Source organism: Erpetoichthys calabaricus, chromosome 2, assembly GCF_900747795.2.
Source record: "Erpetoichthys calabaricus chromosome 2, fErpCal1.3, whole genome shotgun sequence".
Lineage (NCBI taxonomy): Eukaryota > Metazoa > Chordata > Cladistia > Polypteriformes > Polypteridae > Erpetoichthys > Erpetoichthys calabaricus.
Window position 1 is genome coordinate 113,297,870 of NC_041395.2, and position 61,346 is coordinate 113,359,215.

The window sequence follows — 61,346 nt, forward strand, 5'->3', positions numbered from 1 at the left end:
ACTTGTGAATACCCTGCTGTTAAATCACCTGCTCAGACCCCATCTGTCTCTTGGGTGACAATACTTGCTATTACAATATTCTGACCTGGTGTGGTCTGTAAGTCTGAATTGCCCGGTTCGCAAACACCTCGAAAGGATTGTCTGTACAGTATCTAAAATTACTGGGACTGACCTTTCACAGCTTCATACCATCTACTCAACCAAATGTCTAAGGATAGCTGCATCTGTCATCTCTAAGATATACAAAATAAGAAATAAAGAAAACTGAATATAAAAACTAAAAGAAAATGATAAATTACATTGGGGTAAAGAAACTATTAACTGTCCATTAAGCGATATTTCTTAATTAAACTTACACGAGTCTTTCAGTAGTTCTTTTTTTTCACATACTTTAAGACAGAGAAGTCATTATTCAAGTCTTTTAGATAATCTAAAAGTAATTTTAAGATGCTTACATTTATGTAAATGACACCCCTTTCGACTAGCAAGCATTTATGATGCACAATAACATGATTCAAACCACTTTGAGCGATTTTTAAAAGGGAAAGAACTCAGACAATTGCTGAGTGGATATAAATTGATTTATAAATTTTTTATCTGTGTATTTAAATACATTGTTAATCTCAGTTAATGGCTATAAATTGTAAACAATTTAACTCAGAAATGTCAAATACGCGGCCCGCAACAGAAACCTGTGCACCCCGCATGACAGATCCCAGTTAGCACTAAACTTGTACAAAATTATTACTATCGTTTGTGATTGAATCATTCTGCATCTTTGGCGTTAATTATTGACTTTTCTTACTTCCGCCTTCTGACAAAAGCGCGTTTTCCCATGGCATTACGGTACCGGGAAACGTCATCTGCTAGTATGGTTGCAGCTGCGGTGTCAGTTCCTTGATACCCTAGGCATGACACTGCCCCCCTCTCACGAGCCTTGACCAAAGTTAATGAGCTGCAATGTTGCAACTGAAGTGCTAGGCTGCAGCAGCCTGGCAGGCTACACTACTGGCTGGGCTGCTGAGACTGGCCACTGGGCAGAACTGACTATCACGAATAGTAATAGCTCGCATATTTTCACGTTTTTTTGCTCTTGTTTTATGTAATTTTGTGCTAGTATAGTAACGAACAGTTAGTGCAGACTATAGCTGAAGATCTGAAGTGGACACAAGAAGTTGGTGAGTTGTTTATTAATACATTTTTGTGATCTTGAGTTTGTAAAATTAGTGTAGGTCAGGGAACTTTTTGCATATCAGCTTATTTTATAACCTTTGAAGTAAACTTAGTAAAAATTGATAGGCCTATGTCTTTGTCATTTTTAAAACTAAATATTTGCATTGCAGTATGAGGGGTAGAATTTGATTTTTGGAGAATTTGTTTTCCAACTTGAATTACTGAGCAATGAATTCAGTGAGCGTTTTCATGATTTCAGTTCACACGAACAGGACTTTGTGCTGTTTACGTCACCATACTCTTACAACGTTGAGAATGTGCCTGAGAATATCCAAATGGAATTGATTGAACTGCAGTCAAATTCTATTCTGAAGGCAAAAGAGAACGAAGTTGGTGTGCCAGGCTTGTACTGTATGCTTACCTGCCACCCTCATCCATATTACTAACCGAGAATGCTAAACCGGATGATGGACGCAGGCACATCCGGCCATGGGCCGTAGCTGCAAAAAGACGTACTGCGCAGGCGCAAAAAGAGTCCGCGAGAGGCGGATGAGGAGCCGCGAGAGGGGGACAAAAGAGGCCGCGAGAGACGGACAAGATCACAGAAAAAAGGAGTGAGCACAGAAAAAAGACAAAAAAGGAGAAATGACGCGCAACGAGCACCGAAAAAAGGAAAAGGTACATAAAAAAGTAGTCAAACGCAGGCAAAGCATGAAACACATTGCACACGAAACTACACCCAAAAAAAAAAAAAAAAAACAGGCTCGCGCACGACAGCAAGGCAACCCCCCCCCCCCTACAGGCACCGGACGGGACACACACCAAGAGGGGGATTCAACAAGCCCATGGAACACAAAAAAAAGAACACAAAACCACCCCACAGACCCTACAAGCAAGGGACGGGACACACACAAACAGGGGGATTCAACAAGACACAGGAACACAAAAAGAAAGAAGACGCTCGCGCAACAACAATCCTCACCCCCCCCCCCCCCCCCCAAACATCCATAAGAAGTGACACCCAAAGCCACATATTCTAAAGTGAACGTCAACACCTTCACACTAGACAGCATAGGTGTCAGCATTGGTGGATCTCCTTACAATAAAGCACTATTAACCGTTCAACTGCAGAAAAGGAAACATATTAACAGTGACTGCGACCCTCCTTATTACTTATCCATATTTCGCATGCTGAGAAAGAAACAAGTCATGAATACACGGTCACGGGTACAAAACGAAAAGGAAAGGATAACAGGAACAAACACACGAACACGAAAGAAACAACAAAATAGACGGCTATGCAGCATAGGTGGATCTCATTACAATAAGGCACTATTAACCGTTCAACCGCAGAAAAGGCTCCATATTAACAGTGAGTGCAATACTCCTTATTACTTATCCATATTTCTAAAAGAAAAAATGTCTCGACTCCAAAAACGCAAAGCTCAACTAAAGCTTCTAACTAACGATGTACCTAAAAGTAAAAACTTTATGAACTGCATTAGATCCTACAATAGTTCATTTGCTTTTGCATCTACCGGAGTAAATATCAGGCCACCAAAAGGCAATGGCCCATACTGCTTTCGCATATGTGCACAAATACTGCATCGCATTGGAACAGTGCACCCTGAAACAAATCAACAACGCAAATATGCACAAATCTACATCCTACATCCACATGACGCAAGCTATCAATCAAAGTGCTGCATCGCAACAGTCACGGATTCAAAACGAAACACCTCCCGTCTCAGACATACGTTAACGGCAAGGAAGGCTACAACGGGCTTCTCACACAGCACAGGCAAATCGATTACAGCTCCAAAACAACACGTCCCAAATACTACACATGCAACAACGCGCCTCTCAAACGGCACAAGCAAAACATACACCAGGAAAATTCATTCGGATTAATTAACAACTGGCAATACAAGTAATACATTTACACGTTGTTGTCAAAAGGGTCAAATTAGACTGCCTTCTTTACATTCATATACTGAATATCTACAAAAGCTTCTAACTAACGATGTACCTGAAAGTGAAATCTTTATCAACTGCATTAGATCCTACAAATCGGTATCCACTATGAACATTAACGGTGGCACTGCACGTGACATCCGTCTTGAAAAAATGTTAATTATTGATGAATGTACAATGGCATGAAGTCACTTACTCAACACCATTCATAAACTTCTACAAACGTTTATGAATAATAATATTCGATTTGGATGAAAGGTACTTTTATGAGGAAGAGATTTTACACAGTGCTTAGCTATTCTTCCAGATGCCATGCACTCAGCTATTGTTCAGTGCACCTTAAAATACACAGACAATTGGCATTGCTTTCAAAAGATACAGTTAGTAAAAAAGATACGATGTCCAGAACCAAATCATAACAATTGCTTATTACAACTGAGAGATGGTACACTCACCAATACAGATGGACTTCAGCCACATATTATTACAATTCCTCAAGCCTTTATCTGCGACAACTTAGTTACAGAGAGATTTGGAACAGCAATCTCATTAGACCAAATGCCCCTTTTAACACAACGCACTATATTAGGTCCAAAAAATATTAATGTGCAAAACATAAATACCCAAGTCATTCCATTACTTCCTGGAGAGACACAACTCTTTCTAAGCTCTAACAAACTTGACTCTGATCACAACAATAACCATCTTCATTGACCTTACAAGTTCTGAGCTGGAATTACCTTTTACACTTAGACGGCGTGTACAAAGAAATTTTCAAATAAACCTTTACACTGTGCCACACACTTTATTGTTTGCTTTCTATTTGCATCATCTACACCGTCACACTATTCTATATCTCATTCATACATCACGCTCTTTGTCATTCCCAACACCAGGGGTTGGCGAGCAAAGCGAGCAGGGGGCGGAGCCCCCTAGTATGTGCAGATCCATAAGTTGGCATTGAGAGTACTGTCTATGTTCGGAAGCACTTAACTTTGTGAGCAAATTGTTTTCGTTATTGAAAGCTACCAAAACCCCACATCGCTCAAGACTTACTGTTGAGCACCTTTCATCCCTCATAAAAGTTGCAGTTGCAAAAAATTTCAAGCCGGATATTGACGATCTGGTTACTAACAAGAGATGTCAAGTGTCGGGACAAAGAAATAGATCTCAGACTGTAAGACTCCTATACAAGGACCTAGCTAAGAGACTAAGACTCTATTTGTACACTGTTGTATGGAGATTGCATGGCTTGTACGTCCGTAATATACCTTTAATTTTCTCGGGCGGTAATACAGGCGTGCGCGTCGGTAATATGCCTTTAATCTCCTCCAACAGTAATACTGGCTTGTATGTGGCTGTAATATGCGTCACTGTATTGTGTACCTTTAATTTCCTCTCGCAGTAATACTGGTTTGTATTTCCGTAAAACGCCTCTAACTTTCTCTGACAGTAATATCGCGCATAGCACCGTGCCCCACGCATGCGCACTTCACCAGAAGACACCCACACACGGACACCTGGACGTACATAGGGATTTTATATATATAGATTTTATTTACTGAGCTAGGCAAAATACTAACCTTTGTGAACTATTTTCTGTATAACAACTTAGCTATGCTGAAGCCAAACCAGCAGAAGGATACTACAGCTAAGGCTGCATCTCTAAATGCAGGCCGTTCTCTTCCTGATACTCCAACCAAAATTCCTGTTCCACTTAAAAAGCTGAGATTTGAAACAGTGGTGTCTAATGCCACTATACTTGAAGCTGTGGATAATCTAACTACTATGATGCAAAACTTCAGCGAACAATTAAATACCAACACTATTGTGATTGCAGAATTGGGTAAAAGTGAAGAATTGAATGCAAGAGAAATTAAAAATTGTAAGTTTAAAATTGATACTCTGCAGAAAGAGGTCACAAGGCTTAGTAAGGAAAAGGCCAGCTTGCAAGCAAGAGTGATGGAGGTAGAATGTTATAGAAGATGCTGGAATTTGAAACTATGCGGGCTACAAGAAAAGGAAAATGAAAATAATAAAGAGTTTTATGATTCTGACAAAGATTTTTCCACATTGGTCCACCAAGACTGAAAGTATAGTTGATTCAGTTCATAGATTTGGGGGGAAAAAAGAGGAAGGCATGCACCGCCACATTGTCATTCAATTTACAGTCATACAATTGATCACTGACTGCACCATATCCACAGCTCCTTTATCTGACCACAGTTACATTAGCTTAACTTTAATTAAGCTTTAATTGAGCAATTAAAACACTGAATGCAGCAGTTTAAGATTGAAATAAGCAATTAAGGTTGGAGAACAAGCGAGACCACTAAAATGAAGCATTAAAATGTCACTTAAGCAATATGTGCTTCATCAGCAATAATTGAGTTCTCGTTAAGGAACTGGGTTGGAACAAAAACCTGCACATACTGTGGCACTCCAGGACCGACGTTGCCTAACCCTGATCTAGATCACACTGTCTTTGCTTTAATCTGTAAGTGAATTGATAAGGGCAATCAAACAAAATTAAGTAGTGATCAGAAATAACTATTTAAAGGAGTAATGTTTACATTTTGAATTTCAACTTTGTAAGTTATAGTTAAATCTAATATGTGGTTATGATTATGAGTTGGACTTTTGACAATCTGACAAAATCATACTGAATTTAACAAATAAGTAAAACACTTGTTAAAAATGACAGTTTTCACATCAATGTGTACATTAAAATCCCCCATCAACACTACATGATCATAATTTATAGCCAAATCAGATAAATGGTTGCCAAATTCAATCATAAACAATGAATAAGGCCCTGGTGGTCTGTAGATTAGCACTGTAATTGTGTTGGGATCTGTTTTAATATTTTAAGATGAATACCTCAAAGGAAGTAAAGTCGCCTAAATTTTTAGAGGTGATTTGCATTTTGTCACAATGAATTATTCCAAGGCCTCCTCCTCGACCAGAATCTCTAGACTTATGAAGGAATGTGTATCTGGTAACACCTCAGCTAGGTGAACAGTGTCAGATTTACTAAGCCAGGTTTCAGTGAGAAGACACAGATCAGATTTAGTACTTAATATAATAGCGTTTACCAAAACAGCTTTGTTTCCAAGAGACCAAATATTTAATAAGCAGCATTTAAAACTGCATAGTTCTTTCAGAACTGGTGATATATTTTTTTGTTTTAATTAGAGACAAATTTCTATTACAGGTACCCCTGGTGGACGGTCTGAAGTTCCCCTTTAATACCTCAGATTGCTGTAAATAAATTTTGTTAGTGCTGTCATGCAGTAAGGTAGATACTTCCATCATTGGCAATACAATCCAAATGGGCTTCTATGTCAGAAATCTTCGCCCCTGGAAGGCATTTAACATTAACTTCTGGTTTAACATAGCTTTTAATTCTAACATTCCGCATTAAGGAATCCCCAATTATAAGCATTTTATTGTTCTCAGGATCCACAGGTGTGCAACAGAGTGCTGAGAATCTGTTCTGGGTCCGAATTGGTGACTTGGGTCTCAAATGAGAATTTGGACAGCGTTCAGCTTTTGGAAAAATGTAATTACAGTGATTAAAAGGGGATTCTTATTTTCAAATGTCATTTGTACAACTGTGATGTCTCTGTACTCAAAAAAGAAACAAAAGCACCCAATGAATTTATTTATAACTACAGTATGTACATTCCTTTCAATAACATATATGGGTGTACAAAATACTTTAATGATGGTAATGAATGTACATTGTTTTAAAAAAAATGCCTTACGGTCTCAGACTTGATATAAAAGTTAACAGCTTAGTTGGACTGAATGAAGAACGTTGACCTACAGCCAACAGAACTATGGATATTGGCCAGTTTCTGTAATGGCAGTGTGTGCGTGTGGATCCATGAAACTCAGGTAATGATCTCTGCAAAGTATTTCTTGGTAAAGTATACTGTAAATGTGTCTCTTATACTCCACCATAACCTAATAAATATGTTTATGATTCATTTAAATGTGTTTTCTTTAGTCTTTCAGCTTAATAAGTACTGGTATTTTTTTATTTCATAGGCAATAAATTGCAAAAGTACATGTATTATTCTTCAGTAACAATAAAATAATTTTTGCTCTTAATTACAGTATAATTTCATATGCAATTTCTCGTTCAATTATAGACACTTGTGAAGACCTTTGACGTGTGTGACTTGCCAGTCTGAGCTTACAAGATTGTTGCTAGAAAGAACTGGATCATTACTGGAGCAGTTAAGTGTTTTATGAAAAAGTCTTCAATTTATTTGTAAACTTGTAAATTGCCTTTGCATTACTATTATTTTCTGTTATTAATAATACATTTTTATAATGAGCATATTTGTATTACAAAGACAGTTTAAATTATTTTCTCCCTTCTCCACAGGATGACATGGAAATTTGTATATTCAATTAGAACACTTTGGAGAGAGTACATACTGTATGTTTGAAGCACATTCAGATTATATCCGGTGTACAGCTGTGCATCCTATACAACCCTACATTCTGACCAGCAGTGGTAAGATTAGAATATATCTATTTTCCTTTAGTGTGTCCTTTTTATAGCCTTTTTTGAATATAAAAGATTTATTTGCTTTTAAGCTATGTTCACAGGTGGGTTTGTGTATATATTACTATTCTGGTTTCAAGGAAAAAAAAATATTGGTAGTACAGTAGATTATTTGCACATGCTTTGTTATCTGTATTCTGCATTCTTTTTCAGCAATGTTTTTCACACTTGTAAAATACAATTGCATAATTTTCAAGAAGGAGAGATGTATTTAATGATGCATGGCTTCAGATACTCTATCTTCCTGCCTATCTAGATATAAATAATATACTGGTGCATCATGCTATATGTTTACAGAAATGTTTAATATTTCTGAATAATTGTTGTCTTTTCTAGATGATATGCTAATCAAACTTTGGGACTGGGAAAAGAAATGGTGTTGCAGTCAGGTTTTGAAGAGCACACTCATTATGTTATGCAAATTGTTATTAATCCCAAGGATAACAACCAGTTTGCTAGTGCATCTCTGGACAGAACTATTAAGGGAGGAAGGAGAATTGTTGTTCTCCCTCATTCTAAACTTCTAAAATAATATGCCTTCCTTTTACCACCACTTTGTTTGTTTATTACAGGTTTGACAGCTTGGCTCTGCCTCTCCAAACTTAACCCTAGAATGTCATGAAAAAGGTGTCAACTGCATCAATTACTATAGTGGTGGGGATAAGCCATACATTATTTCAGGAGCAGATGACCATCTTGTAAAAATCTGGGATTATCAGGTATTCATTTTTTATATTTTGTGTTAATAAAAGTCAAAGTAGATACTATATATGAATTTTTATTTGACACATTTTTTTGTCTTTAACAACAAGAACAAGACATGTGTACAAACTCTGGAAGGTCATGCTCAGAATGTTTTCATGCACTTTTCATATTATTATATGTGTATATATGGTGTCTTAAAATATGAATTAAATAAACACAGTGCTTTAAAGAATCCAGTTGTGCACATTTATTTTAATTTGTTTTGGACATGTTTTGCTTTTGTTTACTTTAAGGCACTGTTCATATCTGGCATTCAAGCATTTATCGGTTGGAAAGTACACTGAACTATGGTATGGAGAGAGTTTGGTGTGTAGCTAGCCTGCGTGGCTCCAGCAATGTGGTACTAGGATATGATGAAGGCAACATTATTATCAAGGTGCCATATTTTTAAACCAGTTTCTAGTTAACTTTTGCAAACTTTCAATATGATTTTTAACTTTTTCCGTATTACTTCTAATACTTTTCTCTTTTTTTTTTTTTCTTCCCCACCTTAAACATTAGATGTGAGGAACCAGCAATGTCTATGGATGCCAATGGAAAAATAATTTGGGCCAAACACTCTGAGATCCAGCAAGCTAATTTAAAAGCTATGGGTGATGCTAAAATTAAAGATGGGGAACGACTGCCTTTAGCTGTAAAAGACATGGGAAGCTGTGAAATATATTCACAGACAATTCAACATAATCCCAAGGGCAGGTAAGGCAACATTTAAAGTTCTGTAACAGTATGTTTGTTCCTGTACATCCTAGAATTTTGGCTTATTTAAGTCTGGACTGGGGGTACACCTTTTTTCACTTGATGTGTTAATATTTTTTTTTTTTTGTACATCAACATCTTTTTTCATATTTATATGGGGTTACATTAGTGATACTTATTTTACTCTGCCTGAGGCACTGTATATTTGCTCTTTCACAGTGTTATAGTGCTATTAAGTATAACGGTAATAGTTCTGAGTTTTTTAATTCACAGATTTGAATGTAACATGAATGAGGAGAATACCACATGTTCATGCCTGTTTCTTTCTCAGTGTGTAGTGTCAAATAGGCTCCAAAATGTCTGCAGAAGTTGTTTAATTTGTTTGACTTGAAATGACCCATCCTAATCTTTGAACTTAAACTTTGATCTGGAAGCTTAGTGGGATGCTTAATATAGTAAATTGCAGAAAAATTCTTTAGTGCGTGGATTGCAGGATTGTCATTACGTATAAAATGTCATATTTGTGTCTTTAAAATAAACTTAATTTGAAATGAAGATGAATTCTAGTGATCAAGCAGAAAATTCAAGTTTCTTTGCTATAGTATCCAAAGTCATATATTGACAATATGTCATACAGAAGTCTCCTAGAACGATATGCAGCTATAAAAAAAATATGCAGTCTTAGACCTAAAATAGATAGTTAATACCTTTTTAATGTTGTCTTCTGCCAACAGAGTCCATTATGCTGCAGTTCTACATAATATTCTTAGTACCCTTTTTTCCCTTTGTTGTAATAAGAAAAAAAACACTTATCAGCTTTCGTTTTAAATAAGATAATGTGATTTATTAATCCATTGTTAAACCCACTCTTTCAATAACCGTGCTTGCACTGGCAGTAAGAGGTCAATGACAGAAATGTAATAAGTTTGATATTTAGAACAGTACATGCACCTAAATCATAGAGTATTAACCACCACAAATACAATATAATACAATTTATTTTTGTATAGCCCAAAATCACACAAGAAGTGCCGCAATGGGCTTTAATACTAGAATTACCAGAGTCTACGAAAAAACTCGTAGATCCGGCCCACCTTTAAACCGTTCTCACCTCTCCGCCAGCGTCTTTTGTCTTCTAAATGAGCCGATTAAGATGAGCAGCAAGCAGCCGGCTATTCCATCCCCCACCGTCGCAGAAAGTTCACTAAGTTTTCCCAGCTCATGCCTTGTTTGATTATCTGGGAATGACTGAACTGCTGGAGTTTTAGAGTGGAAATAATAGATCATTATTTGGAACACATGCTTTTCATGTGTGTTCCGTTTCTACAGTAATCTGTGTAAACACATTGTTAAAACAGAAACTTTTTCATATTTTAGTAATAAATGTTACAAAATGTAGGCATCCATATTACTAACCGAGAATGCTAAACCGGATGATGGACGCAGGCACATCCGGCAATGGGCCGTAGCTGCAAAAAGACATACTGCGCAGGCGCAAAAAGAGTCCGCGAGAGTCGGCTGAGGAGCCGAGAAAGGCGGACAAAAGAGGGCGAGAGAGGCGGATGAGGGGCCGCGAGAGGCGGACAAGACCACAGAAAAAAGGAGTGAGCACAGGAAAAATGGAGAAATGAGGAAACGCAGGCAAAGCACGAAACACATTGCACACGAGACTAGACCCAAAAAAAAAAAACAGAAAAAAGGAGTGAGCACAGGAAAAATGGAGAAATGAGGAAACGCAGGCAAAGCACGAAACACATTGCACACGAGACTAGACTCAAAAAAAAAAAAAAAAAAGAGGCTCGCGCACAACAGCAAGGCACCCCCCCCCCCCCCCTACAGGCACCGGACGGGACACACACCAAGAGGGGGATTCAACAAGCCCATGGAACACAAAAAAAAGAACACAAAACCACCCCACAGACCCTACAAGCAAGGGACGGGACACACACAAACAGGGGGATTCAACAAGACACAGGAACACAAAAGAAAGAAGACGCTCGCGCGACAACAATCCTCAACCCACCCCCCCACCCCCCCCCACACACATCCATAAGAAGTGACACCCAAAGCGACATATTCTAAAGTGAACATCAACACCTTCACACTAGACAGCATAGGTGTCAGCATTGGTGGATCTCCTTACAATAAAGCACTATTAACCGTTCAACTGCAGAAAAGGAAACATATTAACAGTGACTGCGATCCTCCTTATTACTTATCCATATTTCGCATGCTGAGAAAGAAACAAGTCATGAATACACGGTCACGGGTACAAAACGAAAAGGAAAGGATAACAGGAACAAACACACGAACACGAAAGAAACAACAAAATAGACGGCTATGCAGCATAGGTGGATCTCATTACAATAAGGCACTATTAACCGTTCAACCGCAGAAAAGGCTCCATATTAACAGTGAGTGCAATACTCCTTATTACTTATCCATATTTCTAAAAGAAAAAATGACTCGACTCCAAAAACGCAAAGCTCAACTAAAGCTTCTAACTAACGATGTACCTAAAAGTAAAACCTTTATGAACTGCATTAGATCCTACAATAGTTCATTTAATATGCACAAATCTACATCCTAGATCCACATGACGCAAACTATCAATCAAAGTGCTGCATCGCAACAGGCACGGATTCAAAACGAAACACCTCCCGTCTCGGACATACGTTAATGGCAGCGAAGGCTACAACGGGCTTCTCACACAGCACAGGCAAATCGATTACAGCTCCAAAACAACACGTCCCAAATACTACACATGCAACAACGCGCCTCTCAAACGGCACAAGCAAAACATACACCAAGAAAATTCATTCGGATTAATGAATGTCATTTGCAATCATTGTCATTCAGTTCACTTCCCTGAAGAAACAACTGGCAATACAAGTTATACATTTACACGTTGTTGTCAAAAGGGTCAAATTAGACTGCCTTCTTTACATTCATATACTGAATATCTACAGAAGCTTATAAATGACGATGTACCTGAAAGTGAAATCTTTATCAACTACATTAGATCCTACAAATCGGAATCCACTATGAACATTAACGGTGGCACTGCACATGACATCCGTCTTGAAAAAATGTTGTTTATTGATGAATGTTCAATGGCATGAACAAACGTTTATGAATAATAATATTCGATTTGGAGGAAAGGTACTTTTATGAGGAGGAGATTTTAGACAGTGATTAGCTATTCTTCCAGATGCCATGCACTCAGCTATTGTTCAGTGCACCTTAAAATACACAGACAATTGACATTGCTTTCAAAAGATACAGTTAGTAAAAAAGATACGATGTCCAGAACCAGATCATAACAATTGCTTATTACAACTGAGAGATGGTACACTCACCAATACAGATGGACTTCAGCCACATATTATTACAATTCCTCAAGCCTTTATCTGCGACGACTTAGTTACAGAGAGATTTGGAACAGCAATCTCATTAGACCAAATGCCCCTTTTAACACGACACACTATATTATGTCCAAAAAATATTAATGTGGAAAACATATATACCCAAGTCATTCCATTACTTCCTGGAAAGACACAACTCTTTCTAAGCTCTGACAAACTTGACTCTGATCACAACAATAACCATCTTAAATGACCTTACAAGTTCTGAGCTGGAATTACCTTTTACACGGCGTGTACAAAGAAATTTTCAAATAAACCTTTACACTGTGCCACACACTTTATTGTTTGCTTTCTATTTGCATCATCTACACTGTCACACTATTCTATATCTCATTCATTCATCACGCTCTTTGTCATTCCCAACACCAGGGGTTGGCGAGCGAAGCGAGCAGGGGGCGGAGCCCCCTAGTAAACTATAGAATGTATGAAGCCTGAAGTCCAAAGATCAAATAAACACTCACAAAAGGTTCAAGAATGATACAACACATTCCGTGGCGTAATGTTAAGATTTGCTGACTCAGAGCGCAACAACCCTACCGTGCCTCAGACACCCGAGTTCGATTCCCAGTTGGGGAAAAAGTGTTGTTTTTTTTTTTCTTTTTTAACCTCGAACAGACATAAAATGTATAAATTGGTATGCACTGTAAATCGTTAAGTTTAAAATGTCAATCGCGGTTATTTCTGTTGATTAATTCATGCTTTTTACTTAGTGTCAGAACAGGAGCTTATTCAGCTTCTGATCTGACTCTTAACAGCTGCAGTATAAATTCACACCTGGTCTGATGCTGTTCGTTTAAAAAATAATATTGCATAATAGCGCGTCTTTATGTGAAAACAGCAGTGTCAGATGGGGAGTGTCTGATGATTTCACATAACGCTGAAGTTACTGCTCTTTACTAGGCTTTCCACTGCATGTCCTGGAGTACAAAAGAAACAGCTGTAGTATGTATCGTGATACACTGCAGAGCTATAGCGCGTCTTTAAGTGAAAACAGCAGTGTCAGATGGGGAGGGGAAGGATCCTGAACGCGACTGAGAGAATGAAAAGTGAATAAAAAAAAAAAAAGATAAAGCTAACCTTTACAAGTATCATAAATTACACCGGCTGTTACAGACTGAAATCAAATGTATGTTTTTATTCTAAAATAGTAGGAATAAGAGCAGTTCACTTCTCAAAAGGGAGTCGTGCATGTTCGAACTCGTGTCCTTTTGAATCCCAGTCAGCAGCTGATATTGTTGCGCCACCACGGCAGTCATAATAAATTTGTGTCAATGTTGCATGCTAAGGCGGCTTTTTTTCCTGCAGTTATATTTTTGAATAAAAGCACACTTGTTCTGTTATACAGTCATCCCTCACCTATCGCGGGGGTTACGTTCCAGAGACCCCCACGATAGGTGAAAATCCGCGAAGTAGCGACCTATATTTATTTTATTATTTATACATATTTTAAGGCTTTATAAACCCTTCCCACACTCTTATAAACCTTTCTCACTCTCTTGTTAACCTTTCCCACACTCTTATAAACACTTCCTATGCTCTTAAACACTTTCTACATTCTTAAACACTGCAGACCAACACTGCACACTGCACGCAGCAATCAGACGTCGATGTGTCTGCACTCGCTTTGTGAAGGGGGGCAGCTGAACTCACGCTGAGCAGAAATGGACTTTGTGCTGCGTCTGCCAAAATGCCTGCTTGTCGCTCTGCGCGTTCGGAAGGAGGAGTGGGGGTGTGTGAGGGCTGAAGGCACGTTCGCTCAAACCCCCCCTCCCCGGAGGCGCAGTAAGCTCCTGCCACTTCGCATTGTCAAGGGGGTGGGGAGCTGAATGAACGCTAAGGAGAAGTGGACTTTGTGCTGGCTTTGTGCTGCTTGTCGCTCTGCGTGTCAATAATTTAAAAGCTTGTACAGCACCTATTTTCCTGTCTCACTGTCTTGTCTTGCGTGAAGTTAAAATGTTTTATAATAGTGAGATGTTACTCATATCCTTAGCCCGACATCCACATATCATATGTGTTAACAAAGTGTGTTTTATAAGTTTACATGTGTTTAAAGTATGTGGGATGGGTATTTTAAGGCTTAAACTATAAAATGTTTATTTATATGGTCTTTCTATATCGCGGATTTTCTCCTGTTGCTGATGGGTCTGGAACATAACTTCCGCAATAGGCGGGCAATCACTTGTATTTAAAAACCCGCGAAGTCGTGAATCCGCGAAAAGTGAACCGCGAAGTAGCGAGGGATTACTGTATTTGTACCTTTTGTGAAAGTGTTTCTTTGATATTTGGACTTCAAGCTTCATACATTATATAGTTTATGCCTACATTTTGTCATTTACTACTAGAATATGAAAAACGTTTTTGTTTTAAAAATGTGTTTACACAGATTACTGTAGAAACGCAACACACATGACATGCGTGTGTTCCATATAATGATCTATTATTTCCACTCTAAAACTCCACTTCAATCCCAGATAATCAAGGCATGAGTTGGGAGAAGTTCGTGCACGTTCTAAGTCGGTGGGGGGATGGAATAGCCGGCTGCTTGCAGCTTGTCTTGTCTGCAGCTTATCTGCACATTTAGAAGACAGAAGACGCTGGCGGAGAGCTGCGAACGGATTTAAGAAGCAATTTAAAGGTGGGACGGATCTACAAGTTTTTTCGTGGGCTCTGGTAATTCTAGTGTTAACAGGCCCTGCCTCTTGACAGCCCCCCAGCCTTGACTCTCTAAGAAGACAAGGAAAAACTCCCCCAAAAAAAACCTTGTAGGGAAAAATAGAAGAAACTTTGGGAAAGGCAGTTCAAAGAGAGACCCCTTTCCAGGTAGGTTGGGTGTGCAGTGGGTGTCAAAAAAAGGGGGTCAGTACAATACAATACAATACACAGAACAGAACAAATCCTCAATACAGTATAAAAATTAAAATTTTAGAAGTACGGAACAGAATTTAACAGTAGATGATATCACATAAGAAGATTTGGATATATTTAGAGTCCTGGAGACCTCATCCATCAAGCTGCCTCTCCCATTTGGCCATTCCATGGCTGAAACAGTGCTGGGCCAGCCAATGCGATGAAAGGACCCCTCCTTCCCATGATTCCTGCGATCCTCCATCAGGGATGACTTTACCTTGGGCAGGCAAAACAACTTGATAGGTGGGCCGTGGCACCAAGTGCCACATTTGAGTACAGAGAAGAGAAACAGAATAGGTGAGGGTTAGTATCCAATTATAACTATCATGTTACTTATGTTTTAGTGCTAATGATTAACAACAGAGATGCAGTCTGTACAGTTAATCAGCAGCTCTAGTCAGGATATGCTAAACTGAAGTAGTGAGTCTTCAGCCGGGATTTAAAAGCTGAGACCGAAGGGGCATCTCTTATAGTAGCAGGCAGACCATTCCACAGAGTCATATCTTTGGACGGGTCTTTTTCTGGTGGGGTTTTGTGCTGGATTTTCTTTATAGGTTTCAGGAACATTGTGATGGGAAGTTGCTGTCATTGTTTCTTCATGGTGATTCCATCCTGACGATATTTTTATTCCTTACGGTCGTTACCTTTTTGGCACTATCACAGAAACTTAAGATACGGTACTCTGGATCGCTGCCTCGTTCTTCTTTATGTAGCGTACAGTGCTTTCATTAATGCCATAGTGGCATGCTACTGCAGCATAACCTTTTAGTTCTCGGAGCAAATCCAGTAGTTCACACTTTTTCTGGAGTGTTTTAAATTTGTTCTGGTGCTTAGGCTCAGTGCCAGAAGCCTTAGAAGGTGCAAGGCGTTTCGGCGACATCTTGTGCATTTAAGAATAACAAAATGAATACAATAACAAAATGGAAAACACAAGGACTATCTATCTATCTATCTATCTATCTATCTATCTATCTATCTATCTATCTATCTATCTATCTATCTATCTATCTATCTATCTATCTATCTATCTATCTATCTATCTATCTATCTATCTATCTATCTATCTATCTATCTATCATGCTCTCGGATTGGCTACTTTCACCACCCCAAACTGAGTTTCCCTCAGCGGTTGCTTCCTGTTCTCTCTACAGCACAGTATTGCCATAAAAAATTACAGAGGATATTTGCGCTTTCCCTTAACAATTAATAGTTAGGTCCTAAGGAAAAATCTGCGAATGACCGAGTCTGTGAACCCTGAACCGTGTCTTTGTGGGGGTCTACTGAAGTTGGGTCCATTTGAAACAGCTATCTGGAATTGTCATTATGCCCTAGCCCTCACTGATTATCATAGCAAGTGGCCACAGAGAATTCCTCACTTCAGTCTTCAGCAGAATTGGAAATCCACATACTGTACAATTGTGTCAGATAATGAATGTCAATTCACATCAATAGACGTTTTTGAAAAAGATACACAACACATACGCAATTCAGTACATCATCCAGCTGCAAATATTGCCACTGAAACATTTCATCATGTTCTCAAAGGCTGCATCCAGTCTGCAGTTTTACAAGCAAAATGCCTGAAACCTGCTGTCTCAGAATTCTTTCAGCTATATCGTACAACGCAACATGCTACTACAGGAGTTTCTCCTTTTGAATTGCTTCATGGCTGTAAAATACAAACACACCTCAATGTCCTTCCTCCTCTTATTTCCTGCAAGGCTGAGGATGATACTGTTGGTAAGACAGTTAACTCCCTTCAACAGAAAATTAGTAAGTATACAGATACCAGACGTGGAGCACAGATCCCTCATTTCTGAAAAGGGGACAAGGTGCATATTCAGAATCCAATACAAGTTCCAAAAGCACATCCAAGATTTTCACAACCTGTGCAAATTCAAAAAGAAATCGGTCTATGTACTTACCTGTTGGCAGATGGAAAAATGTTGCATTCTTCCCATTTATCCAAGTCAAATGCGTCTGTGACAAACAATGTTTCACGGGATGCTACAGTGGAATTACCACCCCAGTCCACACTGACGTCAATACCTGAGGTTTCTCATATTCCTCCAGCTCGTTTGTGAAAAACCCCTTGTTGGCTTGAGGACTTTGTTACATAAATTTGAATGATGTGATTCAGTGTTCATTACAATGCTAGTGATGTTTAACTTACCTACTATAACTGTAGTACTATTTTTAAGTAAAAGGGGAATATGTTATGTTCTTTACTTGGGCCACTAGGTGGGGATAGAGGGGGTGTAAAAGAAGAGAGATAAAGAAGAAACATAAAAAATGCTGGAGTACTAATTGTTTCCTGTTGTTGCATCCAGTTGGATTTAACCTTGGGCACTGAGTCTTTTCATTTTACCTCCTGACAACTTAATACTGTTGAACCCAGATATTTAAATTGGTTTACCTTCTGTGCTCCATGAAGTTGCACCCTTCCACTGTCATCCACACACATGTATCCCGTCTTACTCCTACTGACTTTTTTTTTCCCTTCTCTGCAGAGAGTACCTCCACCACTCCAGGATCGCCTCAACCTGCTGTCTACTCTCACTACAGATCACAATGCCATCCGCGAACATCATTGTCCACGGAGACAAAACTCCTCTGTCAACCTGTCTATCACCATTGCAAATAGGAAAGGTCTCAGAAATTATTTCTTTTGCTAAAATAATGGAACAACCCTGTATATTATGCTACGTAATGGTGATAGCCATCTCTCAGCACGCATGCTTTTGCTACTCAGTCCTGATTTTCGCATAATTTGTGGTGTAGATGGATGCTTGCAAGAATACAGAATGTACAATTCATTTAACTACCATGTGAAAAGAACACATATTTGATACCTCACCGAAGACTGCTCGAATTTGGAACAAATCCAGGGTATTGGTGGAAGCACAGCAAGAGTTCCATCAGAAGAAGACCATGTACACTCATGTGAACCTCAAAATATCACCAATCTCAATTTTACTACTGTTTGTCCTTGCTCGACTGAAAAACCTACGAGTCAAGTCACAGACATTGACATTCAACATACAATCCAGGTATGAAAATACTGTATATACAGTAAATAAGTTTAGAATGGAAAATACAGTAGAACTCCAATTTACCTTATCAGGGTGGGAAATTTGATGGATGGTTAAAAAAAAAATGATGCACTATAGTTACATTTTATTTTAATGCTAATATTTGTATATGACTCTTTGCTTGCAGTCTAAAAAATCTTTTATTTGCCATTAAAAATTGTTTAAGAAAGCTAAGTAGATATGAACGTTTTGCCATGGGACAGGTGATTTACAAAACAGCGAATAGGTCTGTATAAACTTAACCAAAATCAGTGTTTTAATATATAGATGCATCTGATCTTTGAGGAAAAGCAAAACACATGATTGAGTTAATATTTACTTGAAAAGGGTTCATCTTGTTACTAATTGTTTTTTATGCTCTGCCACCATTGACAGACCTGATTTTTTTCTTTTAAATTGTTCAGGAACTGTCTAGCATCATGTCTGTGGACTATTTTCAGAATGTGACAGTACAGGCTACTGATTTTGTGTTAAGAGCAAGAGAGTTGCATCGCTTCTCTCAGGTAGGCCCCCTATTGAAATTACTCAGGTCTGCACTTAAACAGGAATTATATATCATTCACTGTTAAGGGGCCCTTTACTGTGACATTTGACTTTTAAAGTATCTGATCACTGGATGTTGTCATTTCATTATAAACTGACATCATGAATATTTTTAACATATTGTCTTCTGAGACTGCAGTGACTTTATATTGCACTATACGTGCACTTGTGTATCAGCAATTGGTCTAATATCACCAGATGAAGATATTTACCCAAACCGGAAGAAGTAAATTCATTTTAGTGATCATTAGTCTTAGAAGTTTCATAAGAAAGTTCTTAAACAATGTTTATTTTAGTGAGCAGGATCAGATAAATGTACATTTTTTAAAACCCTGTAACACAAGAATCTCCTTTTTTTGTCTTGTAGAGGGGCATGAATGGCATAGTCGCTACGGTGCAACATTATCAACATTTATTTATATAGCACATTTTAGAACATTAGAACAATCTAGACGAGAACAGGCCATTCAGCCCAACAAAGCTCGCCAGTCCAATCCACTTATTTCTTCAAAAAAAACATCAAGTCAAGTTTTGAAAATCCCTAAAATCTTGCTGTCTACCACACTACTTGGTAACTTATTCCAAGTGTCTATCGTTCTTTGTGTAAAGAAAACCTTCCTAATGTTTGTGCGAAATTTACCCTTAACAAGTTTCCAACTTTGTCCCTGTGTTCTTGATGAACTCATTTTAAAATAACAGTCTTGATCCACTGTACTAATTCCCTTCATAATTGTAAACACTTCAATCATGTCTCCTCTTAATCTTCTTTTGCTTAAACTGTATAGGCTCAGCTCTTTAATCTTTCCTCATAATTCAACCTCTGTAGCCCTGAAATCAGCCTAGTTGCTCTTCTCCGGACCTTTTCTAGTGCTGCTATGTCCTTTTTGTAGCCTGGAGACCAAAACTGTACACAGTATTCCAGATGAGGCCTCACCAGTGCATGATAAAGGTAGAGAATAACCTCCTTGGACTTGTACTCCACACATCGTGCTATATAACCTAACATTCTGTCAGCCTTCTCAATGGCCTCTGAACACTGTTGAGAAGTCGATAGCTTAGAGTCCACTATGACTCCTAAATCGTTCTCATAAGGTGTACTCTCGATTTTCAGATTTCCCATTGTACATTCAAACCTACCATTTTTACTTCCTATGTGTAATACTTTACAGTACATTTACTGACATTAAATTTCATCTGCCACAAATCTGGCCAAGCCTGTATGCTATCCAAGTCCTTCTGTAATGATGTAACGGCTTCCACATTATCTGCTAATCCACCTATCTTGGTATCATCTGCAAACTTAACTAGCTTGTTGCTTATATTCTTATCTAAATCATGTATATATATAATTAAAATAGCAGCAGCCCTAGCTCTGACCCCAGTGGAACACCACTCTTAACATTTGCCAATTCTGATGAGGTTCCTTGCACCATCACCCTCTGCTTCCTGTGTCTCAGCCAATTCTGCACACATCTCAAATATCACCCTGAACTTCCACTTCTTTTAATTTGATGCCCAACCTTTCATGTGGCACCTTATCATACAAATGATGCAAAAAAAAAAACTTCAAGGTGCTTTGAAGAAACAAAAGTTTCTAAAAAATAAAAATAAGATTAGGCAATACTAAATAACAAAGAATAACGTAAGGTCCAGGGGCAGGAGAAAAAAGAAAAAAAACAACAAAATCTTCAGGGGTTCTGAGGCCATGAGACCACCCAGTCCCCACTAGGCATTCTGCCTAGCATAAATGATCTCAATCAGTCCTCATGGTTTACGGGCTTCACGTGGAAGAATTTGATGATGATGGTCATGTGGACTTCTGGCCTTCAATCCATCAATGTAGCGACTGCTGTGTGCCTTGATAAGGTGGTGGTGGCACAGATCACCACCACAGAAAAAACAGAAAAAGAATAGTGGAGAAAGTAGGGATTAGTACGGATGATAAAAATGGTAATTCAATACATATACAGAATATCAGGATTACATTAAAATGTAGCTATGAGAAAGCCATGTTACAATAGTAGGTTTTTATCAGTTTTTTAAAGTGCTCCACCATATTAGCCTGGTGAATTTCTATCGGTAAGCTTTTCCAGATTTTAGGTGCATAACAGCAGAAGGCCACCTCACCACTTCTTTTAAGTTTAGCTCTTAGAATTATAAGTGGACTCTCATTTGAAGATCTAAGGTTACGATTTGGAGTGTAAAGTGAAAGGCATTCTGAAGTATAGAATGGAGCGAGATTATTTAAGGCTTTGTAAACCATAAGCAGTATTTTAAAGTCAATTCTAAATGACACGGGTAACCAATGTAATGACATCAAAACTGGAGAGATGTGCTCAGATTTTCTTTTCCTATTTAAGATTCTGGCAGCTGCATTCTGCACTAGTTGCAGTCAATTGATGTCTTTTTTGGTTATTCCTGAAAGGAGAGTGTTACAGTAATCTAGTTGACTAAAAACAAAAGAGTCAACTAATTTTTCAGCATCTTGCAAAGTTATAAGAGATCTAACTTTTGCTATGTTTCTTAAGGGAAAAAATTCTATTCTGGTAACCTGATTAATATGTGATTTAAAACTTAGGTCAGAGTCAAAAATTAACCCTAAATTCTTTACACCTGTCTTATCCTTTAACCCTAATGGAGCAAGTTTATTTCTAATACCCTCACTATATCCATTTTTGACAATAACTAAGATTTCTGTTTTCTCCTTATTTAGTTTGACAAAATTACTACTCATCCATTCAGAAACATAAGTAAAATATTGTGTCAGTGAACCAAGAGAGTCGGGTCATCAGGCGCTATTGATATACAGTTGTGTATCATCAGCATAGCTGTGGTAGCTCACATTATGCCTTGAGATAATCTGACCTAATGAAAGAATGTACATTGAAAAGAGCAGTGGACCCAGGATAAATCCTTGTGGAACACCATATAGAATGTCATGTGTCATCGAAGTATAATCACCACAGCTAACAAAGAATTTTCTACCAGTTAAGTAAGACTCAAACCAATTTAAGACACTGCCATATAGACCGACCCATTGACTAAGGTGATTTATAAGAATATTGTGATCAATGGTGTCAAATGCAGCACTCATATTTAAGAGGATGAGAACAGATAAACGGAATCTGTCCACATTAACCCACAAGTCATTTATTACTTTAACAAGTGCAGTTTCTGTACTGTGATTTGCTCTAAAACTCGACTGAAACTTACCAAGACTAGCATGTTTATTCAAGTGATCATTTAGCTGCGTAACGACTGCCTTTTATAGAATTTTACTTAAGAAAGGCAGGTTAGAAATAGGTCTAAAATTGTCAAAAACAGAGGAGTCAAGATACTTTTTCTTGAGCAGGGGTTTAACAACAGCAGTCTTAAGACAGTCTGGGGAAACCCCAGTATTTAATGATGAATTTATTATGTCAAACACACTATCAATCAGCACGTCGAATACTTCTTTGAAAAACTTGTTGGTATTGGGTCAAGGACGCAAGTGGAGGGTTTCAGTTGAGAAATTATTCCATATAGATGGGGTAAATCTATCCTGTTCAAAGAATTTAATTTGCTTAAAATGGAATATCGGGGTTTAATAGGATCAGTATTGGGGGGAGGTACCATATTATTTTTAATACCATTAATTTTGTGATTAAAAAATATAGCAAAAGCCTTACAAGTTTCTCTGGAAGCAAGTCTATTGGATTGCCTGAAGACACAGATGCAGACTGTGCTAGAGAAGAATTCTGAAAGCACAGATGAACTTAAAAAGGATACCTTATCAATATTTGACAATTTTAAAGAGTCTTTTACTGGAGTTCCAACAATATACTTGCAGAACAAAGCCGCCAGAGAGCAGTGAGGCTTTGTGAATGCAAAGGAAGTAACTATTGCTCGAGCTGTGAACAGGGTGAAGAACGGAACTTCAAGACTCCTTGCTATCAAAACAAAACAGTCATATGTAATCCATTAGGGTCTCATGCCTCAAAGAACAAATTACTAATGGTGTACTACACATTGGGAAATAAAAACCCAAAGAACAAATCAAAACTGGCTGCTATCAGATTTCTTGCTGTTGTAAAATCATCTGTTGTTTCTAAGTGTGGTAAAGATGTAGTGTTAGAGAGAATTCAGAAGAACCTAGATCTGTTCTATAATGATGTTAAAGTTAAAACTGTAAATGGATAAAAACGTTTATATGGTGCATTGGTCTCTTTGTGCGGTGATACTTCAGCTCAGCTTGAATTGGCCGGCTTTAAAGAGGGCGTGGGTTTTGCTTACATCAAGTGTAGACACGGTGAGTGCACATTTCAAGACATGCAGTCACACTTCAGGGAAGAGGCTTTTGTGAAAATGACTCTGAAACAACATATTAGACAATGTAATGATTATACATGGCCAGTACAGATTTTTTAAGAAACAGTCTTAAGACATCATAAACAGAGAAAGCAAATTAGTAGAATTTCCAGCATTTGATTTTATTCAGCAAACCCCACAAAATATAATGCATATCATTCTGAAGGGTAGTGCCCCAATTAAATCAAGTGTGTCCTAAAACATCTTGTACTTTCAGGGTTGACAGATCTAGATGTTTTAATGCTGCTATACCTGGTTTTACATATTCTTCTCAGGATTGGTGAGATAAACCATGCCCAATCATGTATAGTACATTAGTATCTAATGATAAGATTAAACTGTTGTCTGGGCAACTGTTAATCTTTTTAAAAATAATGCCATTTCTGTCTGACATTAGTAAAAGGAATGAACACCTTCGGATAACTTTTGAATTGCTAGATATTGTTCAGATGCTATTTGCACTTGTTATTAGTAATAGGGGGCTCCGCCCCCTGCTTGCTTCGCTCGCCAACCCCTGGCGTTGGGGCATGACAAAGAGTGAGATGTATGATTTAGATATAGTACAATGTGCAGGTTTGGATGATGCGTATAGAAATAAAAAATAGAGTGTTTGGCATAGAGTAATGTTTTATTGGAATATTTCTTTGTATACAACATTAGTAGTAAAGATGGTGTCTTGTCCTTGAATGAGTCTTCCTTGGCATGGATCATTTATAATTTTAACTTTAACGTCAGATGAACGTCTTGTTCTTTGTCCTTTATCAAGACCAAAGTAATAGTAGTTGCCGCTATACCTTTTACATTTGCTTTTGTATTGGCCTCCTTTTCAACTTCATGTAGCATTTTTATAGACTTAGCTAATGGGTGATTGTTTATGACATGAGAGACGTTTCTCATTATAAGGTCTGTGCATTGTTTGTTTTCAGGAAGGTTCATGCGTTGATAGATTGCCTCATCTGGATCTAGGATGTAGATTTGTGCATATTTGCGTTGTTGATTTGTTTCAGGGTGCACTGTTCCAATGCGATGCAATATTTGTCCACATATGCGAAAGCAGTATGGGCCATTGCCTTTTGGTGGCCTGATATGTACTCCGGTAGATGCAAAAGCAAATGAACTATTGTAGGATCTAATGCAGTTCATAAAGTTTTTACTTTCAGGCACATCGTTAGTTAGAAGCTTCTGTAGATATTCAGGATATGAATGTAAAGGAGTCAGTCTAATCTGCCCCTTTTGACAACAACGTGTAAATTCATTATTTGTATTGCCAGTTGTTTCTTCTGGGAAGTTAAGTGAATGACAATGATTGCAAATGACATTCATTAATCCAAATGAATTTTCCTCAATAGTGGATTCATTATTGAAGGCGTTTTCAGCCATTTGGCTTAAGCGTTTAACATGTGTCTGGCGTTGATGTCCGCTACGTGCATGTTTTGCTTTTGGCGTTTGAGTGCTGCGTTGTTGCATGTCCAGTATTTGTGACGTGCTATTTTTTTCTTTTAATTTATTCGCCTCCGCTTTGCGCAAAGTCCGTTTCAGTCTACGTCGTGCATCGTTTGTATCGAGCCTTGTACGTTTTTGTATGTCGGTCATTTGAGCTTTCTCCTTTTGGAGTCTTGCTTTCTTTTTTTCTGGCAGTTCATTTGCGCTTTGTAGACGTCTGCGTTCATTTATTTTTTCTCTTCGCTCCCTTTTTTGTATGTCTGAGACGCGAGCTCTTTCATTTTGAAATCGTGCTTGTTTCGATGCAGCACTTTGAGACGCGCGCTGTATTTGTGTACGTTCATTGTGTCTGTCCATTTGGGCTCGTCTCTGTAACGGGGTTACTTGTGCTTTGCGTTTTTTGATCCGCGACATTTTTTCTCCCGGAGTTTCAGAAGCGCGTTTTATGCTCCGCTGTCTATTTTGTTGTTTCTTTCGTGTTCGTGTGTTTGTTCCTGTCATCCTTTCCGAATCGTTTTGTACCCGTGACCGTGTATTCATGACTTGTTTCTTTCTCAGCATGCGAAATATGGATAAGTAATAAGGAGGATCGCACTCACTGTTAATATGTTTCCTTTTCTGCAGTTGAACGGTTAATAGTGCTTTATTGTAAGGAGATCCACCTATGCTGACACCTATGCTGTCTAGTGTGAAGGTGTTGACGTTCACTTTAGAATATGTGGCTTTGGGTGTCACTTCTTATGGATGTGGGGGGGGGTTGTGAGGATTGTTGTCGCGCGAGCGTCTTCTTTCTTTTTGTGTTCCTGTGTCTTGTTGAATCCCCCTTTGTGTGTGTCCCGTCCCTTGCTTGTAGGGTCTGTGGGGTGGTTTTGTGTTCTTTTTTTTTGTGTTCCATGGGCTTGTTGAATCCCCCTCTTGGTGTGTGTCCCGTCCGGTGCCTGTAGGGGGGGGGGGGGGTGCCTTGCTGTTGTGTGCGAGCCTCTTTTTTTTTTTTTTTTTTTTTTGGGTTTAGTTTCGTGTGCAATGTGTTTCGTGCTTTGCCTGTGTTTGACTACTTTTTTATGTGCCTTTTCCTTTTTTCGGTGCTCGTTGCGTCTCATTTCTTTGACTCCTTTTTTCTCTTTTTTCTGTGCTCACTCCTTTTTTCTGTGGTCTTGTCCGCCTCTCGCGGCCCCTCATCCGCCTCCCGTGGCCTCTTTTGTCCCCCTCTCTCGGCTCCTCATCCGCCTCTCGCGGACTCTTTTCGCGCCTGCGCAGTACGTCTTTTTGCGTTTCTTTGACTCCTTTTTTCTCTTTTTTCTGTGGTCACTCCTTTTTTCTGTGGTCTTGTCCGCCTCTCACGGCCCCTTATCCACCTCTCGCGGCCTCTTTTGTCCGCCTCTCGCGGCTCCTCAGCCGCCTCTCGCGGACTCTTTTTGCGCCTGCGCAGTACGTCTTTTTGCGGCTACGGCCCATGGCCGGATGTCCCTGCGTCCATCCGGTTTAGCATTCTCGGTTAGTAATATGGATTGCTACTCGGCCAAAGTTAAAGTTAACTCTTTGAGCAGCATTTAAAACACATACAGCAAATTCTTCCAGTAACCAACAGCATTATTTGATCCATGTTTCATCACAGATAAAAATGTTAGGTCCAATGGTTAGGCACGTGTGCATGACGTTTGAGTCCAAACACAGCTTTTTTTAAACAGTGGGCCTCAAAATTCAGTTTCAAAAACTCATGCAAATCTTTAATTAAACACAATCAAATATTTGAGTGTTGTCAAAATGCCAACAGCTTACAGAATCCTCTGTTTTCAACTGAGAGAGACATGGGGCCTGTGTCTGAGATAAGAAATACATAGTAGTTACACATGCAGGGCATCCTGGGAATTGCTGAAGTAAATCAAGTTGTGTCTGTCAAATGGCTTGTGCTAAATGGAAGCAAGTACGTCCGTGAAAAATGTTTAGTTGTTAATGGTAGTATGCCAGAGTTTGGACTAATAAAAGAGAGATATACGTTGTAAATTCACCATTGTATTGTTTTGAATTTCAGGTTCACGACACTGTGTACTTTGCTACAGATGATTTGTTATTTGAAATTAAAATCCCTAACCTTGATAAAGCCACCCATTTTGTTGATGCTAAGAAGCTCATTGATTTTAATTCTGATGAGACTATATGCCTTAAAACCAACACGTGTATTCCCGTGAAGTACTACCTCGGGGAGACTATTGAACTACAGTAATCCCTTCTCCATCATGGGGGTTGCGTTCCAAACCCCGCGAAAGGTGAAAATCCGCGAATTAGAAACCATATGTTTATATGGTTATTTTTATATTGTCATGCTTGGGTCACAGATTTGCACAGAAACACAGGAGGTTGTAGAGAGACAGGAACGTTATTCAAACACTGCAAACAAACACTTGTCTCTTTTTCAAAAGTTTAAACTGAGAGAGAGAGAGAGAAAAAAGCAAACAGTCAAAAATCAATAGGGCTGTTTGGCTTTTAAGTATGCGAAGCACCGCCGGACAAAGTAGCTTTAAGGAAGGGAGCAAGCATTTTTCAGCATTTTTTAGAGGAACGTCTGTATCCTCTAGGCCAGTAGCAAACAGCCCCTCTGCTCACACCCCCTCCGTCAGGCGTAGTGTTAATCTGAAATGTCTTTGTCGTTACATAAATGAAGGTGGTATTCTAAAACCTTTTTGGAATAAAGAGTTTAATTTGTCTCGTGGTTGTGTTATACTCATTTTTTAAAACAAAACAAACCTAGAAAGTTTTGGTTCTTGACAGGGTTCCCCTGGTCATGGAAATCCTGGAAAAGTCATGGCTTTTTGTTATTATACTTAAAATAAAGTATGTTATGTAATTTTGTAAATTATCAAAATCTTAAAAAGAGGATTGCTTCCATTAATACTATGAGACCTTTTAACAGTTGTGTAGTGATCTGTAACATTTTTGCCAAAATGCTAGGTGGGTAATTTCTGCTAAACAAATGAAAAATGCAAGCTATGCATGGCTCCATAAAGCTGAAGATACATGACGTGCAAAACGTAAATTATGCAGGAAGATGTTTGACATGAAGAATACGGGTGAAGCTGCACTAGCAAGTCACTGAAAAGATACATATTGACAATGAGAAGGTAGCATGAAAAATAATTGGAATTGACACCTTGTTCAAGTACTTTTCAGCTAGCACAACAAAGGTTAGTACAATTCCATTGTGCAACGAAGTAGCCTGGCCAACAAAGAAATCCATGTCCTATCCTGATGTACTGTCTACTGAAGATATGTAGGCGCTGAATGTAGTTGATTCACACTATTCTTAAGTGCATCAATCTCAGACAGCTACTGAAAACAGTGTACACTGATAGCGAAGTCCCAGCTAAATTTTCATGTAATGAAACAAAATGTACAAATTTTATGACATTTGGCATGTCTCCTTATTGTTTAATCATTGCTTGCCAGAGAAGTGTCGCAACAAGGTGGGAATGCCCTTCATTTTGATGAGACTCTTAATCACTCAGCGCAAACAAGTGGAAATACAGTACACGTGAGGATGTGGAATGGCGGAGAAGTGAAAACTAAGTCCGCAGGTGTGGAATTTATTTACTGGGAAGTGTTTGAGTTGTTGCAGTCACAGCTTTTGCTTGATGTGAACAAGACATTGACCAACATAAGACCATGTGCACTTCATGTTCTCCGCAGTGCATTTCATGATAAATTAGATTGAACAGATGGGAATTAGACCGTACCGTTTCCAGCTTCTACTGGTTATTCAAAGGAAGTCCTTTACACAGAGAGGACTTTGTTAAAATCACAGACTGTGTCCCATTTATAATGAAATTTTGCCCACACTGCTGGATAAAAATGTGGCTGTATGTGAAAGAGCATTTATGCTTTAGCCTCCTATATCCTGAATAATATCACTGTTCACTAAGCACCATAATAATATTTGAATTTTAATTCTAATATTGATTTTAAGCAGTATATCTCTTTTAGTTACTGAGCAGAAAATGTCAGGGAATATATTCATTACATGCACATGGCGACATAAATCATGTAGTCCATGAAGATCATATCAATCTTTATATATAGCCCATCGCACTGCAAAAGAGAAACAGGCATATTTGATTGACATCAACAAGCAAATTGTGGAGAAATTGAATGAAATAAAGCAGTAATCACTGAGACTGATCTACTTCACAAATAACGCCTATTGGTATTCATATTTCACTTACCACACTCAGTTTTTCAGGATGTTGTTCATATAGAAAATGTCATGATGCATTTCATGAATGAAAAAAGTCCCTTAACATTAGGCCGACCTGTTTTAGCTAAGGGCGGCACGGTGGCGCAGTGGGTAGCGCTGCTGCCTCGCAGTTGGGAGACCTGGGGACCCGGGTTCGCTTCCCGGGCCCTCCCTGCGTGGAGTTTGCATGTTCTCCCCGTGTCTGCGTGGGTTTCCTCTGGGCGCTCCGGTTTCCTCCCACAGTCCAAAGACATGCAGGTTAGGTGGATTGGCGATTCTAAATTGGCCCTAGTGTATGCTTGGTGTGTGGGTGTGTTTGTGTGTGTCCTGTGGTGGGTTGGCACCCTGCCTGGGATTGGTTCCTGCCTTGTGCCCTGTGTTGGCTGGGATTGGCTCCAGCAGACCCCTGTGACCCTGTGTTCGGATTCAGCGGGTTGGAAAATGGATGGATGGATGGATGTTTTAGCTAACCATTGAGAAATGTTAATTTTATAGGAATGAAAATATAGAGATTAAGGAGTAATGTCATGCAAAAGTATATTTCTAATAAAAGCTTTAACTCTGCTAAATTTTTGGGAACTATAGATTTCTTTTTTTTCGCCCCCAAAGTTGAATAAATCATACGTTTGACCCAACACTATTTCAAGTCTTTCGGGACTGTAGGAAGCATTTATAGCAGAACAGTACCTTAGGAAGACCACTCTTCAGAGCTCAAGACCAGGTACAGACTACCCTCTAATCTCTGTAAATACTGGTTTGGTATTCGTTTTTGTTTCTTTGTTAAAGATGTTTTATTTTGAATATTTATTTAAAGTATTTGAAATTTACAACCAAACAAAGAGAGAAATTTACTGGAGGAAGCAAAACACTATGAACCAAAGAAAGAACAATGCAGGTAAAGCTTAGGACATTTTAAGCCCCAAATTATATACAGTATTGTCTCTAAAGTTGTCAGTTTTCTTAAACTGCTAATAACAGAATCATTTATTTTCTAGAAATGGCAGCTATTTTTCTATCTTTGTATAATGGCTGATAACTCGAAAAACACTGTGTATCTGCAGACTGTAGACTGAGTCCCCAATGTTGCAGTTGCTTAAAAGTATTTTGTTGCTCCGGTAGGTAAATTGCTAAATTTTAAAAGTAATTTGTCAAATGTTTTGCTGAATGAAAAAAAATGGCAACTGAAAAATGTACTAGATTAATGTGAACCTTTTTTAAAGGAGACTGATAAGAAAGAAGAAACAATGATTGTAATGCAAGCAGTGAACAATAACAACCTGAAGCAGACTCAAAACCAGAGGAGATTTCATGGGCAGAAACATCAAAACCGATGAGGTAAATAGCTGGATTTTTTTAGGGGGATTTTAATTTGTATACCGTGATGCTACCTTGACAGTTGCCTACATTATTTTTTTTTTCTCTGACCTGTACACATTGTCTGTGAATTGATCCACTTCCTTCCCTTTTCGTTTCAGAATTACAGGGACTTTGGATTTGGATTTAGAAGACAATGACACAACTGAATCAGTACTTGGATGATGACTTCTTAGAGGTGCAGGAGAACAGACATCACGGAGGAGACGGGTAAATATACATTACTCGACTGGAGGCCAAAGCAAAAATGAAAGCCCATGGGCAAGCAGACCGGAGAAATAACTGACCAGCTGCCAGGAAATAATGGATGGACAAGAGGTAGCTGCGAATCAGGAGTTTTTCCTCCCCCGTATGCTAAAGGGCAGTGGTCCTGAGATGAGAACGCAGCCATGACGCCTACAGGGATGCTTGGAAATTGGAGTGCAGAATTGCAGCCGTGCTGAGGTCCCTACGTATTGATAGAAGACACTGTCAGGGGAGGACCTCCCTACTTTTTTTATGGCCAGGAAGTGTTTCCCCTAGTCAATTTTATGTGACCCCGAAAACATTCCCAGGTCTGGCATGAAAGGGAGCCTGCTGCTACACATGGACGACTCAGAGTCGAGAGGCAGCAGGCAATACTCAGCAGAGGAGAGAAGTAGAAAGAATTTGTGTATTTGTGTATTCTGTGGCTGATTACTGAAGTAGGATTATGGAAATGTGCTGGTAGTGAATAAAGTTTCATTTTATTCATATACTGTGTGTTGCTTTACTGCATCTGTGGTTTGGGGCTCTCTGGCAACCCTTATGGTCACAGATGACTAAAATGAGGTATACCTTGGGAAGGGTATCCATGCACAATGTATGACACTATGATCTCACTGTTAGGAAACATTTCCTGAAAAGGTTACCCACATCTTTGCCATGAATAACACTTGTCTAACACATTTAAAACCCAGCGCATTTCAGATTTTAAACATTCACTTTAAGCCACGTATGAAGACAAAGAAGGCAACATAGTTAATAGTAGCACTAGCCTGCCTAGAGCTCTCATTAGTACTACTGCCAGGTTATCCACTGGCACTTAACCATTTTCTGGGTGCGAAAGTTTCCTTGCTCTTGACAAAGTTTACTTCCTTTCATATGGCCTTTCAAAGCAGACTCACCCATAGTCCCAATGTCAAACTTCTTATTACAGTAATGACCATTTTAAGTTCAATGTGCACTTTCCTGGCATTTTGACTACTGAAGAAATCACAGTGACAAGTCTAATATACACAGTGTAATTAACCTTGCTAACTATTTACTACTACGTATCTATACAGGTTCCCATGCGCACAGAACACAAGGTAATATTAATGTGGGATGCAAAAGTATTTTGCTGGCAAAATATCTGCTGTTTCATCTCACAATACGTGACTATTAGATTCCCGACTTTTAAGTAACATTTGATTTTGTTATGAATTTCTACAACTTTTCAGTAATGGATTTTGGCTTGGTAATTTTTCATGACTTTCCCAGTTTTCCTGAACATGTACGAACCCTGTTTACAAAATGCAGACACTGGTCATCAAAGTTTATTCTCCATTCAGTATGAAATATGTCATAAGTAATCTATATGAGATACAAAAAAAGTCCCCATTTGAGTAAAGTGTTAGCCTGAAGTTTGCACAGAAATTTGGTGGTATGCTTGAAGTGCACGTTCAATATATCTGGACTGCTTGGATTCTGTCCTGGCATACACCTGTGGAAGAAATAAAACATACGCTCAACAAATTAAGTTATCATGCCACACTGCTCCCGACAGTAAAAAGAACTTGTGTTACAATTACTGAATTTCTGATAAACCTTTGTGCTGCATGTAAACATTGCCTTCATACTTGTGCAATCCTACATTGACATGACAATATGGGAAGTAAATGAAGTGTTCAAGATTAACTTTGGTAGCAGCCTTATTTATTTATTAAGATTAACAAATATTTACATATGGCTAAAATGTTAATATTAAAAACAAAACTCTGAATGCTCGACCATCACATAGGTATTTGAGCTTGTTGATTATAAAATTTGGCATGTTTATTTGCTGATAAACCCTTTCCAAAAATGCATACATGTAAGCTTTGTTCCAGCTTTGAATCCACTTAACCTAGTTTTGTATTGTTTAAGCTAAAATGCAGTCAATGCATGTGGTATACAGTTAGGTCCATAAATATTTGGACAGAAACAACTTTTTTCTAATTTTGGTTCTGTACATTACCACAATGAATTTTAAATGAAACATCTCAGATGCAGTTGAAGTGCAGACTTTCAGCTTTAATTCAGTGGGGTGAACAAAACGTTTGCATAAAAATGTGAGGCAACTAAAGCATTTTTTTAACACAATCCCTTCATTTCAGGGGCTCAAAAGTAAATGGACAAATGAAATAACTTGAAATAAAATGAACATTTCTAATACTTGGTTGAAAACCCTTTGCTGACAATGACAGCCTGAAGTCTTAAGCTCATGGACCATCACCAGATGCTGGGTTTCCTCCTTTTTAATGCTCTGCCAGGCCTTTACTGCAGCGGCTTTCAGTTGCTGTTTGTTTGTGGGCCTTTCTGTCCAAAGTTTAGTCTTCAACAAGTGAAATTCATGCTCAATTGGGTTAAGATCAGGTGGCTGACTTGGCCATTCATGAATTTTCCACTTCTTTGCTTTAATAAACTCCTGGGTTGCTTTGGCTGTATGTTTTGGGTCATTGTCCATCTGTATCATGAAACGCCGCCCAATCAATTTGACTGCATTTAGCTGGATTAGAGCAGACAGTATGTCTCTGAACACCTCAGAATTCATTCGGCTGCTTCTGTCCTGTGTCACATCATCAACAAACACTAGTGTCCCAGTGCCACTGGCAGCCATGCACGCCCAAGCCATCACACTGCCTCCACCGTGTTTTACAGATGATGTGGTATGCTTTGGATAATGAGCTGTTCCACGCCTTCTCCATACTTTTTTCTTGCCATCATTCTGGTAGAGGTTGATCTTGGTTTCATCTGTCCAAAGAATGTTTTTCCAGAACTGGGCTGGCTTTTTTAGATGTTCTTTAGCAAAGTCCAATCTAGCCTTTCTATTCTTGAGGCTTATGAGTGGCTTGCACCTTGCAGTGCACGCTCTGTATTTACTTTCATGCAGTCTTCTGTTTATGGTAGCCGTGCGTAGAACTCACACTATAACATGTCGTAAGCACAAAAGTAGGAATGTGCGTACGCACAGAAAAATCCAGATGCAGGAATCTGTACGTACGCAAACTTCCACGTTCTTCCGCTACATAAATCCCGATTAGCGTGAAAAGTAACGCACATGCACGCGCATTCTGTCCCGCCCCAACTCCCTCCCAGAATTACGCCTCTTTGAAAAAGCAAATCAATATAAATAGCCCTTAAGCTCAGTCTTCTGTGAAAAGACAATGGGAAAAGCATGGGGGAAAATATAAGAATTTCAGCGAATATCAAATGGAGGCAAAGGAAAAACGTACTATTTGTTGGTTTAAACAGTGGTATAATCAACAAAATGAAGTTGATTAAGTGACACTCGAAAGCTCAAGTTCACAAAGTCGCACGGTGCCCGAAATAAAAAAGAAATCACATATCAAAGTCGCCGTGAAAGGCAAGTCGTAGCTCGCCGTCTGAGTGTCATATGAAAGCTTATTAGGGTACAGACAAAAAAAAAATAGGCACACAGTGGGAAAAAAAACACAAAATGTCAACTTTAATCTCGAAATTTCCACTTTAATCACGTAGTTTATTTTGCCATTAAAGTAGAACATCATAAACTTCATCTTAAAATCGTTTAATTTACTAGTTTCTCAAATCCCATTGTAACTAAAGTAGCACATTAAATGCTTTGTTCTGTATTTGATCTTCTATGTGTGTGAATCACTACCTGCTTCCTAAACGGGCTTTCTTTTTCTCCAACAGGACACAGAATCCATTACATTCGTGATATTACAGCTCTCTGAATTATTAAAATACTGAGATGTATACGTGATATCTTTTTCATGATAGGAATAGTACTAGGGTGTTGTACCGTGTTAGCCATTATGAATGTAGAGAAAAGCCAAGCAAAATGACACCTTTTATTGGCTAACTAAAAAGATTACAATATGCAAGCTTTCAAGGCAACTCAGGCCCCTTCTTCAGGCAAGATGTACAAGATGCCTGAAGAAGGGGCCTGAGTTGCTTCGAAAGCTTGCATATTGTAATCTTTTTAGTTAGCCAATAAAAGGTGTCATTTTGCTTGGCTTTTCTCTACATTCATGATAGGAATGAAAGCATGTTATTAAACATGGGAACACGGTGGCGCAGTGATTGTTCATGTCTCATGCAAGAGGCTTGCTGCGCCATGTGCGACCTTCGATGAAATAATTTATTGCAGCAGTACTGTCTCTTTCAAATGTACTAATCTCCAATTCCTGTCCTTACTTTTTTCTTTCTCCAAATACCCAATTGCCACACAATCAGCTCTGTAATAAGACATGAAATCATCTGTAAGCTTAGAACGCCGATTCTTCAAAAGTTTTAAGGAACATTGAAATATCTTCGTAGTACATGTTTAATTATTCTATCTGTCTATCCTTCCAGTGTCGCGTCAGCATGAGCAAGAATACAACGCAATGCAGGAACAATCCATGAACTAGCTAGCGCTGCGGCACCGTGTCCTCACATGTGTAATTACTAACAATACAGATTATTTAAATGAAGTTAAAGTTTTACCTGTATAATATAATCAACATATTTTGCTGCATTTCATCTTAAAAATGGTATCGTCATCAATATGTAAATACGCGTTTTATAAAGTGGCGCAGGTTGTGTAATATTATAACTGTATCCCAAGTTTACAGTGGGGTAATTGTATTTGTAAGTACAAACAGTTCTACAAGGAGGACTTGATGGACTGATTTAGTGTGTTTATAGTTCTTGGGATGAAACTTTTTCTAAACCGCGAAGTTCATACAGGAAAGTCTCTGAAACGTTTTGCCGTGGCTCAGGCAGTGTCTGCTTCATGCTGTATACCGATAATTCTCTTTCCGATCAGCTGCTGCTGTGATTCCCCACTCAGATACAGTGATATAAATACTCCGAGTGGTGCAGTGAGAGTAATATGGAAAAAGATGATCTGCTGTGGCAACCCTTAACGGGAACAGCTGAAAGAAGAAGAAGATGCATTGAGAGTAACAACGCTAAAACAGTTATGGTATTTGGAATACTATGGCTATTCCCTGGACCATTATATTGCTGCAGGTTAATTACAATCAGATGCATTACACTAATAAACAGTATGCAGTTAGTTTCAGTGTATTTATAAAGCCGCGTCAGGAATGTGGGTCTAAGAAAGAAAGGGTAACCACACAGGAACAGTAGCACTGCTTTGACGCTGGGTGCCGCCAGTCTGCAAAACCGAGCGGAGAAATTGTGTACGCCAGGGCATGAGGTACCGTGGAAAAGCGCGTGGCTTTACGCCAAGTTTAGGTATTATACATCGCCATTTGAGCGTGGAAATGTTCGTATGCAACATTTCTGTGCATACGCACCGTTTATACATGAGGCCCCACGCCTTTTATCTGCTTAACTGATAATGACATAACGACGGACTTGCCCACACCTGCCCATGAAATAGCCTTTGAGTCAATTGTCCAGTACTTTTGAGCCCCTGAAATGAAGGAATTGTGTTCAAAAAATGCTTTAGTTGCCTCACATTTTTATGCAATCATATTGTTCACCCCACTGAATTAAAGTCTGCACTTCAACTGCATCTGAGTTGTTTCATTTAAAATTCATTGTGGTAATGTACAGAACCAAAATTAGGAAAAAGTTGTCTCTGTCCAAATATTTATGGACCTAACTGTATATAAAAACAAATAATAGTATGAATTGGATTGAATGGATATGCCTACCATTATATGATCTTTTTCAAATTACACATTTCCTAAAACTTAATAACAATTTTTAGAAGAAAGGGAGGTAAAAGGAAGAGCTCATTTGATTTTTTTTACCATTATCTGTGTAGAACAGTCAGTCTTTTTGCTTATTGTCACTCAATAAGCTATATAGTTACATATGCAAATGTTCAAAAACTGAATTGTGTTTGAGAATTTCATAACAACCAGTAACACAGTATACTACCAGATAAAACAAGATGCATCTTACCTTAAGCAGGTCAATTCTACTAGCTTGCTGTACAGTAGCCTCCTTTACCGACTGGAACTGAGAATACATCATGTGATACAATTCAACTGCACTTTCTGCATCATGTATTCTGTAAAATCATTGTTTGAATAAATATTCACCTTGAAAATATGAAAAATGAAGCAACCCACAATATGTTAATACACTTACAAACCTCTCAGAATCATATCTATTATTAATCCATCAATTCGTATTTTACTACCCAAATACCAAACCATTCTACCAAAGTGATGAGTTGAACATAGGAGATCACAGTTGCCATGCTGATCAATGTTCTCATAAGTCAAATGATGAATCTTTAAAACAAATATAAATGAAAATGTGCTTATTTAGCACTACTTCAGATCCTTAACAAACACAAACTATAAATAATTTAGAAAGTGAAATAATGGGATTTAATCTGAGATTATTTCAATCAGGAGCTCAGAATGTAATTTAAAAACACATGAATAACACATTTTAACTGTGACATGTGAAATACACTGTTTTATTGTAAAGCAGCTGACACCAAAGCAAGGTACTGGGGATGATGAATACCCTTTTCAAAGTAATATATCATCAGAGATTTCTTTGCAATGTTGTCTATGTATATGGTATATTCTACTCTTCACATCATCTGAACTATTCTCCTGCTTCTATCTCTTCATTGGCTTTCAGTTGCTACTAGGATACAGTTCAAAATTACTTCATGGACTATAGGTCTCCTAAGACCCTGCTCTTCACTGTCTCCTATTTCTGGTTTATCAACTTTACTCTAAAAATTGCCAGCTTTGCTTTGGCCTGTCTGCTAACTTCACCTTCTTTTCCTAGAATACTAAACATGCCTAAGACCTACTCAGGGGCCTCATGTATAAACGGTGCGTACGCACAGAAATGTTGCGTACGAACGTTTCCACGCTCAAATCACGATGTATAAAACCTAAACTTGGTGTAAAGCCACGCACATTTCCACGGTAACTCATACCCTGGCGTACGCAATTTCTCAGCTTGGTTTTGCAGACTGGCTGCACCCAGCGTTAAAGCAGTGCTACTTAGACCCACATTCCTGACGTTGCTTTATAAATACACTGAAACTAGCTGCATATTGTTTATTAGTGTGATGCATCTGATTGTAATTAACCTGTAGCAATATAATGGTCCAGGGAATAGCCATAGTATTCCAAATACCATAACTGCTTTAGCGTTGTTACTCTTACTGCATCTTCTTCTTCTTTCAGCTGCTCCCGTTAAGGGTTGCCACAGTGGACCATCTTTATCCATATTACTCTCACTGCACCACTCGGAGTATTTATATCACTGTATCTGAGTGGGGAATCACAGCAGCAGCTGATCGGAAAGGGCATTATAGGTATACAGCATCAAACACATGCTTCCTCAGCCACGGCAAAACGCTTCAAAGCCTTTCCTGTACGGACCTCGTGGTTCAGAAACAGTTTCATCCCAAGAACTATAAACGCACTCAATCAAGTGCTCCTTGTAGAAATGTTTGTACTTACAAATACAATTACCCCACTGTAAACTTGCAGTACAGTTATAATATTGCGCAAACTGCGCCACTTTATAAAGCACATATGATGACGATATCATTTTTAAGATGAAATGCAGCAAAATACAGTGGTGTGAAAAACTATTTGCCCCCTTCCTGATTTCTTATTCTTTTGCATGTTTGTCACACAAAAAGTTTGTGATCATCAAACACATTTAATCATTAGTCAAATATAACACAAGTAAACACAAAATGCAGTTTTTAAATGATGGTTTTTATTATTTAGGGAGAAAAAAAATCCAAACTTACATGGCCCTGTGTGAAAAAGTAATTGCCCCCTTGTTAAAAAATAACCTAACTGTGGTGTATCACACCTGAGTTCAATTTCCGTAGCCACCCCCAGGCCTGATTACTGCCACACCTGTTTCAATCAAGAAATCACTTAAGTAGGAGCTGCCTGACACAAAGAAGTAGACCAAAAGCACCTCAAAAGCTAGACATCATGCCAAGATCCAAAGAAATTCAGGAACAAATGAGAACAGAAGTAATTGAGATCTATCAGTCTGGTAAAGGTTATAAAGCCATTTCTAAAGCTTTGGGACTCCAGCGAACCACAGTGAGAGCCATTATCCACAAATGGCAAAAACATGGAACAGTGGTGAACCTTCCCAGGAGTGGCCGGCCGACCAAAATTACCCCAAGAGCGCAGAGACGACTCATCCGAGAGGTCACAAAAGACCCCAGGACAACGTCTAAAGAACTGCAGGCCTCACTTGCCTCAATTAAGGTCAGTGTTCACAACTCCACCATAAGAAAGAGACTGGGCAAAAACGGCCTGCATGGCAGATTTCCAAGACGCAAACCACTGTTAAGCAAAAAGAACATTAGGGCTCGTCTCAATTTTGCTAAGAAACATCTCAATGATTGCCAAGACTTTTGGGAAAATACCTTGTGGACTGATGAGTCAAAAGTTGAACTTTTTGGAAGGCAAATGTCCCGTTACATCTGGCGTAAAAGGAACACAGCATTTCAGAAAAAGAACATCATACCAACAGTAAAATATGGTGGTGGTAGTGTGATGGTCTGGGGTTGTTTTGCTGCTTCAGGACCTGGAAGGCTTGCTGTGATAGATGGAACCATGAATTCTACTGTCTACCAAAAAATCCTGAAGGAGAATGTCCGGCCATCTGTTCGTCAACTCAAGCTGAAGCGATCTTGGGTGCTGCAACAGGACAATGACCCAAAACACACCAGCAAATCCACCTCTGAATGGCTGAAGAAAAACAAAATGAAGACTTTGGAGTGGCCTAGTCAAAGTCCTGACCTGAATCCAATTGAGATGCTATGGCATGACCTTAAAAAGGCGGTTCATGCTAGAAAACCCTCAAATAAAGCTGAATTACAACAATTTTGCAAAGATGAGTGGGCCAAAATTCCTCCAGAGCGCTGTAAAAGACTCATTGCAAGTTATCGCAAACGCTTGATTGCAGTTATTGCTGCTAAGGGTGGCCCAACCAGTTATTAGGTTCAGGGGGCAATTACTTTTTCACACAGGGCAATGTAGGTTTGGATTTTTTTTTCTCCCTAAATAATAAAAACCACCATTTACAAACTGCATTTTGTGTTTACTTGTGTTATATTTGACTAATGGTTAAATGTGTTTGATGATCAGAAACATTTTGTGTGACAAACATGCAAAAGAATAAGAAATCAGGAAGGGGACAAATAGTTTTTCACACCACTGTATGTTGATTATATTATGCAGATAAAACTAACTTAATTTAAATAATCTGTATTGTTAATAATTAAACATGTGAGGGCACAGTGCTGCAGCGCTAGCTAGTTAACGGATTGCTCCTGCCTTGCGCTGTATTCTTGCTGGTGCTGATGCGACACTAGAAGGGTACACGGATAGAATAATTAAACATGTACTACGAAGATATTTCAATGTTCCTTAAAAGTTTTGAAGAATCGGCGTTCTAAGCTTACAGATGGCTTAACGTCTATTACAGAGCTGATTGTGTGGCGATTGGGTATTTGGAGAAAGAAAAGTAAGGACAGGAATTGGAGGTTAGTACGTTTGAAAGACACAGTACTTCTGTAATAAATTATTTCATCGAATGTCACGCATAGCGCAGCAAGCCTCTTGCGTGAGATATGAACAATCACTGCGCCACCGTGTTCCCATGTTTAATAACATGCTTTCATTCCTATCATCATGAAAAAGATGTCATGTATACATTTCAGTATTTTAATTATTCAGACAGCTGTAATATCACAAATGTAATGCATTCTGTATCCTGTTGAAGAAAGAGAAAGAACGGAAGCACATAGTGATTCACACACATAGAGCACATAGAAGATCAAATACAGAACAAACCATTTAATGTGCTACTTTAGTTATGATGGGATTTCAGAAACTAGTAAAATAAACGATTTTAAGATGAAGTTTATGATGTTCTATTTTAATGACAAAATAAACTAAGTGATTAAAGTGGAAATTTCGAGATTAAAGTTGACATTTCGTGCTTTTTTCCCACTGTATGTGTATTTTTTTTTCTCTGTACCCTAATAAGCTTTCATATGACACTCAGACCGTGGGCTACGACTCGCCTTTTCACAGCGACTTTGATATGTGACAACTTATTTTTTATTTCGGGCACTGTGCGACTTTGTGAACTTGAGCTTTCGAGTTTCTCTGACACTACGTCACTCGATCAACTTCCTTTTGTTGATTATACCACTGTTTAAACCAACAAATAGTAAGTTTTTCCTTTGCCTCCACTTGGTATTTGCTGAAATTCTTATATTTTCCCCTGCACTTTTCCCAGAAGGTCATTTATATTGATTTGCATATTCAAAGAGGCGTAATTCTGGGAGGAGTTGAGGCGAGACAGAAGTCGCGTGCACATGCGTTACTTTTCATGCTGATCGGGATTTATGTAACGGAAGAACGTGGAAGTTTTTCTGTGCGTACGCACATTCCCGCTTTTGTGCTTATGCCATGTTATAGTGTGAGTTCTATGCACGGCGTTATACATGAGGCCCCAGGTCTTTTTCCCAAGTTTGTGGAACAAGATCTCCATGACCACTGAAACTGTATCAAATCTACTTATGTTTAGGAGCCTGTGGAAGAGACTCCTAAAAGAATATCGAGTCTTGTTAATGTTTTCCATCCCTCTACCCCTCCACTACTTCCTTTCCTTTTGTATGTTAAAATTTCTTCTTCTTGCCATCGCTTTTTAAACTTTCTTAGCAATTACTCAAAAGAAATATGTATAACTCTTTTTGTAAATTGCCCTGGATAAAGATAAATTATCTAAAGGAAACACTGTTAAATCACTCATTACCATGGATCATCAGTTTACTGTTGCCATCAATTCTACATTTTATTTATTTCACCTCATCTCAAACATTATAAATAAAATCAAACAACAGTTTTAGAATCTCCATATTTATATGTTCAAGTTTGCAGGTACCTGATTGCCTCTTCGAAAACTGCTGGGGCGGTCAGTTGCCTGCCTTTATAAGGGAAGTAAATTTGCACCATCCAATCCCTCTCTACACATGTGGCTTTGCACAAGGTGCCATCAGGCTCCCTAGTCACAATGAAACGTTCCTACAACAGCATTTGTTGGTCAGTATTTCTAAATAACTTTGTTTCCCTAACCCAGCTAAAAAACATCACCCAATCAAATGTATACCAATAATGAACTCCAATTTTGAGGTCAATAATAAAGATCTTCTTTCTTCTATAAATAGTGCCTTCAAGTACCCCAGCCACCATAAACAGGCAATTAAATCAGAAATTACAAAAATAATAAACACAATTATTCTCTCCTCCACACCTCCTGACTCTGGCTCGCCTGCTGGGTCTCCAGCAGTCCCTTATATAGTTCTTGATCTGGGTCAGATGAAGAACTTGACTTTTCTTCAGCCCGGAAGTCCGTCCTCGTGACTTGGGAGTACTTCTGGGCTATAAATGAGGCACAACTCCTTCTGTCCCTTTACAGCTCCCCCTGAAGGCACCCAACAGGGCACGGTAACCGAACTCCAAGTCCCAGGATGCGCTGCGGGAATCTGGGGCACCACTACATTCCAGGGAAGGTGCCATCTAGCGTTTTGGGAGAGGCACTGTCCAAAAGTATCTTCCCCCATCCTTCCATCCTTTGGGTGTCCCGGCTGAGTTGACCTGACGGCCATCCATCACAATGGCTTATAATTAGTTTAATCTATCCACTAATCCTTTTTCTAACTTATTTATACAGGGTGCCAGGCTACCTGTATATGTCCTGGCAGCACTAAGAGGCCTCACTCAGGATGAGATACAGTGACACTAACATTTATATCCAAACTTCCCAACAAATAAGCCCAGACTTCAAAAGGACAATTTAAAGTCTTCAAATACCCTAACCTGTTAGTCTTCGAGTCTTGGGAGGCAAGCCCACACAGTCATATAAAAAAAAAATGTAAAAACTCCAAATATGCAATGGAGGCCAGAGTGCAAAACCATGACTCAGGAGCTGGGATGAAGCAGTGCTAACCACTGAGCCACCCATTGCTAATTTACCATCTCCACGCCAAAGGGTGAACAGCAATAAAACCGTGAGACATCACAAAAAGGTTACAATTAAGTGTATTTTTAAAATATAATTTATTTTTTTAAAAAATGACTGCTTTAAAAGCTTGATAGTTAATCAGAACAAAAGATTTTACTTTAAATTTTCATCATTGTTCTCATTTTAAGACAACCACATTACAGCGGGTTCACTGTATTTGAACCAATTGTATAATGGCTGATATCTAACAATGCTTTGCACTTACCCTATGAGGAACATTAAAGGTGATATCTGTGAATACATATTTGCTTTTTTTCAAGCCCATCCAAGACTTTGCCTACTGCCAAAATATCACAAACAGGTTTGCGTTCTGGCAGAACTGGAACTATCTGTAACATCTGTCCTGTCGGCTTCTTCTGCTCTTTTTGTATCCTAAAAATTTTGAAGTTATTACTTCAAAGTTGCATTTTCACAGTTAATTCAAGCATAGTACTTAGAACTATTTCAATAATACATAAATAACCCTTACAGTCCAGAGTATTAGTTCTGAAACATTTCAGTGTAGTCACTGTATACTTTTTCAAATAGATTTGATGGTTGTATTTATTTGGAACCACAGCAAGAAATACTAGTCGCTAAGACTGGACAATATATAGACTTTTCATTTAAGCATTTTCTTTTAACTCAGTATTCAAACGTTAAAAGGATAAGATCAGTATTTTTCAAGCTGAAGATATTTCTTCACAAGCACTGAATATACTGTATATACATATGCATTTGCCACATAAAATTGTGTTCCGAAGACCATCATTTTCTATAAATATAAAGAAAAAAATCCTGCCCCAATTGGCTCTTTACAATGGAGACAACAGGGCACAAAGCACCACCTGAAAATAAAAGCCTAAAACTTACCAAATCAGTTTTCTTAGAGTTCTGATTAAAGAAAACATGCCTTCCATGTTCCTAACACATGTTTGTGACAACAAAAGTGACCTGGAAATATTCATTTTATAGTTTTTTTTTTTTTTTCAGGTATTGATACGTTTACTGTTCACTTGTGTGAGTTCTTACACAAATACAGAAGTAGACCAAAACAAAAACAACCATGTGGCATGAAAGGTTTACTTTGATTTTACCTTTCTAGAGGAAACCACTCCCCGTTTAATTCCAATTAAAACACCAGTGCCATGCAACATGTCTTTTAAAATTAATAGAAAATGCTGCATTTTGGTACACAATTTCACATGACAAATGCATATACGCCATCTTTTTAAAAATAATGAACTTATCCTTTAGTATTGAGCTGTTCAGTACTTTAAATTTTATTTTCAACAGCTAAGTAAAATAAAATTTGCAAAATACCCACTGCTTGTTCTAAGCGTGACAACATCAACCATTTATGTTGTACAGTGGTGGTGAAGGACATGACAAAAAAAAATGCAGTAAGAGTTTACCATCAAGTCATGTAAATTTAGTCCCAAAAACTTGTAATGTTATGTTTTCTTGAAAATGTTATGATTTTACATGGGAAGATGCAATGTAAGCAGCGTTGGGTCAGCAAACTATGCCAAAATGAGGTTGCAACAAAGACATTCAACACAACAAAGCTCTTCCAACATCTACAGATAAAATATGTTGCTTCATATGAGATAGCCATCCAGGGACATGCAGTGCCTCCAGCATGTCCTCTCTTCATCTCCACAATGGTGTCAAAGTGTGTCCCTGCTAAGCAAAGTTCCACAGAATGTTTGCCATTTGTCTACATACCACGTGAGAACAGGTGGGAAGCGATAACAACTTCAGTGACTTAGCATACTGCAAAATATGAAACTGTTAATATCACTGGATGCAAAATACTTTTCCAAATGGGATTTGCCCATACTTTACAGTGAGGTGCTAAAGAAAGTGACAGCAGAACCTTCAAATGTAAGCCACTTTTTCAACCACTACTTCGTACACTGAAGCCGTACACTAGCCAGGCAGTGCATTTCATAGAAGACTGGAAAATGAAAAGTCTTTGCAGTAGTTGACCACATAGGCAAGACCATCACTCAAGGCTTTAAAATTTTAGAATATAAACAAAGACTGTAAAATGTGTATAATCACCCATAATGGCATCAACAATGTGAAAGCAGTGGCCATAAACAACTGAAAGAGACTCAGGTTAATTTTGGTCATTTACTACACACTTTTATGCACAAGAGCTATTTTATAAATGCTACTCTAATGCTGATTAATTATATATGCTTACTGTACATGGGCGTAAATGTGTGTAACAGCATGACTGCTAGGAAGCTATAGGAAAGTATATGGATGTTATGATCATTGCCAATGAAAATTAAAGTGGTACTTTGAGAAGTTATATCTCAGTTGTGCACTATGCCATTTTGGTATCGTTTAAATTTAAGCAATTTTAAATTTAACCAATATCACACAAGTGCGTGTGCTGTTATAATGTATGTCATGGCCATAATTCAGTCTTTATTTTGGTAGGCACAAGGCCATTATTTATTATTTTTTGGTTGTGTGGAAGTTTTTTTTTTTAATTAATTTTACTTATAGCAAGTATCATTCCATACAATCAAATCAAACTTAACATACAAAATTCAACCCCCCCCCCCCCCCCCCCCCCCCCCCCCCCCCCCCCCAAGAGAAAGAGAACAGCCAACACAACAAACAGAGCAAATCTTTAAAAGTAGCAAATTAGGAAAAGAATCCTTTACACCAATACGGATGCTTATTCTAAAATGTTATTGATTAGATCCTGCCAAGTTTTAAAGTTCTGAACAGATCCTCTAAGTCAGAATTCAATTTTTTCCTACTTCAAATAGTACAAAACATCAGTTACCCACTGAGTTAAAAAATTGGGCTGGGATACTTCCAGTCTACATGCTTGTACTGTGGTAAAAGCAATAACAGTTTGTTTGTCCTTCTCCACTTTAAGCCCATCTGAGAGTACACCAAACACAGCGTTAGGAGTGATTGTAACACCAAAGCTGCCTGATAGCCATTCAAGATTTTTCTCCAGAATAAAGTTAATTTGGTACACGCCCAAAACATGTGGCCCAGTGAGGCTGGAGCTAGATTACAACACTCGTAGGTTGGATCTTGCCCTGGATATATGTTTGACAATTTTAAATGAGATAAATGTACTCGACAGAAGATTTAATGTTGAATGCTTTGAGAATATGGAGTAGAATGTATTCTATATATGGCTGCCTTCCACTCCTTTTCTAAAATGTTAAGTGAAAGATCCTTTCCCCACTGTATCCTGGTATCTTTGAAAGGAAGGGACTTTAAAATGTTTTTATATATTATTGACATGCTGTCCGAGTCTTCAACACTGATTAATAATTCTAATGGACTAGAAATGGGTGGGAGGTGGTGAAAATTGGGCAGGTTCCATTTAGCGAAGTTTCTGATTTGAAAGTAGTGCAAAAATTGTGTTGATGGGAAATTAAATTTGAAGCATAATTGTTCATATGATCCAAAGATGTACTCTAAGTGATCCTGGATGTTGTCCAAACATTAAATACTCTGTAGGTGTGAGAGGGCAGAAAGAGGTGATTATGATGTAGAGGTGCAGCAAGATAAAAGCAGCTCAGTCTTTAAGTACTTCCTACATTGTTTTCATATTCTGAGTGATTGTAAGGCACTTGGATTATTAGTGTATAGACAATAATTTGTATTTACTGGGGCATAAAGCAGAAAGAATAAAGAAGTACAACACGATTCTAATTCTGCTGCAGACCAAACTTTTGTATATTGATCAATTTGTGTTAATGTCCAAGTCTTTATAACTTGTGTATTTGCCACCCAGTAATAAAACCAAAAGTTAGGTAGTGCCATGTCACCTTCTGCCTTAGGTCGTTGTAGAGTTGCTCTTTGAATGAGTGGATGTTTCAGATTTCAAATAAATAAAATGATTGATTTTTCTTAAAAAAAGATCTGTTAATGTATATGGGACTGTTTTGAAATAGAAAAAGAAACTTGGGAAGGATGTTCATCTTTACAATGTTAATTCTCCCTGCTAATGTAAGATGAAGGGTAGACCATTTGTTCATGTCTTGTTTAATTTTTTCCATACAGACAGCAAAATTCTGTTGAAAAAGAGCTTTACATTTAGCTGTGATGTTTATCCCTAGGTATTTAAACTGATCTGATAAAATAAATGGATATATGTCCAGTCTAATATTGTTTGCTAGAGGTTTCACTGGAAAAAGCATACTTTTATTATTATTTTGAGTCCAGATATGTATTATTTTTGACTGTGTGGAGGTTTTAATGTCAACCCAATTAGCCTTAGTTTATGATAACCCCTAATCTCAATTTGTTTGTTTGTATTTCATCAATACACAAGATTTGACATTTCTTTTACAAAACAGGTAAACAGAATGTGAGAGCAAAGTTTACTGAGAGAATAGTGGCAGGCATATACAGCAAACCAAGTAGCTCGTGTCAAATCATTTCACGTGCACATAGTGAAATTGAATTCTTATTTCCATGTCTCCTCTGAACAGCTGACAAATAACAGTACAGAACAGTAGACAAAATATATTTAAAACATAGGTATATGCTTCAATAATTAAACACAGAAATGCTAAAACAGATCAAACAATTACATAATACAAAAGTGGATCATACAGAAAAGAATACAAGATGAATATGCGTCAAAAATAATAACTTAAAACATTAAGAATATACAGTATATTTTGTTGTATGCTTAACTAACAAAATATAAATGACAGTTTGTTAAAATATTTTTAAAATGATGGCTATTTTTAACTATCACTGTCACACTATGGCTTAGTGTTTATTGTTAGTATTTATTATAGGTCCATCTGTAGTTTGTACACATTCAGCATGAGAGAACAAAATAACAGAAACTGTACCTCGAAAAGCTGTTCATCTGTCATCAGATGGTATGAAGGATGCTTCATCTCCATCTTAACAGGCCTAAAAACTTTCTGTAAGTCAAGTCCTGTGATTAAGATCAAAATGCTTTATACCCTCCATCTGAAAACTTCAACTTCTGGCCTTCAAGTGAAAGCTGATCTGAAACAAGATTTAAAAATACCAAAAAATGAATACCACATTTTTAAAGTACTTTTTGGTATCTTGATATTTAATTTACAAAGATCTGTATCTTTTAATGGTCATTCTGAAATAAAACCTCACTCAAGAGACAAATGAGAATGGATAATAAGTAACTAGACTGTGCAACTCAAATCAGTTAGAATGAAAGCCTGGGAATGCTGCAAACCTCTGCTTAAAGCCTAGCAAAGCTGAAACCTCTACTAAAAACTGAAATAACGCAAAAGTGGAGATATATACTCTCTCACTGGAAAAATATTTCCCATGCAGCGCTTCCACCATTTTCCAATCCCATTTATCCAGAGCAGGATCATGAGGAAGCTAGAGACTATCCAGGTAAGCATCATATTGCATTGTGAATTTTCCCTTGGGATTAATAAAGTATCTATCTATCTATCTATCTATCTATCTATCTATCTATCTATCTATCTATCTATCTATCTATCTATCTATCTATCTATCTATCTATCTATCTATCTATCTATCAAGGTTCAGGCAGTTTTTTCTGTTAATTTCAACCTAAGCTGTCATTTACTAAGTTAGGTTTTATATAATTAATTTATTATTTGCTCTATATAGAAATCATATCTGTGTATGTTTTGTGGTGGCTCCATTACTAAAAACAAACTGTTCTGAATTTCTTGGAATGTTAGCATTAAAACAAAACACAGAATACAAGGCTAGATGGATGCATGCCTGTTACTGTTCTCTTTTATTACAGGTTTGAGAAACATGCTCTTCACATTATGTAGATCACTTTACTGGAGCATACTTTCTTAACTGATGACTACATAGCATATATAAAAATATATCAGGTGTTGTTTCTGCTTAACAACTTGTATGTACAAGAGGTCTTCTTAAACTAGATCTAGTAAGATGGTGCAGTGCCTTTTCTAGCACTTATCTCTTTTAAGAATAATGCTTTCTGGTGGAAATGGTCCGGATGAGGGTCTGACAATAGACCCCGACCATGCCCACAATTAAAAATGTCAATGTAAATTTATTTATATAGCACATTTAAAACAACATAGTAATGCTGTGGCCAAAGTGCTTTACAATAACAGAATAAAAGAAAAACAAAACAATTAACATAAAAACATAAATAGAAATAAAATATATGAACATAAAATGAGATACATAATAAATAGAAGTAATGTTATATAATCACAAATAGGAAACCAATCAGTATTACTGAAGGTCACAGAATGCAAGTGAATAGAAATGAGTCTTTAATCTTGTTTTGAACAGTTCAGTTGTAGACGACTCCTTTATATGATGAGGTAAAGAGTTCCACAAGCGAGGCACAGCAGCTGCAAAAGCCCTGCCCCCCTTGGTTTTACACTTGGTACGAGGGACAACAAGAGACAACTGACCAGAAGATCTAAGCACTCTGGATGGCTGGTGTAAAACACACAGTTCAGATAAATAGCCAGGAGCAAGCCCATGTAAAGATTTAAAAACTAGCAGCAAGATTTTAAAATCAATTCGAAAACTGACAGGCAGCCAGTGTAAAGAAGCTAAAATAGGAGAAACAGAGTCATACTTTCTTGCCCCAACCAGAAAGCGAGCGGCAGCATTTTGGACCAGCTGTAACCTGTGTATCAGAGATTTGTTAATCCCAGAATACAGCAAGTTGCAGTAATCGAGGCAAGAAAAAATCATGAGTAGCTTTCTCAAGATCCCTAGAAGATGAAAAAAAGGCTTGATCTTACCTGATAGACGAAGTTGGAAAAAGCAACTCTTGACTACAGAATTTACTTGTTTCTCAAAAGAGAGGTTACTATCAAAGGTAACACCAAGATTGCGGACTTGAGGTTTGGAAAAGACAGAGAAAGAGCCGAGAAGTCCAAAACCAATTTTGGCTTTAGCTGATGGACCCACTATAAGCACCTCCGTTTTATTTTGATTCAGATCAAGAAAATTATTAACCATTAAAAACTATAATTGTCAATTTGAATTCATCAATGAGCAGGGATAGTCCATAGCTTTTCACATCATACTTTTATAACATGTTGTGCAGACAAAAACTAAGAACTAAGCAAAATCTGTGCGATACAAGACATTCAAACTGTAACTTATAGAATATTATTTCAAACACTGGACAGATTAAAAACATGATCAAATTATTAATGACCAATTGAAACCATTGCAGGTCACTTTAACACTGTTTTTGTGTTGTTTACTTAAATAAGAACAAACTGTGTGTTCTTTAAGTAACATTTATGACAGTTCTACACCATTACAGAAACATTACAACTACATGCTACTCTATGCAAGTACTGGCAGCAACTGCCCCACTGCTAAGGCTTCTTCTAAACTATATATAGTTTTTCCTAATGTGTATTCTACTGCCCTCTATAGGATTACCATGCTTATTTACAGTATCACCACATCCCCTTTCCTTTCAAATAAACAAGTATATTCCATTATATACCACATCTGAGCAGTTCCTGTTAATACACATTTACATTACTTACCCACATTTCAAATAAGTTTTTTTGCATTTTTAATTTTCAAATTTAGTTGTTTAGGTGCTTTCACAATTCAAGTATAGCTTCTTAGTACTGGTAATGGTGCTTGCTCAACAGGGCTATTCAATTGGCGGCCCGCGGGCCACATGCGGCCCAGAATCAACCTCCGAGTGGCCCAGCCCGTGGTTCCGCCCATAGATAATAAATTAATATATATTATTCATAAATTGTTATTTAATATAATTTAATATAAATATATATATATTATATTAATATAAATATATAGTATATTAATATAAATATAAAGTATTTATTATGTCTATGGTCCCGCCAAAAACGCGCATTCCTACGTAAATTACGTAGCCTGCAACACGCAAACAATGCAGAGCGTGCCGGTAGTAGCTTAGATTACTATCAATATGTCTTTCTCAACACTGAAACGTAAAATTGCCAATGAAAACCGTAAGTTTAACCCTGCCTGGACTGACAAATACTTGTTTATTTTACCGCCACATCCAAACGCCAAACCGATATGTTTAATTTGTAATGAGTGCGTTGGAGTATTTAAAGATTACAATGTGCGGAGGCATCATGTTGAGAAACACCACACTTTTCGCACCAATTTTCCAGAGGGATCTCATGAGAGGGCTGCAAAAGTGCAGAGTTTGATTGCATCTTACAACCGGAGCAGTACTACCATGGTGCGGTCATTCACAGCCCAAGAGAGAGCTACTGCAGCATCCCTTCATGTTTCCTAGATACTGGCAAAAAAGAAAAGGCCATTCACAGACTCTGAAACCGTGAAGGACTGTATGCTGGCTGTCGTGGATGAGGTGATAAATGACGATAAAATTAAAATGAGCGTGGTATCTGCTATAAAAAACGTACCCCTGTCAGATACTTCAAACATTCGTAGGGTTGAAATTCTTGCTGCAGATGTGTATGAAACGCTGTTAGGAGACCTGATGAAAGCTGACACTATGTCTATAGCAGTAGATGAGTCCACAGACAAAACTGATACTGCTCAGTTTTGCATATATGTCCGTTTTTTTGATGGCAAATGCTTCCGAGAGGAGCTGCTCGGCCTACTGCCGTTAGAAGGACACACAACTGGCGATATAGTCTTTGGGAAAATTTCCGCCTTTTTTAAAGACAGTGGTCTGGATATGAAGCGTGTGTGCATGCTTGTGACAGATGGGGCTCCGTCCATGACAGGGAAAGTGAATGGTTTGGCAGCACGTTGGTCCGCTGTTGCACCTCAGTTGATCTCCTTACACTGCATTGTGCATCAGGCGGTGTTGTGCGCAAAACAAAGCGGGGCGCTCAAAACGACAATGGACAGCGTTATGGCTATAATTAATTTTATTCGCTCCACATCAAGCCTCCAACACCGCTTATTCCGCATGCTGCTGTCAGAAATGTCTGCTGAGTACCACGACCTTCTTTTGCATAATGACGTGAGGTGGCTGTCCATAGGCAAAGCACTGGAGCATTTCTGCAGTCTCAGAGAAGAGATCATAACTTTCCTCCGCGGCAGCAAGCAAAAAAAGGCAGAAACGCACTTGAGTCGCATACTGGACGACAACTTCATGGCCGATGCCTGCTTTCTGAGCGACATATTCAAACACCTGAATGATCTCAATTTGGGACTACAAGGCAGAGACAAAACTGTCATCGACCTTGTGGAACAGATGCGCGCATTCCAAGTTAAACTGGACCTTCTCGCAAATGATTTGAGCTGCATTTTCCGACACTCCGCAAATGCATCTCATCCCCCGCACAAATCACGGATGTGATGACAGATTTCATTGTGATGTTGAAAAATAACTTTGCTGGTCGATTGGATGGACTTGATCTGCCCACAGAGTTGGCCGTTTTTGTCAGAGACCCGTTCACTGTTGCAATAGAAGGGGACTTATCCGCCAGAGCTAAGAAACTGGTCCCTTCCATTGACGAGGGGAAATTCACACTCGAACTTGTTGACATGCAGTCATCTGTAACCATGGCACAGGAGCTTTCCACTAACGGGCCTGCAATGTTTTGGACTGATGTCAACGCACATCAGTTCCCTAACATTAAGAAAGTAGCGATCGTCATGCTCAGTATGTTTGGATCAACATATACATGTGAGTCAAGTTTTTCACACATGAACTCCATAAAAAGCAACTCTCGTTGCTCCCTGACTGACCATACTCTCCACCAATGCCTTCGAATTGCATTGACAACTTACGAGCCTAAAGTCACTGCTCTCGTTCAAAACAAAAAAATGTCACTTCTCCCACTAAGTCAGCAGGGTAACTGTAGCCTACAATACATCAATATAATGTGGGATGCATAACAGGCATGCCTAATCACACATGGTGATTTAAAATATGTTCCCTCAGTGTTGTTATAGTTGTGAATACTGTGCACTTTTTATTTTATGCACTTTGAGATGTTCCTGGGTCAAATGTGTGCAAGTTGTTTATTTTGTTTCTAAAGGAAACAATGTTATTTCTAATAGCCTACTACTGTGCACAATTTTGTTTTATGCACTTTGTGATCAGATAGGTCAGATATGTAGCCTAGGTCAGTTTTTTTTTCTTTTGTAAGTGGAAAAAATAGGGGCTACCTCAGATTCTGTTAATTCAGCTCTTTTTGTATGCACCTTTTGCTCTGCAAACTGACCAAAGTTAAAAGAGAAACAACGAATAAACCTTATGTTTTTCAATAAATTTGTTTGTGTTGGTTTTAAAATTTGTCATTACGAGCTGCTTTGCCACTAAAATAACTGGCCCAGCTAACCTTCTTGGTTTGACAATCTGGCCCAACTGAATTTGTAATTGAATAGCCCTGCTCAACAGTACTAGTATCATCTGCCTCAGCCATTGATTTAGGCAATGCTGTTTCAGTCACAACTTCCTCGCTGGTCTGTTCTTGCTGTGGCTCTTATTTTCAGAAGAATTTTCTGATTCCTTCTCAGAATTTGTCCATCCTCTGTTTGAATTGTAAAAGACCTGGACTTACTTCCTCTATAAATTTACCTTTTTCATTCAATGTATTTAAACGTTGAATTCTTATCATCTTCTGTTAAAGGTTTCAAAGTCTTGGCTGTTTTATCATAATGTCTCTTCTGCCTATTTCTCAAGTGCTCCTCTTTTTCTTCCATCTATGTTCCTTTGGATTAAAAGTATGTTAGTGTAGTGAGTAACTTATGACTCATTAAAATCTCAGCTGGTCAAATTCCATTTTCTAAAGGGGAGTATCTGTAACTTAACAAAGCTAAATAAGGATCTGAAGTGTTCATGTTTGCTTTCTTTATTAACTGCTTAACAATATGTATACCTTTCTCTGCTTTGCCATTTGATTGAACATACAGAGGACTTAAAGTTCTATGCTGAAATCATAGTCTGATGCAAATTTTTTGAAACTCTGTTCACAGTATAACAAGGTCCATTGTCGCTAATTGGTATCCCATGCCTTGCAAAGATACTTAATGCGTGTGAACACACAACTAGTAGATAAATTATACAGTAATGCCATCTCTGGACAATTTGTCAAATAGTGTGTTACTAACAAGCATGTCTTACCATCTAGATGAAACAAATCAGTTCCAACTTTCTGCCAAGGATTCTCAGGTAAATCACCAATGATCACTGGTTCCTTCATTTGTCAACTATCATACTTGGAGCATGTCTCACCACTAGAAACCATTTTAACAAACTCATCATTCATTCCATCCCAATAAACTGCAGCTTGGTCCCTTCTTTTATATTTTTTTGTCCGTAAATGACCTTTGTGTAGTCTTATGCATATCTCGCTTTAAAGACTGAAGAATAACAAGTCTACTTTTCTTTAACAGCAATCCATTCACAATCACTTCCGATGTTAAAATATTGTTGGCAAGAACCTTTAGGCCAAATATTATTCAGATGTTCAATTTACCTTTTTAAACTCGTCTTTTTTTTGTTTCTACTATAATCTGTTTAATCTGACACCAGATTTTCCAGTAGTACGTTAACATGAACCTCAACATTGGTTTCTACATAACTCTCACTTTGCTGCATTGATACACATGACAGAGCACCAGTTACTGTAACACAATATACTTGCTTGTAGTATTATTCAGTTCAAAATCATAGCGCTGAAGCTTCATCATTAGTCGCTCTATTCTTGGAGACATTTCATTTAAGTTTTTCTTAACAACAGCTATTAAAGGTTTATGATCAGTTTCTACTAGGAATGACGGTAAACCGTACACACAGCTGTGGAGCCATTCCATACCAAACATTAGACCAAGACACACTCAATCTGTGCATAGTGACACTTAGCTGGAGAAATTGTCCTTGAAGCATATCCCACTGGCTTCCAACTTGCACCCCCAGCCTGAATGAGAACTGCAGCAAGGCCACCATTAGATGCCTCTGTTGATATCTTTGTCTGCTTTGCAGGATCAAAGAAAAATAAAACTGGTTCTGTACTTAGAATGGTCTTCAAGTTTTGCCATTCCTTTCATTTTTATAAGTCCAAACTCATTTGCATTACATAATAGTTCTCTCGTATACACAGTTTTATAACACAAGTTTGGTATGAATTTTCCAATGAAATTAATCATTCCCAGTACTCGTAGTACTCCTTTTTTAGCTGTGGATCTGGGCATATTCAAAGTCGCATTTACTACCTTCAGAAATGCAACTTCTTTAACACCAAAGTGGCATTTAGCATTATTCTGTTTCAGTCCATACTTTTGTATGCTCTGCAGCACTCTCTGGTATATCCTTTCCTTGTGCCGCACTAGTATTGATCCCCATTAATACAATATCATCTATGTAAACATGTACTTCATCAATGCCCTCAATAACGTACTCCATGGCGCGATGAAATACCAAATGGCAACCTTAAGAACTCGTACCTACCAAAAGGTGTATTAAATGCACATAGCTTTGAACTGCCCTCATGCAATTTCAACTGCCAAAACCCCTGAGATGCATCATGCTTTGAAAAAAAACTTTGTACCTGCCACTTCACTTATTTTGTTCTTCTCTTGTGGGCAATTGGTAATGTTTTCTTTTTATGTTTGCATTCAAGTGTTTGGGGTTCATACAGACACATAAATCTTCTTTTGCTTTTTTAACTCACATCATCGACTTCTCCCATTATGTAGGCTCTTCCACTTTCTTTATTACTCCTAGTGCTTTCACTCTAACTCCTGCTTAAAGTGAATTTTAAGTGGTGGAACTCTCCTTGGAGCATGAACCACTTAGCTGTGTATCTTCCTTCAGCTTAACCTGTAAGTAAAAGGATGAACACCCAACCTTTTAAAAACATTCTTGAAACTGCTGCACAATGTTGTCCACACTATTATACTGTGTGTTATGGCCACCGATTCGATACCCTCTCTTAATGAGGTTCAAATCCTCACAAGCTTTGTCACCCAAAAGTAAATCATTCCCCATGGGGACTACAACAAACCCCAAGTAGTGCACTCTTTCTTTCACATTCACATGGAGTCTGCATGTGCCTTTTCTTTCAATGGTTTTGCCCATTGTATGCTTTAAAATTAACAGTTCCTGTGTTATTATGCGGCTTCATATCTTTTTCAGTAATTAAAATTTGTGCCAGTGTCCAACTTAAGGTTTATTACAGTCCCATTTATTTCCACCGTCACCATCAACTTACTTTCACCTGTATGTACATTCACGACACTGTCTAGAATTAACATGCCTACAAAGAAATCATCATTCAGATTAGCATCTTGCACTTTCCTCTTTTCCGTGGTTATGCTTTGTAAAACATTGCTTAGCAAAATGATTCAGTCGTTTACAATTTGCACATTGCTTTCCAAAGGCAGGACACTGGTTCGGTGCATGTTGCTTTGCAAACCTTTTACAATTACATTTTTTTGCCTCTTTTTTCTGCTTTACTTTATTAGAACCGCTTTTTCCTTCGGTCCTAATCCTTTGTCAAACAATGTGGCATACCGCTGTTCCGGTTGCGCCACCCGTTCTTGAGTTGTGGAAGAATGTTCTAGTGTGCTGCTGCTGCGCAATCTCATTTACACGGCATATATTAATTTCTCCGCCATTGTTAGCCCAGTCTCCCTCAGCATCATTTTTCATTTTGAATGTCATATACTATTTGATCTCTTATCATGGATTCCTGTAATTCCCCAAAATTACATAGACTAGCCTTTAATATAAGGTCCGTAAATAAAGTGTCGAAAACCTCTTCCTGTCGTTGAGTACGAGTACGAAAGACATACCTCTCGTAGGTTTCATTCTTTCTTGGCGAACACTGTTCGTCGAATGTCTCGATAACTTCGTTGAACGTTTCTTTATCATCTACTTGTCCAAACACTTATGTATTAAATACCTATTACTTGGGGCTTGCTAACAGCATCACCAACCTGCTTGCGTCTTCTTTCCTTTCTAAGCCAAACGCTTGCATGTGCAGCACGTCATTCTCTATCCACCGTTCCCGTCCATCTCACAGGTTCAGAGGCTTCACACTCTCCATGTCGATTTACAGAATTAAATTATTACTCGTAGCCCCTGAGCCGCGTTCGTTTCTCTCCTCGGCGTCTTACTAACACTCCTAAACCATTCGTCAAAGCAGTCTGTTTACTTAAATAAGAATAATCTTTGGGTTCAGTACTGGCGGTAACTGCCCCATGTGATGGGCTAGTTGATGCTGACGAGTCGGCACAGTGCCAAGCTTTCGAAGCTGAGAAGCCCCGCTTCAAGGATACGTTCAAACGCGCCTGTCACGTGATCCTGAGGCACGCTAGTGCCATGACGTCGCTGGCACCTCCTCAGTTAAGAAGCCGTATTGGCCAACCCAATCTATCGGTCAGCATTTGCTCAAAGAGTAAAACCAGTGACAAGTGTGCAGCTGCAGTCAGGACAGTTTTAGGCCTCGGACAGATCCGAGCACTTCTGACACTAGGTGGTCCATAAATTGACGCACCCTTCTGAAACCATTCCCCAATTTCGCTGGTGAACTGATGCCTATACTATACGCCTCTCATGACGTTTTCAATTCCCTTTAGTTCCTGCACTCAAATGTGTATTCAACATTTATTAAACTTCTGAACTATTTAGGTCTTTTAGTTCTGTTTCCAAAGCAGTTGTTCTGGTGTCACGTCCTCTTTAAAGCCAGCCAATTCAAGCTGAGCTGAGGAGACCAATGCACCATATACAAGTTTTTCTCCATTTACAGTTTTAATTTTAACATCATTATAGAACAGATTTTAGGTCCTTCTGAATTCTCTCTAACACTTAATCTTTACCACACTTGGAAACATCAGATGATTTTACAACAGCAAGAAGTCTGATAGCAGCCAGTTTTGATCTTTACTTTGAGTTTATATTTCCCAATGTGTTGTACACCACTAATAATTTGTTCTTTGAAGCATGAGACCCTAATGGATTACATATGTCTATTTCATCAGTGTACAAAATTATCTGCAATGCATCTGGCTTTGCTGCAAACACTGGATGTGATTTTAAAAATCTCCATCAACAATATCATATAAAAATCCTCCCTTGATTTTCTGAGGATGTTCTTTCAATGATAATTAATATCCTTTGATGGCACAAAAATATCTAAACTTTTAATTAGAGATATATAATAAAAGTTTTATTTTTGATAGTAAGGAGTCTTGAAGTTCTCTACTTCACCCTGTTCACAGCGCGAGCAATAGTTAATTCCTTTGCATTCACGAAGCCTCACTGCTATCTGATGGCTTTGTTCTGGAACTATGTTGTTGGAACTCCAGTAAAGGACTCTTTAAAATTGTCAAATATTGATAAGGTATCATTTTTAAGTTCATCTGTGTCTTCAGGCAATCCAATAGACTTGCTTCCAGAGAAACTTCTGAGGCTTTTGCTATATTTTTTAATAAAAAAATTAATGGTATTAGAAATAATATGGTACCCCTCCCCCCCACCAATACTGATCCTATTAAACCCCGGAATTCCATTTTAAGCAAATTAAATTCTTTCACCAGGATGTATTTACCCCATCTATATAGAATAATTTCTCAATTGAAACATTCCACTTGTGTCCTTGACCCAATACCAACAATCTTTTTCAAAGACTTGGATCTGACGTGCTGATTGATAGTGTGTTTGACATAATAAATTCATCATTAAATACTGGGGTTTCCCCAGACTGTCTTAAGACTGCTGTTGTTAAACCCCTGCTCAAGAAAAAGTATCTTGACTCCTCTGTTTTTGACAATTTTAGACCTATTTCTAACCTGCCAGTCTTAAGTAAAATTCTAGAAAAGGCAGTCATTACGCAGCTAAATGATCACTTGAATAAACATGCTATTCTTGATAAGTTTCAGTCGAGTTTTAGAGCAAATCACAGTACAGAAACTGCACTTGTTAAAGTAATAAATGACTTGCGAGTTAATTCGGACAGATGCTGCTTATCTGTTCTCATTCTCTTAGATCTGAGTGCCACATCTCTCACCATTGATCACAATATTGTTATAAATTGCCTTAGTCAGTGGATGGACCCCTTTGGCAGTGTCTTAAATTGGTTTGAGTCTTACTTAACAGGTAAAAAATTCTTTGTTAGTTGTGGTGATTATACTTCGATGACACATGACATTCTATATGGTGTTCCACAAGGATTTATCCTGGGTCCACTGCTCTTTTCAATGTACATTCTTTCATTAGGTCAGATTATCTCAAGGCATAATGTGAGCTACCACAGCTATGCTGATGATACACAACTGTATATCAATAGCGCCTGATGACCCCGACTCTCTTGGTTCACTGACACAATGTCTTACTTGTGTTTCTGAATGGATGAGTAGTAATTTTGTCAAACTAAATAAGGAGAAAATAGAAATCTTAGTTATTGTCAAAAATGGATATAGTGATGGTATTAGAAATAAACTTGATCCATTAGGGTTAAAAGTCAAAGACAGGTACTGTATAAAGAATTTAGGGGTAATTTTTGACTCTGACCTAAGTTTTAAATCACATATTAATCAGGTTACCAGGACAGCATTTTTTCCCTTAAAAAATATAGCAAATGTTAGATCTCTTATAACTCTGCAAGATTCTGAAAAATTAGTTGACTCTTTTGTTTTTAGTCGACTAGATTACTGTAACACTCTCCTTTCAGGAATAACCAAAAAAGACATCAATTGATTGCAACTAGTGCAGAATGCAGCTGCCAGAATCTTACATAGGAAAAGAAAATCTGAACACATCTCTCCAGTTTTGATGTTGTTAAATTGGTTACCCATGCCATTCAGAATTGACTTTAAAATACTGCTTATGGTTTACAAAGCTTTAAATAATCTCGCTCCAGCCTATATTTTGCAATTCCTGTCACCTTACACTCCAAATCGTAACCTTAGATCTTCAACTGAGAGTCCGCTTATAATTCCAAGAGCTGAACTTAAAAGAAGTGGTGAGGCAGCCTTCTGCTGTTATGCACCTAAAATCTGAAATAGCTTACCGATAGAAATTCACCAGGCTAATATGGTAGAACATCTTTAAAAATTGTCAAAAACCCATTATTTTAACATGGCTTCGTTATTTTTCCCAGTTTTTCTGTGGTGGTGATCTGCGCCCCCACCAGATCAAGGTACCTTGCAGTCCCTACATTGATGGATTGAATGTCCATCACGATGTCCACATGACCATCATCTTCAAATTCTTTGAAGTGAAGCCTGTAAACTATGAGGACTGAGTTAGATCATTTTTGTTAGATGGAATGCCCAGTGGGGGCTGGGCGGTCTCGTGGCCTTGGAACCCCTGCAGATTTTGTTTTTTCTCCAGTCCATCTGGAGTTTTTTTTTTTTTTTTCTGTCCTCCCAACCATCAGACCTTACTTTATTTTTTGTTATTTGGTATTGCCTAATCTTATTTTTGTTTTTAAAAACTTTTCTTTCTTCATCTTCCAAAGCAGTTTGAGCTACACCATTTGTAAGAAAACGTGCTATATAAATAAATGTTGTTGCTGTTGAGAGCCAAGCTCGTAATACACACAGTTTATGAAAAAAAAAACTAATTAATATATATTAAGAAAAAAAAACACATTCATTTGTTTTCATTGACATAGCAATGGATTGTTTCCCTCACAATTCAGTGAGAAAAAATATCTTCTCAGATGAATCATTCAGATTTTATGATCCATTGTAGTTACTGTGACGACGCCTCAGCACCACATTCGAGGCTGCAGGGATCTGTGGTTTGAATTTCTCCAGGCTGGTGGTAAGGCTGTCCTCCTGGCATTGTAAGCAATCTTTGCTTCCATTTGGGAGACTGGCATCATCCCAACTGACTGGAAAATGGGACTTGTCGTCCCTATCTGGAAAGGGAAGGGTGATCGCCTGGATTGCAGCAACTACAGGGGCAGAAACACTGCTCTCTATGCCAGGTAAGGTCCTTGCTAGGGTCGTCCTCAATAGGATACGTGATCACTGGCTCACCTACCAGCAACTGGAACAGTCTGGTTTTATGCCTAAGAAGTCTACCATCAACCGCATCCTGGCACTGAGGGTTCTCATGGAGCGCAAACGCGAATATTGGCAGAGTTTCTTTGCAGCCTTTGTTGATTTTCACAAAGCGTTCAACTCAGTTGATTGAGCTGCCCTTTGGGACATCATGAGGGTTCGCAGGATCCCCTCGAGGTTGCTGAATATCATAGCCGGCCTGTACACTGGTACTGTGAGTGCTGTGCAGAGTGGAGGCAGAACCTCTGCGTTTTTCCCAGTGATTCTGGGGTTCGTCAGGGGTGTGTTCTTGCTCCTATTCTGTTCAATGCTTGTATGGACTGGGTGTTGGGCAAGGTCGTGGGGTCCAGCAGCTGTGGGGCATCTGTTGGTGAAGAAAGATTCACGGATCTTGACTTTGCTGACGATGCTGTGATCTTCGCGGAGTCAATGGAGGCTGTGATCTGGGCACTCGAGAGACTGAGCGAGGAGTCTGAGTGTCTGGGCTTGCGAGTGTCCTAGGTAAAAACCAAGACCCAGGCCTTTAA

General features: G+C 38.3%; 2 protein-coding genes across 2 annotated transcripts; both read right to left on the minus strand.

Moving 5' to 3' along the window:
- Positions 1 to 32,179: 32,179 nt before the first annotated feature.
- LOC114645330 (28S ribosomal protein S22, mitochondrial-like) lies at positions 32,180 to 37,572 on the minus strand. Its single transcript, XM_051922512.1, has 4 exons — positions 37,504 to 37,572; positions 36,901 to 37,046; positions 36,712 to 36,820; positions 32,180 to 32,269 (listed from the first exon to the last, which is right to left on the minus strand). The coding sequence occupies exons 1-4, from the start codon at positions 37,570 to 37,572 to the stop codon at positions 32,180 to 32,182; spliced, it is 414 nt and encodes a 137-aa protein (XP_051778472.1).
- A 4,127-nt stretch (positions 37,573 to 41,699) lies between these two features.
- Positions 41,700 to 55,210, minus strand: LOC127526614 (28S ribosomal protein S22, mitochondrial-like). The gene is given in 6 exon segments (XM_051922513.1): positions 41,700 to 41,855; positions 43,061 to 43,108; positions 43,110 to 43,227; positions 47,683 to 47,796; positions 51,936 to 52,009; positions 55,085 to 55,210. Coding segments are annotated over 6 exon segments (636 nt in total).
- Between the last annotated feature and the right edge of the window lie 6,136 nt (positions 55,211 to 61,346).

Excerpts from the sequence above, each read along its gene's own strand:
- LOC114645330 (XM_051922512.1), bottom strand. The coding sequence starts at position 37,572 with ATGTTTAGTATTCTAGGAAAAGAAGGTGAAGTTAGCAGACAGGCCAAA. Across the intron at positions 37,047-37,503 it reads CAAAGCTGGCAATTTTTAGA|ATTCATCATTTGACTTATGA; the intron begins GTAAAGTTGATA and ends TTTGTTTTAAAG. Across the intron at positions 36,821-36,900 it reads GATATGATTCTGAGAGGTTT|AATACATGATGCAGAAAGTG; the intron begins GTAAGTGTATTA and ends ATGATTTTACAG.